The following is a 72,089-nucleotide window of genomic DNA, read 5'->3' as shown; positions in this document are numbered from 1 at the left end:
AAAGTGATAAAAACAGATCCAGCCATAAAATGCATCATTCTTTTTTGTTTTAGACAACATTTCATGCACTGTTAAACATGTTAAAGCAAGTTGCAAGTGAAAATCTATGTCTCTGACTGAGTTTGCATTACTGTGATTTGACCTCTCTGCTGGCTGACAAAAGCTCATTTTCAACGTCCAATTCAGAATGTGATAAAAACAGATCCAGTCACTAAAATGCATCATTCTTTTTGTTTTAGACAACATTTCATGCACTGTTAAACATGTTAAAGCAAGTTGCAAGTGAAAATCTATGTCTCTGACTGGGTGTGATTTGACCTCTCTGCTGGCTGACAAAAGCTCATTTTCAACGTCCAATTCAGAAAGTGATAAAAACAGATCCAGCCATAAAATGCATCATTCTTTTTTGTTTTAGACAACATTTCATGCACTGTTAAACATGTTAAAGCAAGTTGCAAGTGAAAATCTATGTCTCTGACTGAGTGTGATTTGACCTCTCTGCTGGCTGAGAAAAGCTCATTTTCAACGTCCAATTCAGAAAGTGATAAAAACAGATCCAGCCATAAAATGCATCATTCTTTTTTTGTTTTAGACAACATTTCATGCACTGTTAAACATGTTAAAACAAGTTGCAAGTAAAAATCTATGTCTCTGACTGAGTGTGATTTGACCTCTCTGCTGGCTGAGAAAAGCTCATTTTCAACGTCCAATTCAGAAAGTGATAAAAACAGATCCAGCCATAAAATGCATCATTCTTTTTTTGTTTTAGACAACATTTCATGCACTGTTAAACATGTTAAAGCAAGTTGCAAGTGAAAATCTATGTCTCTGACTGAGTTTGCATTACTGTGATTTAACCTCTCTGCTGGCTGAGAAAAGCTCATTTTCAACGTCCAATTCAGAAAGTGATAAAAACAGATCCAGCCATAAAATGCATTATTCTTTTTTGTTTTAGACAACATTTCATGCACTGTTAAACATGTTAAAGCAAGTTGCAAGTGAAAATCTATGTCTCTGACTGAGTTTGCATTACTTTGATTTGACCACTCTGCTGGCTGAGAAAAGCTCATTTTCAACGTCCAATTCAGAAAGTGATAAAAACAGATCCAGCCATAAAATGCATCATTCTTTTTTGTTTTAGACAACATTTCATGCACTGTTAAACATGTTAAAGCAAGTTGCAAGTGAAAATCTATGTCTCTGACTGAGTGTGATTTGACCTCTTTGCTGGCTGAGAAAAGCTCATTTTCAACGTCCAATTCAGAAAGTGATAAAAACAGATCCAGCCATAAAATGCATCATTCTTTTTTGTTTTAGACAACATTTCATGCACTGTTAAACATGTTAAAGCAAGTTGCAAGTGAAAATCTATGTTTCTGACTGAGTTTGCATTACTGTGATTTGACCTCTCTGCTGGCTGAGAAAAGCTCATTTTCAACGTCCAATTCAGAAAGTGATAAAAACAGATCCAGCTATAAAATGCATCATTCTTTTTTGTTTTAGACAACATTTCATGCACTGTTAAACATGTTAAAGCAAGTTACAAGTGAAAATCTGTGTCTCTGACTGAGTTTGCATTACTGCTTGATTTGAACTCTTTGCTGGCTGGGAAAAGTTCATTTTCAAGGTCCAATACAGAAAGTGATAAAAACAGCTTTAGCCACTAAAAAGTATCATTCTTTTTATTTAAGACAACATTTCATGCAATGTTGAACATGTTAAAGCAAGTTGCAAGTGAAAATCTGTGTTTCTGATTGAGTTTGCATTACTGCTTATTTTGAGCTCTCTGCTGGCTGGGACAAGCTCATTTTAAAGGCCCAATACAGAAAGTGATAAAAACAGCTTCAGCCACTAAAAAGCACCATTCTTTTTGTTTTAGACAACATTTCATGCACTGTTAAACATGTTAAAGCAAGTTATTTATTTTGACGTCTCTGCTGGCTGGGAAAAGCTCATTTTCAAGTTTCATGTTAAAGCAAGTTGCAAGTGAAAATCTGTGTCTCTGACTGTGTTTGCATTACTACTTATTTTGACCTCTCTGCTAGATGGAAAAAGCTCATTTTTAAGGTCCAATACAGAAATTGATAAAAAAAAAGCTTCAGCAACTAAAAAGCTCATTCTTTTTTTAGACAACATTTCATGCACTGTTAAACATGTTAAAGCAAGTTGCAAGTGAAAATCTGTGTCTCTGACTGAGTTTGCATTACTGTTTGATTTGACCTCTCTGCTGGCTTGGAAAAGCTCATTTTCAAGGTCCAATGCAGAAAGTGATAAAAACTGATTTAGCCACTAAAAAGCTAATTCTTTTCAATTTAGACAACATTTCATGCACTGTTAAACATGTTGAAGAAAGTTGCAAGTGTAAATCTGTGTCTCTGGCTGAGTTTGCATTACTGCTTATTTTGACCTCTCTGCTGGCTGGGAAAAGCTCATTTTCAAGGTCCAATACAGAAAGTGATAAAAACAGCTTCAGCCACTAAAAAGCATCATTCTTTTTGTTTTAGACAACATGCCATGCACTGTTAAACATGTTAAAACAAGTTGCAAGTGAAAATCTGTGTCTCTGACTGAATTTGCTTTACGGCTTGATTTGACCCCTCTGCTGGCTGGGAAAAGCTCATTTTCAAGGTCCAATACAGAAAGTGATAAAAACAGCTTCAGCCACTAAAAAGCATCATTCTTTTTATTTTAGACAACATGCCATACTCTGTTAAACATGTTAAAGCAAGTTGCAAGTGAAAATCTGTATCTCTGACTGAGTTAGCAATACTGCTTATTTTGAGCTCTCTGCTGGCTGTGAAAAGCTAATTTTCAAGGTCAAATATAGAAAGTGATAAAAACAGCTTCAGCCACTAAAAAGCACCATTCTTTTTGTTTTAGACAACATTTCATGCACTGTTAAACATGTTAAAGCAAGTTGCAAGTGAAAAATCTGTATCTCTGACTGAGTTTGCATTACTGCTTATTTTGATCTCTCTGCTGGCTCGGAAAAGCTCATTTTCAAGTTCCATGTTAAAGCAAGTTGCAAGTGAAAATCTGTGTATCTGACTTAGTTTGCATTACTGCTTATTTTGATCTCTCTGCTGGCTGGGAAAAGCTCATTTTCAAGGTGAAAATCTGTGTCTCTGACTGAGTTTGCATTACTACTTATTTTGACCTCTCTGCTGGATGGAAAAAGCTCATTTTTAAGGTCCAATACAAAAATTGATTAAAAAAAGCTTGAGCAACTAAAAAGCTCATTCTTTTTGTTTTAGACAACATTTCATGCACTGTTAAACATGTTAAAGCAAGTTGCAAGTGAAAATCTGTGTATCTGACTGAGTTTGCATTACTGCTTATTTTGACCACTCTGCTGGCTGGGAAAAGTTTATTTTGACATCTAATGCAGCAAGTGATAAAAACTGCTTCAGCCTTTAAATAGCATCATTCTTTTTGTCTTAGACAACATGTCATGCAGTGTTGAACATGTTAAAGGAAGTTGCAAGTGAAAATTTTTGTATCTGACTGAGTTTGCATTACTGCTTATTTTGACCTCTCTGCTGGCTGGGAAAAGTTTATTTTGACATCTAATGCAGCAAGTGATAAAAACAGCTTCAGCCACTAAAAAGCATCAATCTTTTTGTTTTAGACAACATTTCATGCAGTGTTGAACATGTTAAAGCAAGTTGCAAGTGAAAATCTGTTTATCTGACTGAGTTTGCATTACTGCTTATTTTGAACTATCTGCTGGCTGGGAAAAGCTTATTTTGACAAGTAATGCAGCAAGTGTTAAAAACAGCTTCAGCCAGAACCCATTCTTACCCGGAAGGCGTCAAAAACTGAAGTATGGTTAAGCCCCTTTCGCGTCTGTATGAGGACGCCGAAGGTGCCCCCTGGCGTCACTATACCGACGGAAAAGTAATTCCATTGCTTTTAATGGGTTGCCTGAGGCTTCAGTTGGAGACGCTGAAAGGCTCGTATAGTGACCAATAGATGTCAACGCAATATTTTGAACCTGGTTTATGCCTATTATCGCAGTTTTTTTTTTTTTAATATGTGGTTTTTCTTTTGTTCATGAAAAGCGTCAGTAAAAAGGGTCGAGACGACTGTAAAGGACTCGATCAACGTGACTTTTGTTACGGTGAGTTCAACATCGCTCAGCTATTGGTCGAAATGCAATACTGGTGAGTCCTCTGATGAGTTCAACACTTTCCCAAATGAGGCCAGACACGATACATGATAGGTTAATGCTAAATAATGTGTTTTTTTATTTTTATTGGAGATTAGTTGGTGTTGATAAATATGTTATCATTTACTTTATATTTAATGAGTGAAATTATATTCGATTGCCCAGTTTATGGTAATTATGCCTAATAAAACTGATCGACTCATTTATATTTGTATTATTTTTTACTTTTAAAAAATATTACATTTAAAGCACTAAGTTTAAAAAAAATTGCTGATATTTTTACTTTTAAATTATTTATTGAAGTTGGGGTCATTACATTTTAACTACAATCTATTTTTTTTTACAGTCTATGGTCTCTCATTCCCAAGATTCATTGCTATCCCAAGGTCGACTGCCGTTTTTCACTCGGTAAGTAAAAAGTAAACAAATAAAGACAATTTGTGGATTCAGACTAGGGTTTGTTTAGAACCTTTATAAAAAAAGGGTAGCTATCTCCTGATGCAATTAAATACTGCAGACTTGATATAAATAAAGCATGTACCTTAAACTAACGACGTTATCTAAACTACATCCAAGTTCATTTATTAAAACATATATTTTCCCCACATATAGTCGTCCATAGCTCAGAACAATATAGTTATACATTTGAAGATGAGGAACAGTGTTACCATATCTGTTGTTTTCCACAGCAGTAATCGTCCAAAATCCATTTAAATGATACAATATGCAATAAATATTACCTCTAATAATACAATTGTATTCATAATTGCATCAATATTAAAGCAAATCAAGTGTTTCTCAGAAGTTTAAAGGCTAACATTACATTTTAACTACAATTATTTTCCATGCCTTCCAAAAATGATCAATCTACTATATATATATATATATATATATATATATATATATATATATATATATATATATATATATATATATATATATATATATTAGGGGTGTAATGATATTAAAACCGAACCGAAATATCGCGATACACCTGCCACGATACGTATCGCGAAACTCTCGTGGCGTACCGCGGTACTCTCACGCCCCCTGCTGCCCATTGTTGAGGTTGACGTCACTTGTCTCTAACTAATTGAACCAATTTAAACACATCTTTAATATCATATTTGATTAAATTGAGGATTTGTTCTAAATATTATATTCCAAAATTAGTATTTTAGTGCATGTTATGTCATGTGACTTGAGTAAGCATCACACTCGTTACTACTGGACGCAGGATGGCTGCTTTACATAGTACTGAGATTGCAGATCCCCCAGACACATTTAAGTCATCTGTGTGGAAACATTTTGGTTTTCCAGTTGAGTACAGGAATAGAATTCGTGTCGTAGACAAAGTGCATGCCTGTCTGTCTCAACTGTTTCACGAAACTTACTTGTAAGGAAAAACATTTAAAAAGTGTGGTAATTTCACAATGTGAGGGTGTAAGCAACAGAACTGCCAACAAAAGTGATTTAATGTACAAAAGTAAAACCAGAATAATGCCCAAATGTACAAAAAAGAGAATTATTTACACTAATAAAAATAATATAATAAAGTAACAAATTCAAACAAAAGTATCAAACAAAAATTAGTTAAACTCGAGCAAGGGGGTGATAGTAAAGACAAACAAAAGAAATAAATATAATAAAACAATTCTAACTCATGAATAACCCCTCTTACCTCGCTAAAACTGATGAAAAGAAAAAAAAGGTCTTCAGCGCCGTGCGCCGCATTCTTCCCTATACTGGATAAAATAAACAAAGATGACCTTCACCTCTTACCTGATGTCTTTAACAATACATTTTCTACGTGTTTGCAAAATGGAAATCGTATGACATTTTCCCTATCCACCTTACACTAAGACTGAACTTGAGGAGATACAGATATATTGTCGGAGCTAAAAAATAATATCCAAATCAATTGAAATAAAAATGTACAAACCTCACAAAATTTCTTAAAGTGGGCAAAAGTAATGCAAAATAATTTTACCCAAACGAAAGTTAAGAAAAAACAACGTAAATCATAATCATGTCAGAAAAATACACGAAAAACGAGATCAAAGGAAAAAGCGCTCTCTCTCCCGCTCTTCCTGACATGCTTTTTACATTCCCGCGCTGCGTCGCCAAATGATGATAGATCGGTCTCCTGACCAATCAGCTGTCAAAAAGGCGGACCTACAGAAATGACAGACATCAGCTGTCATGAAGGCGGACCTACATAAATGACCAGCATAGAGAGAGAGAGAGAGAGATCGGGAGGCAAACATACAGCCGGCTACAACCCTAACATTAGTTTCAGACACAACCGCAATGTATTTTACTGGTGAATATGTCATGAAAAAACACTTTACAAACACATTATATGTATATTTTTCATTAATTTAAACGGAAACCAATCTATCTAACTGAAACCATATAATCAAAAATGAGCGTCTGTGTCTGCACAGAGATCAAGCCTCTCATCGGAGAATGTGGATATTATGGTGTTTTTGAAGAAGATCTTTCACTAGTCTACACTGCAGTTATTTATTTAATTTTAGTTTACTTAGTTAAGATGGCTGCACTAAAGAGAATAGTTTTTTTTTCTGACTAGTCTATATTGGAGGTATTTATTTAATTCTAGTTGTTTACTCGGGTATCCTGACTGTACTAAAAATGCGATGACAAAGTTAATAAAGAAAAAGGTAAGATGTTCTTGTTATTAAGTGAATTGTCCCTTAGCATTGCTGTTAACATGACATCAACCCTAACCCCACAGCAAACAGAAACCGAACCGTACCGAACCGAACCGTGGCTCCAAAACCGTGAACCGAACCGAACCGTGCCTTTTGTGTATCGTTACACCCCTAATATATATATATATATATATATATATATATATATATATATATATATATATATATATATATATATATTCTTTTTTAAATATTTCCAAAATGATATTTAACAGTTTCTGGAAATTTTCACAGTATGATTTTTTTTTTTCTCTGGAGAAAGTCTTATTTGTTTTATTTTTGCTAAAATAAAAGCAGTTTTTGATTATTTAAACACCATGTTAAGGTCAGAATTATTAGCCCCTTTAAGCTATATATTTGTTTAGGATAGTCTACAGAACAAACCATCATTATACAATAACTTGCCTAATTACCCTATCCTGTCTAATTAACCTAGTTAAACCTTTAAATGTAACTTTAAGCTGTATAGAAGTGTCTTGAAGAATATCTAGTCTAATATTATTTACTGTCATCATGGCAAAGATCAAACAAATCAGTTATTAGAAATGAGTTATTAAAACTATTATGTTTAGAAATGAGTTGAAAAAAGTATATATATGTACCGGTATGTATGTGTGTGTGTATGTGGGATAAGTCTGTTGAGAAAAGTAGGCTGGAAAATTGCCGGGCATGTAATTGATTATGCCCTTATTTCAGTAAGTAAAAATGCAACTTTTCATTATTCAAAGTATAGCATTTGCTCAAGTATAACATAAACTCAAGTATAACATAAACTCAAGTATTACATAAGCTCAAGTATAACATAAGCTCAAGTATAACATAAACTCAAGTATACCATAAACTCAAGTATACCATAATGTCAGAACCCGGGTTTGAACTTTGCCCTCTTTCTTTTCTGACAGCGTTTTCTATCTTTCCTTACTGACAACATTCTAATTTGTCTCCAAATTGCTGTGAAACTTTACTCAGCTGATCGTCTTTTACAATTAGTAGCCTCACATGTTACTGCCAGCTGCCTTTCATTTCTGCTAATTGCTGCTCCTATATCTGAGGGTGTTTCGCTTCTCCTTTTGTCAGAGTGTTGGATTTCTTACAGCCTTCTTGTCGGTCTGTTGTATTATCATTGTGTTCTCTGTCCAGTTCCCTGGATCCATCCCGGATTTGGTATGCCCTACTGGAGAGCTGATCTTTTGCGTTGCCATTGCCTTTCTCCTGCATTACCAGGCCTGGACCAAAAACCAACTTTATTTTTTGATTGAAATTTAGCCCACTCCTGATTTTTCTTTTTCATGTGGTGCTACTAATTTTTGTTGGTATTTTTCCTGTACTGTTGAACATTGCCTGTGGTCCAGCTTTCAGTTTATTTTTTACTAAAGTTCAAGATTTGCTCTGGGATCTCAGCAAGCGCTGAGTCACTTTCTTTTTGCTTATTTTATTAAAAAACCCTATTGAATTGAACTCCTCTGCTTTTGGGTCCTTTATACAGACACTCCTGACAGAACACTCTGACCAGTATGGACCCAGTGGAGGATTCGTCTGTATTGTCTGCTATGGAGTTTCAAGGTACCATGCTAGGCCGCCATGAGCAGGAGCTGACTTCAGCACGTCGTACAGTGGAAATGTTGGCCTCCCGGGTAGCTGAGCTCTCTGATCAGCTCCATAGTCTCCAGTTCCAGCAGGGGTTAGGGCCATCCACAACTACTCGCATCCCTCAACTGGAGCCCAGGGTTAACAACCCACCAGTCTACTCGGGTGAGCCTTCTAATTGTCGATCTTTCCTCACCCAATGTGAAGTTGTGTTTTCTCTTCAACCTCAGACTTATGCTTCGGAGAGAACCAAAGTGGCTTTCATTATTTCTCTCCTTGCTGGTCGGGCCCGAGACTGGGGGGCAGCAGTCTGGGAGGCTGAAGATGTGTGTTGTCTTGACTTTCATCGGTTCAAGGAGGAGATGATCAAAACATTTGATAGGTCTGTGTTCGGAAAGGAAGCGTCTCGACTGCTGGCAGCTCTCCAACAGGGTAAACGCTCTGTGGCAGACTATGCCATTGAATTCCGCACACTTGCAGCAACCAGCGAGTGGAATCAAGCGGCATTGTCAGCTCGATTCTTGGATGGTTTGACAGACATAATCAAAGATGAAATTTATGCTCGTGATCCCCCAGAGCGTTTTGATGAACTAGTCTCCCTGGCCATTCGGCTGGATCATCGTTTTGACCTTAGGCGTTGTGTTTTAATGGGCTCACGACCAGAAGCCACTGAGTTGCCTCCTGCTGCCCAATTGAAGTTTGGTCCAACTGAGCCTGAACCCATGCAGGTGGGCAGACTTCGCCTTACTGCAGAGGAGAAACAACGACGATTGTCTAAAGGGCTGTGTCTCTACTGTGGCGGGCAGGGTCATGTTGCTTCACTTTGCCCAGTAAAAGCCAGTGCTCGCCAGTAATGAGGAGAGTTCTGGCGAGCGGCACTTTCATCTCCTCATCCCTCTGCTCCCGCACCCTACTGCCTGTCATGGTGTCCATCAAGAATGTCCTCCATTCATGCTCTGCGCTTGTGGATTCAGGTGCCGAGGGCAACTTCATGGACTCGACATGGGCTCATCTTAAAGGGGTTAACATCCAGCCTCTAGTGGATGCCGTGTCTGTCTCCACACTGGATGGCCATGAGCTAGCTGTCATCTCCCACATCACTGTGCCGGTGAGTCTGGTCACTTCTGGCAACCACCGGGAGGAATTGGTGTTTTACCTTTTTGAGTCACCAGCTACCCCCATAGTGTTGGGCCATCCATGGCTATCTTTACATAATCCACACATTAACTGGGCAGAGAACACTATTATAACTTGGAAATCTTCTTGTCATGCTAATTGTCTTGTGTCAGCACCTTTGCCTTCTTCTGTTTCTTCTGTTTCTGTTTTGCAGGAGGAGGATGTTGATCTCTCCCGGGTTCCAGGGGTTTACCACGATCTGCGCATGGTTTTCAGTCGATCCCGAGCTGCATCTCTCCCTCCCCACCGGCCGTATGATTGTGCTATTAACCTCCTACCTGGTACCTCACCTCCTCGAGGGCGGCTCTTCTCTTTGTCAGCTCCAGAACGAGCGACCATGGAGAAGTATTTGTCTGATTCTCTGGCAGCCGGCATCATCCGCTCCTCCTCATCTTCGGCCGGAGCAGGGTTCTTCTTTGTGAAAAAGAAAGACGGCTCCTTGCGTCCCTGCATTGATTATCGAGGGCTCAATGACATAACCATTAAAAACAGGTACCCCCTTCCTCTAATGTCAACAGCCTTCGAAATCCTGCAGGGAGCAAGGGTTTTCACAAAGTTGGACCTGCGCAACGCGTACCATTTGGTCCGGATTAGGGAGGGCGATGAGTGGAAGACCGCCTTTAACACCCCCACTGGGCACTTTGAATATTTAGTTCTTCCCTTTGGGCTGTCCAATGCCCCAGCTGTCTTCCAGGCACTCGTCAATGATGTGCTGAGAGACATGATAAACAAATTTGTTTTTGTGTACCTGGATGACATTCTCATCTTTTCTCCCTCTCTCCAGGTGCACATCCAGCACGTCAGACGAGTGTTGCAGAGGCTGCTGGAGAATCAGTTATTTGTCAAAGCAGAGAAATGCCTTTTTCATGCCCAGTCAGTTCCGTTCTTGGGTTCCATACTTTCGGTGGAGGGCATTCGAATGGATCCAGAAAAGGTAAGAGCTGTCTCCGACTGGCCGGTTCCTGGCTCACGCAAAGCTCTACAACAATTCTTGGGCTTTGCGAATTTCTATAGGCGTTTCATTCGCAACTACAGCCAGGTAGCGGCCCCTCTGACAGCATTAACCTCCACCAAATCTCATTTTTGCTGGTCTATAGCTGCTCAGGCAGCTTTTAGAGAATTAAAGTCTCGATTTACAACTGCGCCAATCCTTGTCCTACCTGACCCAGCACGACAATTTGTGGTGGAGGTTGATGCATCAGAGGTGGGTGTCGGAGCAGTTCTTTCTCAGATATGCCCTAAAGACAATAAATTGCACCCTTGTGCTTACTATTCTCACCGTTTGTCTCCTGCAGAGCGGAACTACGACATCGGTAACCGGGAACTGCTGGCAGTGCGGCTGGCTTTGGGGGAGTGGCGTCATTGGCTGGAGGGGGCAGCTGAACCTTTTGTGGTATGGACCGACCACAGGAATCTGGAGTATATTCAGACAGCCAAGAGGCTGAACTCCCGACAGGCTCGCTGGGCATTGTTCTTTGGGCGCTTTAATTTTACTCTTTCTTACAGACCTGGTTCTAAGAATGGTAAACCAGATGCCTTGTCACGATGCTTTGGCACTCCGTATGGCAATCCCCACCCTGATACCATTTTGCCCAGGGGCCATGTGGTGGGGGCTGTTATCTGGGGTGTTGAGGACCTTGTCAGGCGAGCCTTAGCCAAAGTCCAGGTGCCCAAGGGATGTCCGGTGGGTCTGTTGTATGTTCCTGTGTCGGCCCGAGCAGCTGTCCTTCGGTGGGGTCATTCCTCCAGGTTCGCTTGCCATCCAGGCGTAAGGAGGTCGCTGGCTGCCGTTCGTCAGCGCTTTTGGTGGCCAGCCATGGTGGAGGACATCCGCCGGTTTGTGGGTGCATGCTCGGTCTGTGCTCAAAATAAATCCTCTAATTGTCGTCCCGTTGGTCTGCTTCATCCTCTCCCCATTCCCTCCCGCCCCTGGTCACATATTGCCATGGATTTTGTCACTGGTCTCCCTCCATCCAATGGCAATACTGTGATCCTCACTGTGGTGGACCGCTTTTCCAAGGCGGTCCACTTCATTCCCCTCCCCAAACTTCCATCTGCTAGGGAGATGGCCCGGGTGGTCGTGGACCATGTCTTCCGGATTCATGGTCTTCCGGAGGATGTGGTCTCTGACAGGGGGCCCCAGTTCATTTCCCACTTTTGGAGGGAGTTCTGCCGACAGATTGGTTCTACTGCTAGTCTGTCATCAGGATTCCATCCACAGACCAACGGCCAGACTGAGCGTGCAAACCAGGATCTTGGGCGGATGCTCCGATGCCTGGCTTCCCATAACCCCTCTTCCTGGAGTCAGCAGTTGGTGTGGGCAGAATATGCTCACAACTCGTTGCCGGTGTCGTCGACTGGGCTGTCTCCTTTCATGTGTTGTCTTGGTTACCAACCCCCTGTGTTTCCTTCCCAGGTGGCCGATGCTGCCGTTCCCTCGGTCCAAGCATTTATTCAACGCTGCCGCCGCACCTGGAAAAGGGCCAGGCAGGCACTGTTGCGGACCAGGGAACGCACCAAGAGAACTGCTGACCGCCACCGAGCTGATGCACCCAAATATGTCTGTGGTCAAAAGGTGTGGCTCTCCACTAAGGACCTACCACTTCGGGTCCCTGCTCGTAAATTGGCACCCCGATTCATTGGACCATGCCTCATTACCAAGGTGATCAGTCTGGTGGCAGTGCGGCTTCGGCTACCCCGGAGTCTACGCCGTGTCCACCCTGTTTTCCATGTTTCTTGTGTCAAACCTGTCTTGCGTTCTCCCCACTCCCCCCTTTCTTCTACACCCTCTCCTCCTCCTCCCCTGATGGTTAAAGGCTCTCCAGCCTTCACCGTCAGAAAGATTCTAAATTCAAGGAGGCGAGGTAGAGGTTTTCAATATCTAGTAGATTGGGAGGGGTACGGCCCAGAAGAGAGATGTTGGGTCCCAGCTCAGGACATTCTGGACCATGCGCTCATTGAGGAATTCCACCATCGGCAGTTGCCTCAAATCTCGGGTACGCCGGGAGGCGTTCCTGGGGAGAGGGGTACTGTCAGAACCCGGGTTTGAACTTTGCCCTCTTTCTTTTCTGACAGCGTTTTTTATCTTTCCTTACTGACAACATTCTAATTTGTCTCCAAATTGCTGTGCAACTTTACTCAGCTAATAGTCTTTTACAATTAGTAGCCTCACATGTTACTGCCAGCTGCCTTTCATTTCTGCTAATTGCTGCTCCTATATCTGAGGGTGTTTCGCTTCTCCTTTTGTCAGAGTGTTGGATTTCTTACAGCCTTCTTGTCGGTCTGTTGTATTATCATTGTGTTCTCTGTCCAGTTCCCTGGATCCATCCCGGATTTGGTCTGCCCTACTGGAGAGCTGATCTTTTGCGTTGCCATTGCCCTTCTCCTGCATTACCAGGCCTGGACCAAAAACTAACTTTATTTTTTGATTGAAATTTAGCCCACTCCTGATTTTTCTTTTTTATGTGGTGCTACTAATTTTTGTTGGTATTTTTCCTGTACTGTTGAACATTGCCTGTGGTCCAGTTTTCAGTTTATTTTTTACTAAAGTTCAAGATCTGCTCTGGGATCTCAGCAAGCGCTGAGTCACTTTCTTTTTGCTTATTTTATTAAAAAACCCTATTGAATTGAACTCCTCTGCTTTTGGGTCCTTTATACAGACACTCCTGACACATAAACTCAAGTATACCATAAACTCAAGTTTAACATGAGCTCAAGTATAACATAAACTCAAGTATAACATAAGCTCAAGTATTACATAAGCTCAAGTATAACATGTAACAGAAATTAGCTCATTTTATGAATATTAATTAGCAACAATAACGGTTTATTCTTAATTATTAATATTCCGGCTTAAGTTTCAGTCAACCTGGTCAAACAAACATAAGATTGTATCTGATCCTTACCGCTCGACCGAGCTGACTCTCAGATTATGAATATTAATTATCAACAATAACAAATTATCATAAATCCTTTAATATTCTGGATCAATTTATTGTTAATTTGACCAAACAAACATAACTAGAGCCTCTCTTCCGAGCGGCCACGGTAATGATCTATTCATTTAGAAAAGGGAATTGTTGCTACTTCTTGTGAAGTAGATTAATCATTTATAAGTTTTAATCAACTTATAACAGCTAGGCAGGGGAATCTGTATTTCAGTGACATTTTCTCTGAGGCAAACAATACATTTGATTATAATGGGATTTATTGACTAGTCAGACAGATAACAAACAAACGCATGAACATACATTAAACATAGAACAAAGGTAAACTACGTGGCTATATGGGTCCATAAAACATGTAGGCTAACAAACAGAGAGAGATAGTAAAGCGCGAAAATATAGATTTCAGATAAAGAGTGGCAAAATCTGGTTTCAGTTCCACACGCACCATTAAGGATCACCAAGATTATAAAAAACACCTTTTTGATAAAAGGGGCACAGCTTATTTGCATAACTAAAAATACATGGACTTTAATGTCTGGGGTCTCTCTCCTTATGCGAGTCTCTCTTCGGTTTCTTCTCTTCTCTTCTTCCTTTTTAAGGCGTTAAGTTTGTAATACAGTTCGGACGAACACGAACGCAAACTGTAACTGAGTGTACTTTGCCGGAAAATAAGAAAAGTGTGGTGGGAAAAGTCCATGGCCCCTCAAAGGGGCCACCTTTTTCGAGTTCTTTGTCCGGACTTTCTCTCCCCAGGTGTTTGGGAGCAGTCTGGTTATACCTGCGGGTCACGTGACAACCCGTTCAGCATTCTTGACCAATGATTTCAGGGCAAAGTTTGGTAACACTTTATTTTGATGGTCCCCCTTTTGATAGTCTGTTGACCATAAGTTACTTTTCAAGTTCTTATCTGTTTACTCTCATCTGGGTAGTATATGTAGATTGTTTTTTAAATGTTTCTAGGCAATCATTACAATGTCTACAACATGTAAACATTTATTAAACTTGGTAAGTTGTCACCAATATAGGTTCTAGATGGTCAACAATGTATCAGTAAATATGTAACAAATCTTCAACAGGTGTTCAACATAGTATCAGTAGATAAGCAACAAATCCTCAGCATTAAGGATCTAGATTTTCAACAATGTATCAGTAAATATGTACCAAATCTTCAACAAATGTTTAACAAAGTATTAGTAGATATGCAACAAATCCTCAACATTTATTAAACTTTTGATAAGTTACGTGCTACCAAATTAGGTTGTAGTGTATTACAATGTATTAGTAGATATGCAACAAATCTTCAACAAGTTTTCAGTACATTTACCATCAAGATTTTTTTGTTGTCAGTGTCTGCATGTAGTTGTTAATCAGTTTATGAATAGACCTTCAGTAAACATTCAGATGCCTATAAGTAGCAACGCAACATAATTTAAAATGAACTTTAAACAAATATAAAGTTAGGGTTAGGTACAAATTTCATACATGTATTTGCTAACGTGTTCACCTAACTATTTGTAGCGTACAGTCCACAGATAAAATTTCTTATTGATTTTATCACGGTCTGGCTTTGGTCGACAGAAGAGTTTTACGACTCCTGGCTCCAAGAAGTCTGGATTTTCGTGACAGCTTAAGTAATCTAGGGGGACTGGAGAGATAAGCAGGGGAACTTCAAAGGCATTCCTGCCCAAATACACACACACACACACACACACACACACACCCATGAGGCTGTTCTAACATAAAGAAAATGCACTCAGAAAATCCTGAAACAGCACAAAACTAAAGTGTTATGTTTTGTAAACTTTGTACCTCATTTCTGACTTCTTACCTGTGTAACCTCTCTTATAACCTGTATGCATGTTCCCTTTAGGCCTTTGTAAAGCATAAATATGTAAGGATATGAAAAATTATGTTGATGTACCTTTGTTTGGTACCGATGGGTTTCTGCTGACATTTTACAACACATGATGCACACGGCTCTTCACAGCCGCATGGACTTTTCCACCACGTTTACTTTATTTTTCCGGCAAAGTAAACTCAGTTTAAAGTTTGCGATCGTGTTCGTCCGAACTGCATTACAAACTCAACGCATCAAGAAGGACATCAAAGGAGTTTTATCAGGACGGAAGCATAAAGAGAGAGATCCCATTCATTAAGTCCAGGTACCTTTAGTTATGCGATTAAGCTGTGCCCCTTTTATCAAAAAGGTGTTTTCTATAATCTTGGTGGTCCTGAATGGTGTGGTGGAACTGAAAGTTTTGTCACTCTTTTACCTGAAATCTCTATTTCCTCGCTTTACTATTTCTCTTTGTTGTTACACGTTCTATAGACCCGATATCTCCACGTGGTTTACCTTTTTGTTCCGTGTTTAATGTATGTTTGTGCGTTTGTTCGTTATCCGTCTGACTAGTCAATAAATTCCATTATAATCAAATTAGTTGTATTGTTTGCCTCACGAGAATATGTCACTGAAATACAGATTCCCCTGCCTAGCTATTATAAGTTGTTTAATACTTTCGAATGATTAATCTACTTCACAAGAAGTAGCAATTAAATTCCCTTTGTTCTAAATGAATAGATTACCGTGCCCGCTCGGAAGAGCGCCGGCTCTGCTTGTGTTTGTTTGGCCAAATTAACAATAAATTGATCTAGAATATTAATGATTAATAATAATTTGTTATTGTTGATAATTAATATTCATAATCTGGGAGTCCGCTCGGTCGCGCGAGCATGATCATATACAATCATATGCTTGTTTGACCAAACTGACTGAAGCTTAAGCCGGAATATTAATAATTAAGAATAAACCGTTATTGTTGATTATTAATATTCATAAAATGAGCTAATTTCATGTTACATATTCGTTGCATTTAACCTAACTTTCAGTAGACAGTTAGTTTACTTTAAGTTACATTTATCTGCTCATCTGTTGTCACACTAGGCCCATCAAAATGAAGTGAAAACCTAAGAAATGCTGTTAAATGACTGTAAGGAGCCAACATCATAGACAGCATGGTTACTATTCTGTAAATGTTCAGCAGATAGTCAACAGACAGGTAGTAGCAACACTGGTGCAAGTATTTGAAGACAGACACAACAGTACCACACATACAAAAACATAAAAATAAATACCAGAGTCATTAGTTCGTTCAATTGCTTTTAATGTATTGCTGTCAAAAAAAAAAAAAAAAAAAAGAACAGCCCAGATAATTAAGCTAAAGAAAACATTCACTTCAGGACAACTAAAAACAATTGTTACATTTGAAGAGTTTAGATGCAAAACCATATCCGCTTGTTAAGTGATGACGTATGTAATACTGTTTCCGGGTTCAAGTCGCCATTCATTTGAGTGGAAAAATCATTTGTTTATGATCACGTTTTATTCCTATCACACATTAAAGTTAATTTTATATAAAATCATAGTTTACACAACAATCTCTGGGCTTGCTGCATAACAAATACCAAAAATGTAACAATTAAAAAAAATGAATCACTTTCTGACATCGGATATTAGGCATGGACATATATACTGCGATTGAGATTTTCGAAAGCCTTAAATTGCTTTGTAAACGTTTATTATTACCATTTCATGAGTCTCCCCATTCAGTTGAATAGAGCGCTTGGACCCGGAAGCCGCTTCGCGTGACGTCACTACGGTGGCCCAGTAGTGCAAAACACAACAACATTAAGATGAAAATGCTGCAACACTAAGTTGAAAAAGCTGCAACACTTAGATGAAAAATGCTGCAACACTAAGATGAAAAAGCTGCAACACTAAGATGAAAAATGCTGCAACACTAAGATGAAAAATGCTGCAACACTAAGATGAAAAAGCTGCAACACTAAGATGAAAAATGCTACAACACTAAGATGAAAAATGCTGCAACACTAAGATGAAAAAGCTGCAACACTAAGATGAAAACGCTGCAACACTAAGATGAAAAATGCTGCAACACTAAGATGAAAAATGCTGCAACACTAAGATGAAAACGCTGCAACACTAAGATGAAAAATGCTGCAACACTAAGATGAAAATGCTGCAACACTAAGATGAAAAATGCTGCAACACTAAGATGAAAAAGCTGCAACACTAAGATGAAAAATGCTGCAACACTAAGATGAAAAATGCTGCAACACTAAGATGAAAAATGCTGCAACACTAAGATGAAAAAGCTGCAACACTAAGATGAAAAATGCTGCAACACTAAGATGAAAAAGCTGCAACACTAAGATGAAAAATGCTGCAACACTAAGATGAAAAATGCAGCAACACTAAGATGAAAAATGCTGCAACACTAAGATGAAAATGCTGCAACACTAAGATGAAAAATGCTGCAACACTAAGATGAAAAATGCTGCAACACTAAGATGAAAAAGCTGCAACACTAAGATGAAAAAGCTGCAACACTAAGATGAAAAATGCTGCAACACTAAGATGAAAAATGCTGCAACACTAAGATGAAAAAGCTGCAACACTAAGATGAAAAAGCTGCAACACTAAGATGAAAAATGCTGCAACACTAAGATGAAAAATGCTGCAACACTAAGATGAAAACGCTGCAACACTAAGATGAAAAATGCTGCAACACTAAGATGAAAATGCTGCAACACTAAGATGAAAAATGCTGCAACACTAAGATGAAAAAGCTGCAACACTAAGATGAAAAATGCTGCAACACTAAGATGAAAAAGCTGCAACACTAAGATGAAAAATGCTGCAACACTAAGATGAAAAATGCAGCAACACTAAGATGAAAAATGCTGCAACACTAAGATGAAAATGCTGCAACACTAAGATGAAAAATGCTGCAACACTAAGATGAAAAAGCTGCAACACTAAGATGAAAAAGCTGCAACACTAAGATGAAAACGCTGCAACACTAAGATGAAAAATGCTGCAACACTAAAAACGTAACACAATGGAAATGCTCCCAACCACTAGGTGGCAGTGGAACACTGATTACTTCTGATTAAATAGATATTAATTATACAGACCAAAACAATGATTATTACCAAAACAATGATTAAATGACCAGCATCAAAACATACCTTGTCAACATATGCAGTATTTTTTTTCAGCAGGAGTCATTTAACATAATTTTAATTCTTTTTTTTTTTATAGATGTTAGACTCATCTGTCCAATTTTGTGAGGATGATCTTCTTCGAAAATACTTCAGAGATGGACACAGTTACAGTGTCATTCTAGATTTTTTGGCATTGAAACACAACATTAAAATAAGCCTTCGTACCTTAAAAACAAAACTGAAAAACCTGTCCTTGTACAGGCGAAAAAACTACTCACCTTTGGAAATTGTTCAGTCTGCTGTTATTGAAGAGTTGAGTGGTTCTGGACAACATTGTGGCTACCGAACAATGTGTCAGACTTTACGGCAAAAACACAATCTTACAGTTAGAAGGCAAGATGTAATGTTTATGATGGCAGACCTTGATCCATTAGGCATTGAACAACGCTCAAGAAGAAGATTTGTGAGAAGGGTTTACCATTCTTTGGGGCCTAATCATGTCTGGCATGTTGATGGCTATGACAAATTAAAACCATATGGTTTGGCTATAAGTGGATGCATTGATGGTTACTCAAGCAAAGTTATGTGGTTAATTTGTGGAGCTAGCAATAATGACCCAGACATTATAGCTCATAATTACCTACAATGTGCCACTGAATTTGGAGTCATACCGAAACTACTTCGCACTGACTGTGGCACTGAAAATGGAACAATGGCCGCAATCCACTGTTCTTTGAGATCCACACACATGGATGACCTTGCAGGGGCTTCAAGCCATATGTATGGCTCCTCAATCACAAACCAAAGAATTGAAAGCTGGTGGTCATTTTTAGATTGTATTGAACATTTCTTGCTGAGTTTTAGTTGGATATGTTAAATATGTTATAATAAAAAGCCTAATGTGTAAAAGGGATGTTGATGTTGGTCTGTTCATACAGGTCTCAATTTTGGATGGATCTTCTCAATGACTTGAAAGACAGACAGCTCTTTAATGGCAGTCATGAGCAGATATGCTTAATGCGTTTTGCGTTTTTAACTGTACTGCAGAAGGACCTTGATGAATACAAAGAATCATGGAACACTCATACCATTAGGGCAGTTAAACAATCTCGCTGTCCTTCTGGTAAACCTGATGCCATGTACTCTCTTCCACAAAGGTTGGTATGTGAGTTTAAAAAGTTTTTTAACTTTTGTAATGAAATTAAGATTTTAATTAACACAAAAAGCCAAACTTTTGCAACTCTCTTTTGTGGAATAGAAAATTTAGATAAAATACTACTCCACAGAAGCAAACCTTAAGCTTTAGATTGCTTTAGGTTTATTAGTTATATTTTGGGGATGAACAACTAAATTTTTTGATTTAAAGAATAAAATGCCAATAAACTTTGTTATGTATTTAATACTGTAGTTTTTTTTTTTTATTAAACAAAATGGTAGACTTTTTTTACTACCTTATTCAAAGGTTCAATGGAAGAGAATCTGGATTTAGCATCTCACAGGAAGCACATCTCCACATGTGGAGATGGACAGTTGCAGGCACACTTTGAAGAACTACATGCTCAAACCAATCTAACTACACCTCACACTTGGGAGGCTGGTGTGGAGAACTACATAACTTTAAAGAACATGGCCCACATTTAAACAGAAAAAAGAAATTCAAAGGCATAACTCACCCAAAAATGAAAGTTATCAATTTATATAAACCCATACAAGTTTGTTATTTTTGTTAAACAAAAAAGATGACATTTTGCATAATGTTGGTAACCAGCCACTTGATAGCACTTTCTGACTACCGTGGTAGAAAATAAAAGTACAGTGGAGGTCAGTATGTACTGTCAAGTGTCTGGTAACTAACATTACTCAAAACTCATACATGTTTGAAACAATACGAGGGTGAATAAATTATTATTAACTTTTATTTGTGGGTGAACTATCCTTTTAGTATGGATGCCAGTTTTCATCATTTTTTTTAATATATTTTTGTGGAATCTACAAACAATACCACAATATCAATAATTTACACATTTTCTTTCCTTTTTTTTAAACAATAACTAAGGGTAAACAAAAACACTCAAAAACCCTAGTTTTCATCATTAAATAAAAAATAAAAAAGGTTATAAAAAAAATCTTAGAATTCTGAATTTTTCCTCAGAAGTTATAAAGTCAGAAATAAAATTGTGTTTGTATCATGCAATTCTGATATGAAAATTTGCAATAACCTTTAAAAAAAAAAATTCGTTCAGTGGCAAAAACTGGCTTTCCGTACTTTAATACTAATCAGCGCAATCCAAAACCAGGTGAGTTTTGAATTCCAAAATCCATTGCATTTTTGAACTCATCATAGCTTTTTGACACTGGCAATTTGATTGTGTTGGCACAGGTGCTTGCAATGGAAAATTTAGAAGACCTTTCAAAAATGAGTCTGGGCTGTGGCACAATTGTTGAAGGAGGCAGTGAATCTAATCCCGTGGCAAACATCAAAATGTTCTGGAGGGAGACTCCTGTTTCTTGTTCTGAAAAGATGAAACAAAAAACAAAAGAATATCACAAAATTTGTTATCAACAACAATAAAATATAATGTTCAATTCTTTACCTCCAGTGTCAAGCAGATAGTCTCTCCAGTATCCCAGTATTCTTGTTTCTTTTTGTCGTCTGGTGCTTCCAGGTTCACTGAGCTGTGGCTTGAAGACATCCTCCAGAGATACAGATGTTAGTCTGTCAACACTGTAGCACATATAGGGTCTGAATGCAATAGGGTGTTGTTCCAGGGCATTGATGACATCCAGGGTGGAAAGCCCATCCCTAAATCTATAACCCAAATAGAAATCACAAAGTAACAAATAACAAATTATTATATTATCTCAAATTAGGAACAAGACTTACCTTTGTACAGAGTATTGGTTTCTGTATATAATGTACCACAGTATGAAATCCTTCACAATGTTGTCTTTGCCTTTTACACTTTGTGGGAAATCAAAACACCCAGCAGTCTGCAGCAAGCTTTCATACTTCTCAATCAGTGCGTGCAATTCATCTAGTGATTCTGCACTTGATATCTGGGGTAAATGGTTGCAATTAAATTACAAATAACACACACATATATATATATATATATATATATATATATATATATATATATATATATATATATATATATATATATATATATATATATACATATATACATATATATATATATATATATATATATATATATATATATATATATATATATATATAGCAAAAATATATATTGTGCCTTTAAATGAACAAACAAATAAATGACTTAAAAGAAACTTGATGCACCTCAATTAAAGCTGCCTTCATGGTTTCATCTGTTACATCCTCAACTGTTCCATTAATGTCAGTCCTACCAATGAGGTAATCATACAGCATGTTCGATAAAAAGCGAGGACCTGGACCACCATGTACAATAGAGACTGCAATCATCCGGCCAGCAAGGAAGTACTCATCTTCTCTGACAGCTACAAGAAAATATATTTTTTCTAGACTTAGTGAAAAAGACAGTAACGTAAATTATTAAGCAGTTACAAGCTTGAAGTAAATAATTTACCTGCATTATTAAAGGTGAGAAATCTCCCGTTTTCTGGTCCATCAAAAATTCGCCGTGCTTTTAAACAGTCCATTAGGGTTAGAAACTCACATTTTGGACCACCTGTGTCAACTGCATCTTCAGTTGAGCCTTCATCGTCTGTGAATTTGACAAGCATGTCATGCAATGGATCATATGATGCACGTTTAAAACCACGAACTGCTCCATCCCAAATATTTGCTCGATTTTTGTTGAATCTACTGCAAGACGTCCTCATGATTTTCTGTGAGAGATCTGACACAATGTCTGCAGCAGAGATTGCATCTGAGCTGTAAAACACAAAGATTTTGATTAAGCCAATCAATCATGATGCTATAAAAATGGAGTGAATAATTTAGAAACAACATAATTAATAAATTACATCCATTCCTCTTCAACATGTTGTGTACTCTGGTCTGACCCTTCTGAATCACTTTCAATCACTATTGGTGCATACAGACGTGTGTAATTACTGTAAAGACAGCATAAAATGCATACAAAATAATTGTAGACCATTAAAATTAGTTTAAAGCAATTTATTTTTTAACTACAATCTAGTAAAAAAAAAAAAAAAGCAATTTAACTACAAACTTAGGTGTAGCATTTTTGTTGGTCACGTACAAGTTCTTGTATGTTGGTTCTGATTTTTCCTGCTTCCTTGATTTGTCAGAAAGAGAACACATTTTTAAATTAAAACCTGTTTTTTAATTAATATTACATAAACCACATAAAAAATGAATTTCTGATTTGTTGTAACAAACTAAAGGCTTGTGCACACCAGGCCACCAGGTCCACTGAAACCGAGCATATTTCCTAGTCAAGGCATGGAGAGGCTCAGCTATGGTGGCAAAGTCTTTCACGAATCGTCGATAATATGATGCCAACCCAACAAATTGATGAACTTCTCTGATGGATTTACGTATGGGCCAATCCTACACTTTTCGTATTTTAGAGGGGTCAGTGGTCACCCCTTATTTGGAGACAATGTGGCCCAGATATGCTACTTGTCGGCGGAACAGGCAACACTTTGATGGCTTCAGCTTCAAGTTAGCAGTATGCAGCCTATCAAAAACTTGACTTAGACGCTGTAGCATCTCTGGAACATCACAACCCAGCACAATTATATCATCCAGATACACCAGGCTTGTCTCGATCTGCGAACTGGCTTATGCCCTGTCCATAAGCCTTTGAAAAGTTGCAGGGGCATTACATAATCCAAACGGCATTACATTCCATTCAAATAGCCCCTTTCTGGTGCAAAAGGCAGTGGTTCGGTGGGCGTCAATTCCACCTGCCAATACCCAGAGGCTAGGTCCAATGTGCTGAACCATGGAGCCGTGGAGGGTGTCCAATGTATCCTGTATACGTGGCAATTGATAAGCATCCTTGATGGTGCAATCATTTAAAGCACGATAATCCACACAAAGACGGTGAGTGCAATCTTTTTTATGCACTGTTACTATAGGGGAAGCCCAGCTACTATTACTGGGATGGGTCAATCCAGCCTCTAGACCTTGCTTTACTTGTTGGTCAGCATCTTGTTGCTTTTCTAGGGCCATTCGACGTGGGAGTAGCTTAATGACCATTCCCGGCCGTGTCATGATAGCATGCTGCACCAGATTAGTGCGGCCCAAATCGGTAGGTCCAGTTGAAAACCCACTTCCATAATTGCGGAGTAATTGACCTAGCTAAGACTGTTCATCTCGGCTAAGATCAGCCACACTTTGATTATACAACTCCTGTAAATGCTGCGAACAGTATTTTCCCCGGATGACTGAGCACTGGCTGGCCTCCTGACAGACTCTAAAGCTTTAGCAGGTTTAAGAAAACCTGCTATAGATCCTCTTTTGATGGTTACAGCTGTGCTCCCCGGATTGAATATGCGGAGCGGTATGCTCATGGAGGGCTGAGCATCCACCAGCACGCGAGCAACCAGTACTTTATATTTTTCGACAAAGCCTCTGATGGGGCTTAACATCACTTCCCCTTTAGGGTGGTTCTTGGAATTAATATTGCCCCTGACTACATACTCCAAACCTGCCTCAACCACCACTGTTCTGGCCACCCTCACTGCTTGTGTCTTCGGTATATCCATAGCCTGACAGTATGGCACTTCCTCACCGAAAAGTATGATGCAATTATTCCTGAAATCAAGATGTGCTTGAGCCTGGGTGAGGAATGGATGACCCAGAAGTGCCTCCCCACTTGCGATGTCTGCCACCAAGAAGTGCACAGTCACTTGTAGGTTATTTATCTGGACTGGAATGTGACTCTCACCTATCACTAAAACATCGCCAGGACCCACCCCCACAATTGTCTTCACCACTGACGGCTGGAGTGGGGTCTGGAAATCCGGACACATGGCATTGTACAGCTGCAAGGGCAACACACTCTTCCGTGCCCCATTGTCCAATACAGCACAGACATTTAACCCCTGGATAGTCATGTGGATACTCATTTCTTGACTATAATGTTTCAAATGAATCACATTTGAGACATAGAGATGGGAGATGGGCCCCTGGTTGTTTTCCTGGGTGAGGGGCAATTCCTTTTTATATGCCCAACACCTGTGCAGTTATGACAGCGAATTTCCTTCCATTTAATGTCTTCAGAGCCTCTTTGTGAGGCTGGCATGTGCTGACGCTCAGATGAAACTGCTTTAAAACTGGTTGTGGAGGTAGCTTTTACCATGACCGCTTCATCCCCTTCCCTTACCACAACTGTGCGGGGCTTATGATATAACAGTCCATGTACTCCTGTTTCTGTGAGACTAGTGACATGGTTTAGTGGTTTCATAGCAACGAGCGATATCATAAGCCTGGGCGAGGGTGTGTGGTCGTTTCTCCAATAGCTTCTGTACAATCTCAGTATCCCTTAAAGAATGAGTGAACACTTCTACTTCTATAGCATCCTGCTCTCTTTCTTTCCTATCACTATAGGCCCCCGATACCCTCTCATATGTGTCATCCCTTAGTACATGTAGTGATTCCCCTGGTTTGCGGACATGCTGTCTCAACTCACTAGCAACTGCAGCAGCATGCTCCGAAGAAGGGCCATATGCGACCTCAATTTTCTCATCTAGGCGAATGTAGTCCCACTGAGATGATCGTGGTTTCCTATGGACTATTGCTCCTGCTGCACCCATTAAACAAAATTTTAATTGGATGGCCATAGTCTGATGATTTCTGATTGTCTGATGATTAGTGATTCGCTTTTGCACAGCTCTCAAATCAATAGAGAAACTCCCTCCATGGGGTGGTACCATCATATTGACCAGGACACAAAGTGGGGACTCCCAAAGTCCATAGTCATCATCACTCTCAGAATTTTGATACCGTGCAGTACGTGGCCTGTGTGCCCATGACTTATGTGGTTAACATATGGGGGAAGAGAATCCTAACGGCACTGTGGTATTATCATGCTGCTGTAATACGCAAACATATTCTTTGTGCTGGTATGCATTACAACACAGACCATTATAGCACAGAGGAGTGCTATAGGCAAAATCTCCCGTTAAGGCAGAAGAGAATGGATTCATACATGGGGTTCCCTAGTGAAAAAAAAAAAATGCTTAGTATACTTGTATCCGGACTAATTGTCAGTATATTTTAAGTGTATTAATGATTAGTTTACTTAAGTGTGACATTTTGGACATATTAATTTTGTGCAAAGTATATTTTAGTTGTAATAAAATTGCACTGAAGTACAACTTTAAGTGTATTTAGTGTACTTTTGTGTGCTAAATTGGAACAACTTTAAGTATATGAAGTACACTTTAAATAAGCATACTATGTATGCTAATTTCATGCTTGCTTAGTGACATTAAAGTGTATTTTTTCTGTATTACAAGTACATTAGAAATTAATTATGAGTGCATTTTAAACACACACGCAATATACCATAAATATATTAGTTTTCTTACTAAATATATGTTAAATGCAACTTCAATAAAAGTCAAATACACAAAATTGAACAATTCAAACAGTTTTTATTAAAACCTCAGAAGAATTTTTACAAAATCATTTAAAAATATATTTTTATTTTATTAAAAATAGTAAAAAATACTGCAGAAAATGTCTTTCAGAATAAAACATTACAATTTAAGAACAGATCTTTTAAAATGCCATGATATTCCAGAAAGTCCATGACTGTGCAAAGTCTGCACATGTACTGTACAAAATGTATTGTGCTTCAACAAAGAAGTGCACAAAAAACATCAAATATGTTTCACCATATCCTTATAGTAGAGCCTTTGATTAAGGCCCAATCTCAATTCTACATCTTGGCCCTTCCCCCTCAGTCCGCGCGTTGCCATGAAGAGGTCCAGTGTCCCAATTCTCTTCATTAGCTTGGTGGTGTAGAGGTAAAGGGAAGGGCCACATAGCCCTTCAAATTAAGATTTTTCAAGACCACACGTTAAAGAACGTTAAAGAAATCAGGCTCAGCCAAGGATCAATTCTCCTCTGGCCAAACATAAAGGGTAGAGCTGTGGTCTAAAAGACTCTGAAGGGCTTGAGAACCCGTGAGTGTCCGTCATGGAGAAGGTTCAGGTTTGAGTCGGTCAACAGCAGGTGTTCAGAATAGCCCATGAAATCAATGCAGATACTTGTCTGTCACGGTCATGCTCTTGCCTCATCCATGATCACCAGAGCATCTGCTCTGGATACATTAGACATAGACAGCATACAGTATGTCAGTGATAGCATATGTCACATTTATAGCATTTATTACAGTCTCTGTAAAAAGATAATTTTTTCCTTTTTTTTTTGATAAAAGTCAAATTAAAGACCACAATTACTGTATAATAATGTTGAACAATTTAACTATTATTTTAGCATTAATATATTTTTTATTCAGTACTCCCTAACATGTATGTAGATAAATGAAATACAAAATAAATAATTTAACTAAATTAATTTAAAAGGTGATGATGTACAGAATATATGAGCTCGTTGACCTTGCCTGTGAGGGTCCAACATGTCCTTTGAGGACTCAATGGCAGATTTCTCTGTGAGTAAGCATCTTGCCGGAGTTGCTACGGAAAAAAGAGAAACTCATGACTTTTTACCATTTTATACATTTTGGGATAGTAACATCAGAATCAGCCAGAGAAATCAGGAACAAATGAGAAATAAGCAAAATTTTTATCAATTGTAATGTTTTACACAACATATAAAGCAATCACTATGCAACGAAAGCTCATTTGGTGGTCAATATTACACAAAAAGGCAGCAAAAATAAACTGTTTAAATATTTTTATACAGTAATTCTTACATTTTTCTTGAGCTAAAATATGACTTATCTAGTGAAAAAAAGACATACAGATTTGTAACGGAGTGTGAATAAAACAAATATCAGATATGTGTACACATTTGTGTTTGCAAATACACATTCATTAAAAAAAAATAACTGAATGATTATTCAAATTATTTTAACAAATTAATGGGGTAATTCACCTTAAAATTATCAGTTTGTTATTTTCTCACCCTAGCATTACAAAGGAACCTGCATATAAAGTACCAAATAAAAAGTTGTTAGAAGATTAACGCTACTTGACGATAGTAAGAGAACACATTCAGTCAGTTGGAAACAATGTCATACATATGTTTCACAAAAAAAAATGTAAAAAAGAAAATAAGAGATTGATGTGAATACCACAGGGGGGAGAGCATGCTAGGAGCCCGGTGGCTAATCAGCGGGTCAATCAGAAATGATAAATAACACCTGTCTTTCTAGTGATTGGGCCGGAGAGACTACTGTCTTAAAGAGAACAGGAGGAGCAGTCGGGAGAGGAAAGAGCACACACACACATACACCGATACATGTGTGGTGGCATTGAAAGATAATAAAAATATTTGCTTACCTGAATCGCCGACCCTGTCTTCTTCTTCCCTCAACAACAACGAACTTTATTACACACACATTCACAAATGTGTTTTGCATTTCACTTCATTTGTGCCGTCCAGTACAAATTTCCCTCTTTTTAATGTATTTGCAATGACTTGTATCTATTACACTCACCTGAATACTGAAGTTCGCATTTGGTATCAATTCAGCATAAGAGCTCCATCTTTTTAAGGACAGCATCCTCTCTGGTCTCCGGCACATACACACAAATTAAGTCTGCAACACACGCATCGTATTAGAGATGACTGCTTGTGCTCCTATACATGCCTTGTTTAACCCTCAAAACAAACCCTCAAGTACAATATTAAATGTATACTTTACCTTAAGTTCCAGAGTGCAAAAGGCATCTTCAGCATACTTCAAATTCAGACCATATCCAGTTGTGAAATCCAGATGAGATCCCATGATCACTTGACCCTCCAAAAAAATAAGACTGTTGTTTAATGTTGTAGTATTGCTGGGAAAAGAAAGACTGAGTTTGTGAATAAATAAATTTGTTTGTACAAATATGTTGACATTTACATTCCATACACTGCCTATTAAAATGGCTAGTAAAAATTTGCTAATAAACAAAAACTATATTTAAAAAAATATTTTTCTAATATTTACTCAGCACTTGGTAGCCAACTAGCCTAGCTGTGGTTGTTTTTAACACCAGATTTTAATGTAGGAACTATTGCAAGAAGAAAAGGAGTTTGCTCATGAAACTGCTCAAAACAAATCTGTGAACAACTTGACATTTAAAAATCTAATGAAAATGAGGAAGACATCAACATTACCTTTAGGCGAGGGGTGGTATCACACTTTTTCAACATCCATGGCTGTGGCGCAAGGCTGTGTAAGAAATGAGTCTGCCTCGACCCAACTCCCACTCTAAATGGTGAATTGATGCTCATTTCCCAAAAGGGCTGACTTATTAGAGAAAACATAAGTCAACAGGGTCTTGTCTCTGCATTGTTTGAGGTGACTACATCTCGACCAAATGGTAACAATTGTAGAATGGGGATGGGTGTGGTGCACAAAGAACCATCTCATCAATGGTGTTGAAACTGCATTAACATGGAGAGATAGGAAGAACAGCTGGGTCAACAACCAAGGAGCAACTTCATTAACATCTAAAGGCAACATCAAAAACACTATAAAGGTTTGAGTTTAAGAATGTTCAGGGTTCATTCTGACTCCGGTGAACCCAAGGTACTGCCATGTATTTTGAGACTGCTATGTTGAATAAACATCTTCATTGAGATTTTCTTCGTCATCTTAATTTTTTCTTACACTGGCGAGCCATCCAGCGAAGACTTCCAAAACAACAAAGGAGAGAAAGGTAAGAAAAGCAGGTTTTCTTATTAAATGTTTGTTGTTAGGAATCCCCCTCGTTTAAAAAAATCTAGAAAAGAAAATTTAAGACAGAAGTGTCAGGGTTCTGCCACTTTGGTCTTGAAAATTCTTGTTTTGGTGGCAGAGCTCTGACACTTCTCATGTCTGGTCCTGTTTCTGTCTCTGTGTGAGCGCGCGCCGTCGTGGGTGTACGTAGAGTGTGCGCGCTCCTGCTTGACGCGGCCGCGCGCGCGCTCTGCGTCCCTCAGACGCGTGCGCTCTTGTACTCTGTTTGTGTTTTCGTCTGTCAGCAGCATGGTGTTTCATTCCCAGCGTCTCAGTCTTGTTGGTTTCGGTTTTGGTCGGCGCTGGGATGAAGCATGCATGCTGCATATGTGAGCGCATGGTGAGTGTTTTCATTCATCGTGTGCTCGTGTCTTGCGTCTTTTGTCAAAGCACATGGCTCGGTGTTTACATTGGTCATGTGCTTTTGTCATGTGCTTCAGTGTTGTGTTATGTGAGCGCATGGCTTGTATTGTCTCTCTGTGTCATGCGCTCTCCCGTCTATTGTCTAGTCCCACCCTCCTTGTTAACCCATATTTAGTTAATTGTGTTCACCTGTGTTTCAATTTACTTTTTTGCTTTATAATCCCCCTCATGTTTTCAGTCCTTTGTCAGTTCGTCGTCAATATTACTCTGTCTTGTTGTCTCCAGTCCTGTTTTGTCCTGCCAGCCCTGTCAAGTTTGTTTTTGCCTTTTTATTAATGTTTTCCCCTTCGGGGTAGTTTTGTTTTGCCTTTTATTTTTATTTGTAGTTTATAATAAATATTCCTTCATTTTTCTGCAATTGGGTCTGCACTCCTTTTTTTTCCCTCACCGACCGTGACAGTACGAACTGACCATAATGAGGACCCAGCAGAAGGATGACTCCTTCCTCAGCCACATGCCACAGCTTCTCCATCTGCATGCACTGCGGCAACATGGCTCTGAGATAAAGGAGTTTGCGGAGAGGTTCCGTATGGCAGCAGAGGGGCTTGGGTTCAATGACTGGGCTCTTTTGAATCTCCTGAACTTCGCTCTTGATAAACCCCTCTATCCTCTGCAGATACAGAGATTGGTGGGCTACTCGTACAAACAGTTTGTGGACCATATGGTTAATCAAGTTGCCCATGAATGTCCTCAGGAGAGAATCTGCTCTGTTCTTCCACCAACAGACCAACCTGAACCCAGCTCACTGCTGCCTCCCACAGAGAAGAGGAAACTGAGGAGGAGGAACAGGTCTTCCTCTATTGTTACCCCTCTATTGGTGACGGAACCTGCTGCAGCCCACCCAGCTACAACCCTGGCTGCAGCATCACCCAGTGCAGCACCCGCAACAGACACTGCATCAGTCCTGCAGGCAGTGGAGTATACTGCAGTGTCTGAAGAGGTGGCCAGCTTCCCGCCACCCAGACCAAGGAAGCGTCGGAGGAGAAAGGGCTCCTCCACCACAATGGCTCCAGCCCCAGAGCGCCCTCCAGTGTCGGCTCCAGCCCCAGAGCGCCCTCCAGTGTCGGCTCCAGCCCCAGAGCGCCCTCCAGTGTCGGCTCCAGCCCCAGAGCGCCCTCCAGTGTCGGCTCCAGCCCCAGAGCGCCCTCCAGTGTCGGCTCCAGCCCCAGAGCGCCCTCCAGTGTCGGCTCCAGCCCCAGAGCGCCCTCCAGTGTCGGCTCCAGCCCCAGAGCGCCCTCCAGTGTCGGCTCCAGCCCCAGAGCGCCCTCCAGTGTCGGCTCCGGCCCCAGAGCGCCCTCCAGTGTCGGCTCCAGCCCCAGAGCGCCCTCCAGTGTCGGCTCCAGCCCCAGAGCGCCCTCCAGTGTCGGCTCCAGCCCCAGAGCGCCCTCCAGTGTCGGCTCCAGCCCCAGAGCGCCCCTCAGTGCCGGTCCCAGTCCGGCTCCTCGCCCTGCCGGCGCCACCCAGACGTCTCGCCCTGCCGGCGCCACCCAGACGTCTCGCCCTGCCGGCGCCACCCAGACGTCTCGCCCTGCCGGCGCCACCCAGACGTCTCGCCCTGCCGGCGCCACCCAGACGTCTCGCCCTGCCGGCCCCAGCCCGGCTCCTTGCCCTGCCGGCATCAACCAGACGTCTCGCCCTGCCGGCACCATCCCGGCTCCTTGCCCTGCCGGCGCCACCCAGACATCTCGCCCTGCCGGCCCCAGCCCGGCTCCTTGCTCTGCCGGCATCAGCCCGGCTCCTTGCCCTGCCGGCGCCACCCAGACGTCTCGCCCTGCCGGCGCCACCCAGACGTCTCGCCCTGCCGGCGCCACCCAGACGTCTCGCCCTGCCGGCGCCACCCAGACGTCTCGCCCAGCCGGCCCCAGCTCGGCTCCCTGCCCTGCCGGCGCCACCCAGATGTCTCGCCCTGCCGGCCCCAGCTCGGCTCCTTGCCCTGCCGGCATCAACCAGACGTCTAGCCCTGCCGGCACCATCCCGGCTCCTTGCCCTGCCGGCGCCACCCAGACATCTCGCCCTGCCGGCCCCAGCCCGGCTCCTTGCTCTGCCGGCATCAGCCCGGCTCCTTGCCCTGCCGGCGCCACCCAGACGTCTCGCCCTGCCGGCGCCACCCAGACGTCTCGCCCTGCCGGCGCCACCCAGACGTCTCGCCCTGCCGGCGCCACCCAGACGTCTCGCCCAGCCGGCCCCAGCTCGGCTCCCTGCCCTGCCGGCGCCACCCAGATGTCTCGCCCTGCCGGCCCCAGCTCGGCTCCTTGCCCTGCCGGCATCAACCAGACGTCTAGCCCTGCCGGCACCATCCCGGCTCCTTGCCCTGCCGGCGCCACCCAGACATCTCGCCCTGCCGGCCCCAGCCCGGCTCCTTGCTCTGCCGGCATCAGCCCGGCTCCTTGCCCTGCCGGCGCCACCCAGACGTCTCGCCCTGCCGGCGCCACCCAGACGTCTCGCCCTGCCGGCGCCACCCAGACGTCTCGCCCAGCCGGCCCCAGCTCGGCTCCCTGCCCTGCCGGCGCCACCCAGATGTCTCGCCCTGCCGGCCCCAGCTCGGCTCCTTGCCCTGCCGGCATCAACCAGACGTCTAGCCCTGCCGGCACCATCCCGGCTCCTTGCCCTGCCGGCGCCACCCAGACATCTCGCCCTGCCGGCCCCAGCCCGGCTCCTTGCTCTGCCGGCATCAGCCCGGCTCCTTGCCCTGCCGGCGCCACCCAGACGTCTCGCCCTGCCGGCGCCACCCAGACGTCTCGCCCTGCCGGCGCCACCCAGACGTCTCGCCCAGCCGGCCCCAGCTCGGCTCCCTGCCCTGCCGGCGCCACTCAGATGTCTCGCCCTGCCGGTCCCAGCCCGGCGCCTTGCCCTGCCGGCTCCCCTCTGGTCTCCTGCCCTGCCGGCTCCCCTCTGGTCTCCTGCCCTGCCGGCTCCCCTCTGGTCTCCTGCCCTGCCGGCTCCCCTCTGGTCTCCTGCCCTGCCGGCTCCCCTCTGGTCTCCAGCCCTGCCGGCTCCCCTCTGGTCTCCAGCCCTGCCGGCTCCCCTCTGGTCTCCAGCCCTGCCGGCTCCCCACAGGCCTCCAGCCCAGCCGGCTCCCCATCTACCTCCTGCCTTGTCTCCCCTGATAGACTCTCCCTGGGTCGTCCCTCCTGCTCCTCCCTGGTGTTCCCTCCCTGCACCCTGGAAGGACCCTCCGGCTCCACCCTGGCTCCCTGCCGGGGCCCCCGACCCACTGAATCCACCCTGGACTGTCCCTCCTGATCCTCCCTGGTCTTGCCCTCCCATCCCTCCCTTGTTTGTCTTGTTGAGTCCGGCTTGGCTTCCCTCCCTCCCCCCCTTCATGTCGTCTTGCCTGTTCACCCCCCTGTCTTGTGTCTGTTGATGTTGCCTGTTTTGTTGTCTTGTAGTGTTTCTTGTCTGTCTTGTACCTTGTTGGATGTTCCCTTTAGGGACGCCAGGTGGCGTCCCTTTTGGGGGGGGCTAGTGTCAGGGTTCTGCCACTTTGGTCTTGAAAATTCTTGTTTTGGTGGCAGAGCTCTGACACTTCTCATGTCTGGTCCTGTTTCTGTCTCTGTGTGAGCGCGCGCCGTCGTGGGTGTACGTAGAGTGTGCGCGCTCCTGCTTGACGCGGCCGCGCGCGCGCTCTGCGTCCCTCAGACGCGTGCGCTCTTGTACTCTGTTTGTGTTTTCGTCTGTCAGCAGCATGGTGTTTCATTCCCAGCGTCTCAGTCTTGTTGGTTTCGGTTTTGGTCGGCGCTGGGATGAAGCATGCATGCTGCATATGTGAGCGCATGGTGAGTGTTTTCATTCATCGTGTGCTCGTGTCTTGCGTCTTTTGTCAAAGCACATGGCTCGGTGTTTACATTGGTCATGTGCTTTTGTCATGTGCTTCAGTGTTGTGTTATGTGAGCGCATGGCTTGTATTGTCTCTCTGTGTCATGCGCTCTCCCGTCTATTGTCTAGTCCCACCCTCCTTGTTAACCCATATTTAGTTAATTGTGTTCACCTGTGTTTCAATTTACTTTTTTGCTTTATAATCCCCCTCATGTTTTCAGTCCTTTGTCAGTTCGTCGTCAATATTACTCTGTCTTGTTGTCTCCAGTCCTGTTTTGTCCTGCCAGCCCTGTCAAGTTTGTTTTTGCCTTTTTATTAATGTTTTCCCCTTCGGGGTAGTTTTGTTTTGCCTTTTATTTTTATTTGTAGTTTATAATAAATATTCCTTCATTTTTCTGCAATTGGGTCTGCACTCCTTTTTTTTCCCTCACCGACCGTGACAAGAAGAGAATTTGTATTGTTCAGTTTTAGCAGAAAGAGTTCTTAAGTCTATTCTGTACTATTCTGCCAATTTTTTTTTAAGATTCTAACTAAACTGAATTAACCCGACGTAGTGTGGTAGCAGAATTGTATTAAATTGTTGTTTCTAAAGTAATTGAAGCAAAGGGCTGAAGTTTAGGTTTCTAAAGTGAATTAAACTGTGCTGAACTGTGTTGATTCTAGTGGCAGAGTTGTATTGGAAATGTTGTTTCTAAAGTAATTTCTAAAAATATGTTTCTAGCATAAGTGAAACTGGTTTACAAAGTTTTCATAATTCTTTATAAATTCTAAAGTAACTGAATTGATTTGATGCAGTGTGGTCACAGAAAATATATTTGGTAGGGTGTCAGAAACTGTTAAAGATAATTTTCTTGAGGTTTTGCCTGATGTAATGTAGCAGTGTTTGATTTTTAAATTACAAAACAAAGGACTGATGCAGATTGGTTTTATCTGATAACATACAGATAAACATTGTTTTGAGAGTAGAATTTGAGGCCTGACGAAGAGTGTCTATGTTCAATAGACACTAAAGTACAGACATTTTAATGGTCTTGTTTTTTTTTTTTTTTTTTGTTATTATTCATTTGCACAGGAGCAGTGAATACTTGTACCAAGTATTAAATAACTTGGTAATGTTCAGTCAGTAAAGAACTAAAATCTATTGAATTACTCAAGTGAACCTAATAAGACTGTGAATATGGAAGATATGATGGTTAAATACATTGCTAAGCATGGCACAGTTGGAATTTTTGATGGTATAGAGAAAGTCGTAGATAAGCCATATGAATGGGCTATCTCTAAATTTGAAAATTTTTCCAAAATGCCAAAGAACAATAAAGGAAAAATTGCCAATGCACTTTAAGCTGTTCTTGCATCATACAAGGTAACTAGAAAGAGAGTAGTGGAGTTAGAAGCTGAAAATTAAAGACTCAGTGTTGAGATAAATGCTTCAAAATATTACCAGGCTAGTGAAGCATTATGGAAGGAAGAGAAGATCAGAATGCAGAATGAGATAACATGTCTGAAAACTCAAAAAGACTTGTTGGCATCATCTGTAGAAACATTCTACATTAATTTGGAAGAAGCAAGGGCTACTTGTAACTTCTTCATAAAGAATGGCCTAACAGAGAATAACACAAGTGAGACATTAAATGCAAATATAGTTCCAAAAATGACAGACATTCAGGAAGATGATGAGGAATAGGAGAGAGATTCTCAGTCAGTCAGTAGTCAATGGGCAGAGTGTACAGTTAGATTTCCTATGGCACCAGTTCACTCTAATACCACCATGCATATTACTGAAGCAGGGGTTGAATCAACGGCCCATAACACAGTTAGAGGGTTTAACCCAAATGAACTAGAAGCTGTGATTGCAAATATTGGGAAATTTGATCCTACTGAACAAGATCCTTTAGATTTCCTAAAGAGGTTAGAGCAGGGGTCTCAAACTCGCGGCCCGCGGGCCATTTGCGGCCCTCAGTGCAATATTTTGTGGCCCGCGCCGACCGCTGTACTCTGACTGAATCAGCGGAGCGGGGAGAGAGAGCGCTCCCAGCTCTGCTGATTCTATCCGTAAGCAGCGCGCTTGTCACTCAATGCGCGTTGTCGCGAGCGTTCTGATCAGCTGTGTTGTCGCGCGCGTACTCAAGAGCGGTGTTATCGCGCGCCTACTGAAGGGCGGGACCGAGGGTGTGTCGCGTCGCGGGGGCACTTTTGATCATTTTGGAAGGGCACTTTCTATGCAAGACTAAAAAGGGCATGTGCTCTGCACAGGTTGAGCCCTATGTGTGCACGTGCCTGCCCTGCATCTTATATATATTGATATTATAGGTAGATACAGACTGGAACAGACTGATGTGACTGGAGTGGGGTGGGGTTGTTTTATTTATACATATATACGCCTTTTTTTTTAGGTGAGGGAATGGAAGTTTTGAGTGAGTTCCCCCCCCTTTTTTCCCTAGGACTTCAATAAGTCAAAGTACAGGTCTAGACTTAATGATGATCATCTTCAAGCCATACTGAGGGTCTCAACTGCTTCCGCTCTAAAGCCAAATGTGGTTCAGATTTGTGAAAAAAAGAAGCGCTGTCAAGTCTCTGGCAGCAAGGAGTAGGCAAAAGATGCCATGTTCAGAAGAACTGTTCATAATCTTCACTCAATGTTCTATTAATGTTCAGGACACTTCATGTTCAGAATAAATAATTAAAACTGTTGATAATGACATTTGAGGACTTTTTTTGTGAAATCCCTTATGCGGCCCAGCCTCACCCAGACTTTGCCTCCTGCGGCTCCCAGGTAAATTGAGTTTGAGACCCCTGGGTTAGAGGAATATGCAGAGGTGTACAAATATACAGATGGTGATGCATGTGTGTTGCTAAGAATGTGCCTGCCTGAAACTTTGTCTGGAGCTTTAGGTCAGAAAGTAAAAGACAAAAGGCAAACAAGTCAGAGAGGAAACAGACACTGCTTGAAGTCTTGGGTGTGATGTCTGTTAACTGGGATAAAATATCTGAGACACACATGAAGAGAGGGGAACACCCAATAGTATTTTCTGAACGATTGTTAGAGATGTTTAAAACATTTAGTGCCAATCCAGATATTACTTATGATGACGTCAGTTTCAAGTCTGCCTTGATCAACAAGTGTGACCCACACACCCATTCTGCTGTGACAATGCTCGTGACACCACTCTCTGATTTTAATGAAATTATTGGTAAAATGACACAGTTTTACAACAATAATGCAAATTCACAGAGGCAAATGAAAGATGTGAGATATCCTGTTGCTGCCTTTGCAAACAGAGAATATTCAAGCTCATCTAATGGTTTCCATAACAGAGCAAGGAAATTTACAAGTGTGAACTCAATGGGTGTTGTTCTTTGTTATGCATGTGGAAAAGCTGGTCACATTGCGAGAAATTACCAGAAGAGTGCAAAATCTCAAAGCATTGTTTGTCATGCATGTGAAAAAAATGGTCACATAGCAAGACATTGTTTAGAGAAAATGAGGAAAGACCAGAAAGTTGTTTGTTTCAGATGTGGAATTATGGGACACAAGGCAATACAGTGTCATGTTTCAGTCAAAAGAAAGACAAGTTATTAAGATTTACATAAGAAAATAGCCAGGCTAGAAAACCAGCTGGAAGAGTTGAAAGGAATGAAAGAAGGACCCATTCACACCTTTTCAGACACATCCCTGCATGAAAATGACTGTAACTCAGTCTCAAGCAGCTGCTGATGTGAATTGGAGAAAATGTTTCATGATAGTACAATATTATAGTGATATTTTTACTATCAAAACGGGGGTGATTCTGTATAATTTCTAATAAATTATTTTAAATTATATTGATTGTTTAAATGTAATTTATGATACAAGTTTTAATGTATGATACATGTTTTAATGTATTTATTTTTTTAAATAATATTACTGTTGTGTGATCCTTTAATGTGAGAAGATACTTGTGTGGGAAAGGGGGGGCAACCTCTTCTTTTTATTCTCATTCCAGATTGAAAGGTGTGGTGAAAGATGATCCAGTCATGGGTGAGACAGGCCAGTATGACCACAAGGAGATTATGCAAAGAACAAGGTTCTTCAAGAGAACAGAGAGATCCAGAACCCCAGACCCAGTATTAATCAGAACTTTCATGAGAGCCAGAAACCAAAAAGCCTTGATCACAGAAACCAAACAGAGATCCAAAGCTCCAGGTCCAGCATCAATTAGAATTGTCAAGACCCAGATTACATCTAGAAACTCAGAGATGGTGAAGATGATCAAGAAACCAAGAGATGCCAATGAGATTAAGAACCAAGAGATGTTGGGATGCTGATGAAGTTCTAGAAACCCAGAGACACAGAAAAGTTGGAAAAGCACAAATGGAATACCAGTGACTGCTTTTTCAAGTGAGACTTGTTGTCCAGATGGAAGAGACTGAACAGTGGATAAGAGAAAGAGAAGATCAAACCATTTTTAGAAACTTGGAAGTTAATGAAAACAAATGGTAAAAATACGGACCCACGTTGAAGGCCTAAAAGCCTAAGGCCACAGACTGACACATGAAGAAACGAATACATGCATACATACATACATACATACAGATAGATTATATATTGCTGTACAACAAATGCAAAAGTGTGGATGACATCAGAATGTCCACACTGGGGAAAAAAAAAGAAAAAAAAAGGGTTGCATACAGTAATGTAGAGCGTATATTACTGTCCTTGAATGCACTTGGATAAAAGATGTCCATGCTGAAAAAAGTGGACACAATGTGTTTAAAAAAAAAAAAATGTTTGTTGTGTAGGGAGTGCACATTTGTTATCTAGTGGATGCAAATGTGGTGTAGTTAATATGAATGTTTAATGATTCTAATGTTTGATTTTAATGTGGATTTTAATGAGGATGTTAACTCTAAGTCTACACAGAGTGAAAAAAAAAGAAAAAAAAAGGGAAATGCTTGCACTCACAAATGCTTGTTGTGTAGTAAATGTTCATGTGGTGTAGTTAATGCAATGTTTAATGTTTTTATGGTGTGATTTTTAATGTGGATTTAACTTGGATTTTAATGAGGATTTGTACGCTGATAAAATAGACACAGTGAAAAAAAAACAAAAAAAAACAATGCTTGCATAAAATGGACAATACTATGCAATGGTTGTACATATGAAAAAATGTGTACATGCTAAGAAAATGAACAAGAAGAAACGATGCTTGCATACAAGCATGCAGACACACACACACACACACACACACACACACACACACACACACACACACACACACACAATTTTCTCTATTGATTGATGTTCTTGCTCCTTTGGCTTTTGGCTGTAGTACTTTTTAGACTGATACATTAGAACATTAGATGTCATGGTTCTCATGTGCTCCTGTCCTAAACCAAAGAAATGATTTAAATTTTTTAGTTCCAAATTTGAAGAAGAGACTATGACAACTTGCCTAATTGGATGGAGCAATGACCAGTGTGAATGAGGTGATGACCCCAAGACGGGTAAGATTCTTTGGTGCCCAGCCAAGAACAACCTAAGCCAGGGCTTTACCACCACTGGGCACCTTTCCATGAAGGGAGGTGTAATGTGAGAGAGTGGTTGTGATGCATCTTTCTGGGCCAAAGAGCATATGAGAGGGGACTGTAAGAAATGAGTCTGCCTCGACCCAACTTTCACTCTAAATGGTGAATTGATGCTCATTTCCCAAAAGGGCTGACTTATGAGAGAAAAGATAAGTCAACAGGGTCTTGTCTCTGCATTGTTTGAGGTGACTATATCTCGACCAAATGGTAACAATTGTAGAATGGGGATGGGTGTGGTGCACAAATAACCATCTCATCAATGGTGTTGAAACTGCATTAACATGGAGAGATAGGGAGAACAGCTGGGTCAACAGCCAAGGAGCAACTTCATTAACATCTAAAGGCAACATCAAAAACACTATAAAGGTTTGAGTTTAAGAATGTTCAGGGTTCATTCTGACTCCGGTGAACCCAAGGTACTGCCATGTATTTTGAGACTGCTAAGCTGAATAAACATCTTCATTGAGATTTTCTTCGTCATCTTCATTTTTTCTTACAGCTGCAAAACTGATGAATATAATAAGAGGCAAAATAAGACTCAACATTTGAAAATCTAAATATATTGTACCACAATACCATCTGTATGAGTATGATATACACTCACCATGCACTATAGCCATTATGTACACCTAAACCACAAAAAAATAAAATATACAATCGGTGACTCTATACAATAAGTTCTCGTAAGTAAATGTTAGTAATTCATTAAAATTACCCCTAAGAAATATTCAATTAACATGTACTATGCTAATGTTAGCTTAAAATACAACCAAATGTGGTATATGCACACAGACTTTTGATTTTCAGTCAGCCAGCTTAAGCGCATCAATAAAAATATGAAAATCTGAATAATCTTAAAAGACTCTTTAAATGCTAAATAATTATTCACTGTATATTAACTACTTTTATGTTTCAAAAACAAAAACAACTGACCACTGTTATGTGGTTCATTTACTTTGCATTTGCCATAATCTATGACCAGAGATGGGACCAAGTCATTGTTTGGCAAGTCACAAGTAAGTCTCAATTCATTGCCCTCAAGTCCCGAGTCAAGTCCCGAGTCAAGACAGGCAAGTCCCGAGTCAAGTCCCAAGTCAAAGGCAACAAGTCTCAAGTCAAGTCCAAAGTCCTACAGTTTGATTTTCGAGTCTTTTCGAGTCTTTTTAACAGAAAAATAAAATGTAAACAGATTATGTATGGTTGTAAGATCTGTATTTATTAAACAAACCTTTTTTGTGAAAGAACATTGCTCAGATATACAAATATACAAATGTAATTTTCTGAAAAGTGCTAAACAGTGCTGCGTCTTGTCTACACAGCATATTGCACAAGAACGAGTTCCACCACAATAGAGTCCATTTTGCCTCACATCACACAGAAATTGCAGGTCTACTGCTGTCTAGTTCGTTAAGTTTAGTTGTGCTATGTTATGTCTTCAGTGATCAACTTGTGATTAACTAAAACTACATAAACGACCTCAATGAGGCGGCAGTAGACCAACAACTACTGTATGCTGCAAAGTAAAATTGAGTGAACTTGGTATTTTGTCAATTGAATCTCGTGTGTGCTGAAGAGATGGAGATGCAAATCTGTCTAGCAGCAATGTAAAATTATGGCACATATACTAAATGAAGTAGGCTACTTCATACAAACAATTACGTTGTTTTCTTCACATAACAATGAAGAACTTTGCTCTCTACCTTGTGTGATGCTCGTGCACCGATTTCCTCTGTGGACAAAACTGCTTGCGAGCTCTCAAATATACGCTGCTCATGCGCAAATTTTCTCGCTCTCAAATATGCACTGCTCACACACACATTTCCTGCGTGCTCTCAGAGATTATATACAGAATTTGTGTCTTGTGTTCCCTCTTCCTTTCGTGCTTTTTGATATGATTTATATTGAGGCACTATTTATTAACAATAACCAAAATACTAAATCAGACTTACATATTACATTTTTTTATCTAATAAACCATAACATTTTGGCTGTATGTTATATGATGAGATATTTCCAGTTTCAAACACTTAAAGACACAGAGAATAGAGGTTGGATGTAAAGAATGCATTTTGTTTTACAAACATTTATTAAACATCCAAAAGGTGCACCATACTAATCAAATAAAAAACATTTAAACAAAAATATAACTAACGCAAGCAGAAATGTAACTGTGATAAAAATAAGGAAAAACTTGATAAGGTATTATAGCCTACTGTACTATTCACTCTTCAAATAAATCACACTATCAATCCCATTTTATCATGGCAACTAAAATAAAGTGAACACGTCTCTGCTGTCTTCCACATTATTGATGAGATTGTGGAGGACATTTTCCATGTCATCCTCTTCATTTTGAGGAAAAGCTGTTCCACAGGGCCACTGAACACATCTATTGGCATGGACAGGGTTTTGAACAGTACTATAGTAAAGTACTTTAATTAATCTGTTGGGGTCATATTATAGTTGCTACGGTAACACAAGTGTTTTATAAACAAATGACCCAGTGCTGTAGTTTTTTTACAATATAGGGTATATTATACTACAATTCACCACACTTTACTGTAGAAAAACTACACTCTGTATTTCATTTTATTAGTTCACTATTCTTAATACTACAGTATGCTGAAGCATTCATTAACAACTTGTAAATAATACTAGCCTAAAACAGTATACCCAACTCTCAAAACATTAGTATTTATTATAGAATTTACCTTAACCTCATATAGTTTTTCGTGTATTGTTACTAAATAGTGTAGCAATATATAAACCATATCAACATTCTGGAATAATCAATTTACCAGGAGGATCTCTGGAGAGCAAAAGCAGGAAAGGTTTGAGGCGCCAGTGTGGACAAAAGTCAAGCAAACGCAGTGAGACTGAATAAGCGCGCGAGAGACCAGCCAATCAGCTTGAAGTACCTGCCCACTGGTGAAAGTAATGTCAGAGCCAATCAGATTTTTCTTTCTTTTCATAAAGAACGGGTTCGAATCCCACTTAGGCACTTGTAAACTATCATTTTAGACCATTTTGTCAAAAATCACTACTGAAAGAAACAGCTTGAATTAGCCTAGGCTGGTTGGCTGGTTTTAGCTGGTCGACCAGGCTGGTTTTAGAGGGGTTTTGGCCATTTCCAGGCTGGTTTCTAGCCATTTCCAGCCTGGTCTTAGCTGGTCAGACTGGGAGATGACCAGCTAAAACCAGCTTGACCAGCCTAGCCAGGCTGGGAGCCCAGCCAAAACCAGCTATGTCCAGCTTAAACCAGGCTGGTCAAGCTGGTTTTAGCTGGATTTTGCTGGTCAGTTTCCAGCCTGACCAGCTAAGACCAGGCTGGAAATGGCTGGAAACCGGCCTAGAAATGACCAAAACCCCTCTAAAACCAGCCTGGTCAACCAGCTAAAACCAGCTAACCAGCCTAGGCTGTTTTAAGCTGGATTTTTCTGCAGGGATTTGTAATGTTTAACAATTTATTATAGCCACAAAGTATCTAAAACTTGTTTTCACGTTTGAATAGCCAATAAATGTGCTAAATAAATTAAAATAGAAATACCCACAGTGAAAAAGTTATATAAATTTAAATATTAGTTTAAATACATTCATAATGGTTTTAAATATCTTTTAATATGTTAAGTAGAGAAGTTCACATTCAACAAACTGAATAAAACAAGTCTTCGTTTTTAGTTTATTTAAAAACAATTACAAATGGAGTAATTCAACTCACAATTAAATGATCTCATTGAGTGATGGAATAATAAAGGTAAAACTTTAATTGAATGATCAGTCAAGTGTTTCCAAATGAAATCTGTTAAAATAAGAGTCCTACAAAACAGGAACAAAGACACTCATGAAACAAATGTGATTGTTAATTGTATTTTCTATTAGATGGTTGGTTTTAAGTACTTTAAAAAATAGTAGATAATCCTTAAATATAAAGGGGGAAATACAGAAAAACAAACAAACAGAAATTCAACAATATAGATGCATTACATTACAATCTCACAATAAACATTTTATTAAAAACCATATAGAGGACTAAAATATTGCTAAGAGGCATAACATCAACAATAATAAAAATACCTTTAAAGTTTTAAATATTAAATAAAACTAATAGTATCATTCCAAAATATGAAAAAGGTAACACTTTACAATAAGGTTGTATTAATTAATTAAGTTTATGTATGTACTAATGTGAACAAACAATGCAGTGCAGTTCATTACAGTATTCATTATTTTATGCTTTAATTAATGGAAATAAAATTATTGGTTAATTCTTGTTAAATCACAGTGCATTAACATTAATGTTAACAAGCATACCTTTAAATTGTAATAATGCAATAGTAAATGTTAAACTATAATTAATAAAGGTTTAAAAGTATAGTTCATTATTAGTTCATGTTAGTACATAGATTAACTAAAAAAAACCTTATTGCAAAATGTCACCAAAAAATAACAAAACACTTTTTTAACAGTTTTAAGAGCTTTAAAAATAAATTATATATATCTAGTTATTATGGCATGTTACTACTAATTAAATAGTTAGAAAATACTGTCAGAGGATGGGCAAAACACAAAAATAAAACTTAATATGCGCATTGACACAAACGACCAAGTGCAAAAACATAAATTATAGCCATGTTCATTCATAATTATGTGAAATAAATCACTAGAGGGTAAATTTGGTTTAAAAAAACTGAAGTTCATTGACTTATGCACAACAGTAAAACAATGCTTTTGCACAACAGTAACACATTGCGAGTAGTAAAGTCTCTTTCCTTTGACAGATGTTGTAAATCCGCTGAATAAAACAAAAGAAGCAGATCTCGGATGAGTTTATTTCACTCTCCGAGTCAGAATGAAAACGGCATCTTCAAATTTCCCGCTGGTGCAAAAACACGGAAGTGCGCCACAAAGCGCTAGTGGTCGAAAGTATGCGCTCTCTGTCTCACACACACACACACACACACACACACACACACACACACACACACACACACACACACACACACACACACATACACACACGCAGAGATAGAGCGTTCTGTGTCAACATACTTTTTATCTTTGGGCTTTTTATAGAAAGTAGCAAGTCTTTACAAGTCAATAGGTGCAAGTCCAAGTGAAAGTCCGAGTCATTCATGTTCAAGTCCATGTCGAGTTGCAAGTCTTTTCATATTTTGTCAAGTCGAGTCTGAAGTCATCAAATTCATGACTCGAGTCTGACTCGAGTCCAAGTCACATGACTCGAGTCCACACCTCTGTCTATGACATTAACATTTTATTGGTTGATGATGGTCATAATGACTACGTGAAGGCCAGCGTACCTTAACTGTATTCCACATGGTCACTTCAATGTTGAGTTAGGACTAATTCAATTAAAGTTAAGAGAAATTTCTTGTTTTTATAGACCTTTTTCTTGGAACGCAAAATTACCCATAATGCTTTGCGCGTATGTGCAAGGAGAATGCGAAGAACTTCCGGTCGGCAGCTGATGCGTGTAAACAGTCACATTTGGACAGCTTTGAAACGATAGTTTTAGTCTATTTTACCTGCTTTTATCCTCTTTGAACTAATACTGTTGTCCAACAGCACCATCTCCTGGACTGATCATTTAAAGAAATGTGATCTTATAGGATGGAAAACAGCTGCTGTAAGGCATTTTCCCCTCATTGTCAGACGGCATCTTCTGCAGTTTAAATGAAGCCTTGTCATCGCTAAAGTCAACATTTTCTCTTTATTTCAAATATATAACCAGCCCAAACAAATGTAATTCACCTAAATGTGAATTTAGCCTGTACTGTGCTACTGACACACTGATTTAATAACTGTGACAAAGTGAAAATATAGGCTAGTGTTATTTTGAAATGAGAGAAAAACACAAACCGTGGTGAATACAACACACGAAATAAAACACAAACGGATCGCGATTAGAATAAACAGCAAATCAGCCAGCAGAGTATCAATAACAGACTTTTATGGTCATTTTTGTAAATTGCACGACTTTCATACCTGTTAAGTTTCATGCCAGTACTCTGTTTTGCTCTCTCTCTCTCTCTCTCTCTCTCTCTCTCTCTCTCTCTCTCTCTCTCTCTCTGTGCGTGTGTGTGTGTTAAAGAGTCGCTGAGCTAACAGCTGAAAGGCCGGAAACGCACACAACACACTATTTCTGACGGCAGACACGTGAACTAGGAGAATGTTTTTCTCATATTTCTGACGTGCTTGAATCACATGTGACAAATTATAACGGCTTTAACAGACACATTTCTAAGTTGTGTGTCACAAAAACACTCTGTTATCCATTAAAAAAGGTTATTGAAACCCAATTTCGGAGCGCAAATTACCAGTTGTAAACGCTGTAAACGAAAGTTATTAGCATTCTACCGGAAGACGCTGGTCGCTATGGCGCCTTCCATGCAGCAGCCATGAAAAAGGTCTATAATAACACTTACCTTAACTTATCCCTCATGGTCATGTGAAGTACCTCACCTTCACTTCAATGTTGTGCTGAAATAGAGAGAGCAGTTAACAGTTAAAGTTAACAGAAAATCACCTTTCTTTTTTTGGGGAACTAACATTATGCTAAAAAAACTCTATTAGTGTTAGCTTACCTCAAAAGCACTAACGCTAACTTACAAGCGCGGTCTGTTAATTTCTTGTTTAAAAATGGTGCTTAACCCGTCTGTTGACGACATGCATGGCATAAAAACCTAACATTACAACTAAAGCTAACTTAATAGGTTAATTCTGTTAAATGACATGCACTGTACAGAAATATACACAAAACAATCATTTAACTGAACTGGACATTTCAACGCTTGAAATGAATCCGTTGAGTCATCGACGGTTATGGATATGGTTCAAATGAGGCGTGCTTGTTTCCGGTCGAGTAGAAATGGCTCGGTTCTATGAATTGCCGCCTTTAAATGAATAGTAAAGAGTCGAATCCACCTGAAAATGATTCATTACTATTTCGTTATATTGCTCGGCCCCCGATCAAACAATTCAATTCGATTCACTGTCACAGGAATACCATTGAACCAGCTGAACCAGTGCAAAAGCGATATTGTTTTAATCAATAGTTGATAGTTTTTGGTTTATTTATTAAGATTGTGTGTCATTTTAAATGAGTCTGTAGCGCAGATTCCTAACCTCCGGGTGTGTTTAACACTTCTTTGGTTTCATGAATCAATTATTTTTGTTATGCTTTATTACGTTTTGGCTAAGCACAAAATTATGTTCATTAAAAAATTTCATATTTACATGTTACCTTATAAGATTTTGTTAGCCAAATTTAAAAATATGAAAAATATATCGTTTATATATAGTAACTTTTCTACTGTATCAATTTTTATGCAAAAATAAAAAGAATTTGAATCCCTATAACTAACTTGCAAAACATATAGCCCTTTGCTGCCAACCTGTCACAATAAAATTTTGGGTAGGCCTACATCATATTATTGTGAATTTTTACAGTTGAATCCAGTAAAGGGATACTATTTAATGTGAAAAAGTACAGTAACGTTGTGAGTTTCTGGGAATTGTTTTAAAAGTGTATGTTTGCACACTATTACAAATGTTTTAAATGGATAGATAGATAGATAGATAGATAGATAGATAGATAGATAGATAGATAGATAGATAGATAGATAGATAGATAGATAGATAGATATAATATATAGTTTTATATATAATTAAATTTAAATAAAATTACAGATTTTTTTAATTAAATGCTAATAATAGAAAATAACAGAAGACAGATAGACAGATCAATCGATAGTTTTATTATACATACATACATATATATATATATAAATATATATATATATATATATATATATATATATATATATATATATATATATATATATATATATATATATATATATATACATACATACATATAATATTATGTAGTTTTAGTTTTATATAATTCAATTTATTTAATTCTAATAATAGAAATTATTAGAAGGCACAAAATATTATATATATATATATATATATATATATATATATATATATATATATATATATATATATATATATTTTAATTATCGGAGAAAGAAGTGGGCCCCATTTTTAACAAAATATACAACTTTTTTAATAATGTGCTTTGAATATTCTTACAAGTTAATTTTCAAAGTACAGTTAAAATAGTACTAAAATATATTACCATCAAATGCTAAAAAAATACACTTGTAAAAAATAAACTACGCATGTAATTAAAGTGCATTTTTCTAAAATGTATTTTTAGAAAATATACTAAATTACAATTATTTTTTGAGTGTGTTAAAAGTTGTATATAAAAGTATGGTAATAATACATTTTTAATATATTTAAATTAAGTATACTTTTTTAATTAGTATACTTTCAATGTACTATTGAAATAAAAAATATATTTGCAATACAATTTATTATACTTTTTTTTTCACCAGGGTTGTCACAGTAGCTATTAGTGGTTCTGCGGGCGTACAGCCACCATCGTAGGTGTATGAACCTGGTTTATCACGTTCCACATGAATGCCATAGCTTCTTTCAACATCAGCTTTAAAGGGATTATTGTCAGATAACTGCAACTCCTTATTGGGTTTATGATGCTCTGGCCATGCATTGGTATGCATATGTTTACCACTGCAAATATGCTCATTGCATCCTTCACCTTCATTCCTTAAGTGCAAACAGTTAGTTCTGATTCCAGCGTCTTTCACCAAGACATTGGATGGATTGAATGACTGATCATATTTCCGAATAAATAATGCTTACTTTCAGTTGAAAAAACGCTGACTAGGAGCCGCCATTTTGACTAACTTTTTTGCGTGGTGTAGAAAACGGCGTTTGTATGGTTTAAGTTCAATTTCCAGTGATTTTTCACAGGCTGCTCATCCGTGCTGCAAACGTCATAAAGTCTGTCCCTTCGTGGTCGCCAGTGTAACCCTTTCCTGCTCTGTCCCTTTGCTGTATTAGAAATAGCAGGGGAGATTCACTTATTACTCCAGGGCCGAACAATATTAGTTTTGGGGTTAACTCCCTCCTCCTTTCGTTGAAGCCGGTGTATGTAACTTGGTCTAATTATTTATTACTATCCGTGTGGTACAACTAAATCAGACCATAAAAAGGGAACATTTGTGAACAACTGTCTCATTACAAAAAAACGCTCCTCTCTCCCTCTCTCTCCCTCCGCTTCACACACACAAACATAAACTGCAGCCCCGCCCCTTAAAGGACTCGCACAATTTACAACAATATGTTCATCTTCCCCATTCAGAACACTATTTTTTTACAGATTGATACCTCTTTGATCCTACAACTCTGCAGCCAGTTGTCCCAGAAAACACAAGCAAATGCTTCAACACAATGCCAACATACACTTCTTCCATGAATCCACACTGTAAATGTTACGTTCACAACACTGGAACTGTTCATTCCCTGTTTCGGATTTGGTATTTTTTCTGTCAAGATTTATGGGTCTGTGTGTTCTTCCTGTGTGTTCTTTTTGTGTGTGTGTGTGTGTGTGTGTGTGTGTGTGTGTGTGTGTGTGTGTGTGTGTGTGTGTGTGTGTTATTGGTTGAGTAGTTGCACGACTGACAGCTCTAGGTTTACCTTCTACATCTGTGTGGTCACATGGTATTGTTGTCACCAGTGATTCCTTGTTGCGTAACTACTCAGCTATTTCATCATGTAATTGCTGTGCATTACCACGCTTATATCAAGCCGACGCTCATGATTCTCAGTGTCAGTTAGTTGTTGTTCATGTCTGTGTCTCGTCAGGCTGTCCACACTGAGTTCCTTGTTTAGCGTTGAATCCTGTGGATGGCGAGTTCGATCTCGGATGCTGAATAATATTCTTTGGACTTTTCCTTCTCCCATCAGACGACAGAATTTAGTGATTAACTATTTTTGCCTGTACTGATTCAGGCTTTTTGTGTTTCAAATAAAAAAAAAAAAACATTGTTCACTAGACTTGGGTTCAGTCGTGATTTATGACATTGTTCAGGGATTTCTGTCTTCAATCCATTAACTTTTCTCTATCTAGGATACAAAACACACCTAAAGAGAAAAAAAAATATTTCTGCAAAATCTTTGCAAACAGTCTGCATGAGTTGAATTAATTGAACAAATCAAATTTAGTAATGTTCAACCTAATTTGCTTATCCAAACCCAGCCCAAACAAACTCTTTACAACCACTCAACTTAAACAAACTTAATAAATCCAAGGAATCATCTTTGAATCTTTTTTTCTCAGTGTCGTATTTCAATATCTTACACATTTATCATGCTTTCTCATTCATAAAACAAATAACTCTCACTCCATAATCACCCTAGAAAGTTATCAGTCCAGTACTGCCTTGAACCCTATCACACATTTTTCGTGTAATTAATCATTATTTTTATCAACAGCGCTTACACATCAGTCATTCATTAGTACATGCACGTTCTTGATAGCTGGATTATTATTAAACCAAAATACAAGTTGAGCAATGGAGTGCTCCCTTAATTACCAAAAATAAAGTTTACATTCAAAAAGGGAAAAAATAAATCCAGATAGGTAAAGGTTTTGTGAATTTTCAAATCAAAAACAATTCAAATCAAGTGTTTGCTTGAACTTCAAAATCAAACAATGAGCAAAAATACCACATGACTTGTAATTAAGACAAAATGTTTTTATCATATGAAGAAATAAAAATATAAAAAAGTTACAATTTAAGACATGAAGCTTTTATCATAAAATGGTAAAAAGTATAACATTACACAAGAGCTATAGCTGAAATGCAGTGTTTTTAACTTTTTCAGAATCTAACAGCACTTAGTGCTAAAAATTCAACAAAGTTAATCAGTACCAACGTTTATTAGCCGCACATTAAAGCAATTATAATTTCTAAATTACAATATTAATTGAACTTTCTGCAATGCATCATAGTGAAATAACAATACTGAGATAGTGCGGCTCTAATCTTTTAAGCATAAATGCTGCTATAGTCAGATCTTGCAGTTTTAGATTCTCAGAGTAAAAATGTTCAATCCTTCCTTCCACTCCATTATATAATGTTCAACTCTTCCATTTTACTCTCCATAAACAACAACCTATGTGCAGTTTAGGCTTCCTCAGAACAGTAAATGGCTTGATTCCTTTATAATTACTTTCATTAGCTTAGCACTACTGGATTCAGAAAAATAGACAATTCAAGCAACATATTCCCACATGCTTGCCTCTCTTCACCTTCAATTCTGCATCTTTCGTCAATGAAACTCCTTACAGTTTTAACATTAATACTGTTATATATTTACTATTAATATAACATTAGTAATACAGTAATACTGAACTTTTGAACATTTTTTTTTTTTTTACTGAAGGAATGTAAACACAGACAACTTCTTCTGGTACAATGTATCACTGGAATCAGGGTAACTAGAGCGCCCTCTAGCCTTGCAACATGTAGAGCATACAATACATATTCCTTACCACTCAGTATGGTTGTACTTCAGTTATTGTGGAACTTCAACAAACAATTAGACACCTTTACAACATAATTTTTTTTGTTTGTTTGTTTTTGCAAACTATGAATCTAAAATCCCTACATCTATACTAGAACCCTTAAATAAACCACATTGTGCATTGTGCTCTTTAAGTAGCAATCAACAGTGACAGTTAACAGGAATAGACACAATTAAATTATCCCACACAGTTAAACCTTAAGGACTATAACATGCTGGGGGCTTGATGGTACGTTCAGGATAACGGTTAGTCTCTTTGTGAGGAGTTTGTTGCAACACCTCAGTATCCTTTGTAGACGCATCCTCGAATTGTGCTGACCCAGTTGGAACTGAATTGAAACTGGGGGGCAAAGTCTCTTCAGACATGAACGATCATCTAGATTTGTTTGCTGGTCCTCAGAGAACCTAGTGTTCACTGGACCAATATCCTCTCCACAGTCACCATCACTCCGATGTGCAAACATCTGATCAACATGACGCCTCCAGTGAATTGATAGTCCCACATCCACTCTGTATGATACAGGTCCTGTTTTTGCTAACACAATTCCAGGCATCCACTTCTTCCCCCGCTGGTAATCACGAACCAATACCTTGTCTTTTACTGCAAATGTCCTGACTTTAGCATGAACTTGACGTTGCTGGTACTGTTTCTCTTAAGCTTTTTCAACAACAGCAGCAATATTAGGCTTGATCAGATCAAAACGTTATCGCAATCTCCGATGTAGGAATAACATGGCAGGTGATTCCTTTGTGGTGGTATGTGGAGTATCATGGTATGCTAAGAGAAATGTGTCCAGCCTCTGTTGAATGGATGCTGATTCATTTGAACAGCGTAAAGCCTGTTTTGATGTCTGAACCATGCGTTCTGCCAAGCCATTCGTGGCTGGGTGAAAAGGTGAAGAGCGTGTGTCTGTGACATTTGAGAAATGTCTGGAACTCTAGGGGCCTCATGTATCAACGCTGCGTACGCACAAAAACTTTGCGTACGCCAGGTTTCACGCTCAGAATCGCTCACGTTTGGATTTACTAACAATGAACTGAACGTGGGAATTTGCGCAGGTTCACGGCAGCTTTCTGGCAGGCGTACGCACATTTTTTTGTGCGTGTCTGTTTTATTTCCATTGGCGACTCCTAGAGGCAGTTGTGTTAAATTCTTCTCTACAAAGTGTCTGATCCTTGCAATGGCAGCTGTATGAGACGGGTTCATATAGTAGGTATGTAAGATTTCCATACCATACAGTTGACCAGCTAAACATTAAAGCACAATTTGCAGCGGTCGCCTGTTTTCCCAATGTAATCTGAGCTATCTACTGCATGCACATTGCTATAAAGACACTATGTGAAGATAAATTTGCATGCGTGAATCAGAAACATTTTCATTCAATAAATGTGCAAATAAAATATGATGCACAAACTTATTGATGATTCCTACTGGTCTTTCTCATGATAAATAGTGGGCAAAATCTGATATGTAGCGGGGAAAAAAAAGAAGAAAGAGTTCATCAGACACTGGATTAGAGCCGAGTTTATGCTCGAACGTGTCAGTACATGATCATATGCTTCTTATGAGGTGCGCCACTGAGACTGCGAAGGGTACTGCAACATTTTACAGATATAAATCACACTATTTCTTTTTTAAATGCACTCAGTGCGATGTTCAGACCCAACTGTGTTAACCGTATCAGCTAAACTCTCCCACTCTATTTTTTTTCTTTTGTTGTTAATTCCGCCGAACAAACTTGCAAATAACACCGCTTTTCTCCGGTCTACCTCCGAAAGCAGCACCTCCATTTCACATTCTGTTCAAAGTTTCTCTTTTTGCTTGCTTTTGCCATTGCTTTTTCGTTGGGTTTTGACATTAGCATAGTCATTAGCATATTCATACGGGGGAGGAGGCAGGGAGGGGTTTTGTGCTCGTGCATGTTGCGCTCAGTTTCACGTTCATTCAGATGTACAAAAGAATATGCGTGAGATTCGGCATACGCAGTGTTTCATACATCTGAATTTTTCTCTGCGTACGCACATTTACAGCTTTGTGCGTACGCAATGTTTTAGTAAGATTTCCACGCAAGTCTTCGTACATGAGGCCCCAGGTGCTTTTAGCATTTGTTGGCAGGACTGACAAGTCTTTGATACTGTTCTTGAGTGTCAATGCCTGGCCACCAGACATAACTCTGCGCAACTGTCTTCATTCGCACGACACCTGGATGTCCTGTATGAAGTTCAGACAGCACCCTGGTTCGCAATTTAGGAGGAATAACTACCCTCCTTCCCCACATAAGACAGCCTTGATGGATTGTCAGCTAATCCTTTCTATTCACATATGGGGCAAAAACATTACTAACATCATTAAGGTGTGGAAAATGTCTAGTTGTCACCATCTCCATAACTTGTGACAAGATTGGGTCAGTCCTTGTCTCGCTACAAACATCTGCACACAACACAGGTAGAGCCACCAGTTATTTGATTTGAAGTAACTCCACTGTGTCTTGTTTAACTTGAGGTGCAGAGGGCAGTGATAACCCATCTGCGTTACAATGATGCGCACCATCTCGACACTGGACATCATAAGCTGCTTACAACAAAGCCCAGCGTTGAAGCCTTGCCACAGCCAGGGGTGGAATGGCTTTTGCTGGACTAAAGATAGTTGTAAGCGGACGGTGATCAGTAAGTAACGTTAGTTTCCTCTCAAACAAGTATTGGTAGAACTTTCGTACTCCAAAAACAATACCAAGTGCCTCTCTTTCGATGTGAGCATCGTTTTGCTCTGCCTTAGTCAGCGTTCTTGAGGCAAAGGCGATAGGTTTTTGCTTTCCATCTGGAAGGATGTGCGAGATGACAGCTCCTACGCCTTATAGTGAGGCATCACAAGCCAACTTGATTGGCAGATGGGGATCATAATGTGTCAATACGCCCTGCAACTGCAACAACCTCTTAGCTTCACCAAAATTTTCCTCGCACTCCTGAGACCACAGCCACTTTTTTTCTTTGCACAAAAGAGCATTTAGAGGGGCCAATACTGATGCCAGATTAGGAATGAATCTACTGTAATAGTTTTTAGTCCCAAAAATGAACAAAGTTGGGTAGTATCCTTAGGTGCAGGTGCATCCACAATTGCCCTGATCTTTTCTGGTGACTTGTGAAGGCCCTGAGCATCAATGATGTGCCCTAAGTATTCCAACGAATCCTTAAAGAATTCACATTTCTCACGCTGAAGGCACAGTCCAAATTCGTTCAGACGACTGAGAACTGCATCCACATTTTTGAGATGTTGTTCCTCATTGGACCCCGTCACCAATATATCATCGAGGTAACAGTGCACATGGGGGAGGCCTTGTAAAATCTGATCCATCGCTCTTTGGAAAATCGCCGGTGCCGATGCAATCCCAAATGGTAAACGATTATAACAGAACAACCCTTTGGATGTGGTGATTGTGAGGTACTTCATTGAACTTTCTGCTACCTGCACTTGAAGGTATGCATTTGAGAGATCTAATTTGGTGAAATGTTGACCCCCTGCTAAGGATGCACATAAATCCTCTATGCGTGGAATTGGGTAACGCTCAACACACAGAGCAGGATTCACTGTCACCTTAAAATCTCTGCATATTCTCACATCCTCAATCCTCTTTATAACTGGTACAATCGGTGTAGCCCACTCACTGCACGTCACTGGAGAGATAAATCCAAGCCCAAATAATCGGTTAATTTCGGCTTCAAAGCAAAAGGAACATTGCGTACTTGGCAAAATAGTGGCTGAGATTGCGGCTTAAGTAACACTTTGGCTTCGATACCCTTTAACATGCCTAGTCCTTCCCGAAATACGTCTTTATGCTTTGCCAGCATATTTTCAAGTGAGTTCACTGTCTTAATTTCACGCCAGTTTGGTCTAATTTTCTTTAGCCATTCTCTGCCGAAAAGTGATGGAGCCGTTCCTGCTACCACATACAGTGGCGATTTTGCTTTTTGTTTATTCATTTTCACTTTGACCTTAATAAGCCCTATAGGGGAGACTGCTTCTCCTGTATACGTTTTCAAAATAATATTCGTTGTGCGCAGTGGTCTGTGAGCCAATTTTGCATTTTAAAGAACACTGGAAATTAAAGAAACTGAAGCTCCAGTGTCCAATTCCATTTCCAAAATTTCTCCATCCACTTTTGGTTTCAGACAAATATGTGATAAATCATCTTTATTATTCACCACATGCAGTGCAAGTTCTGTATCCGTGATATCATTGCTTGATGAATCTTTCACTCTCATTTGATGCACTTTCTTTTTATAATGCTTCCGTGAGCAGCCGTTTCTGTATGGACTCAGTTTTCAGTTCGCATACAAAACTATCTCGCAAGGCGTCTTGCAAATGTGTTCCAAATTCACAGTGTTCACTTAGTTTTTTTAGGATGGCAACAAACTGTGTTACAGTCTCTGTGTCATGCTGACTGTGTTTATGAAACCTAAATCTCTCTGCAATCACGATTGGTTTCAGAGAAAAATGATCCTTCAGAAGTCACAATCTCATTATATGCTTTTGTACCCGGCTTCTCCGGGGCAATTACGCTCCACAGCAGGCCGTATGTAGATGAGCCCATGACACTCAACAACACTGCAACTCGTTTGTCATCAGCAATATCGTTAGCAGAAACAAACTGTTCAAACCTTTCAATGTAGGTAGCCCATTGTTCTATCGACTCATCAAAGGCGTCCATATGGGCTAGAAACACTACCATCTCGTCGGGTGTTGTTTATTATTGTTTTACATTTGCGACAGTATTTTTATCCACTTTATGTCAAGTTAGGAGTTTGTCATCACATACATCTGTTAAAAAAGATAATCCTCGTCGCCAAAATGTTACATATTAACCAATAATATAACATTAGTAACACACTGAGACGATGGCTGTATCGAACACACTTATTTGTTTTACTGAAGGAATGTAAACACAGCCAGACTTCTGGTACAATGTAGCACTGGTATCAGGATAACTAGAGCGCCCTCTAGCCTTGCAATATGTAGTGCATACATTACAAATACAATCATTAATGGCCTTTCTCCAGTCAATCGTCGGCCACTCTTTTTCTACTTCAGCCAAATTTCACTCAAATGTCAGGTTCTTTAGGAATTTATTTTTCTGTTTTTCTGTTAATTCTCACTTCTTTCCATATATATATATATATATATATATATATATATATATATATATATATATATATATATATATATATAAATATATATATATTTATATACTGAGATTGCTTCTAAAAGTGTGTTTCAGAACCCACAGCTTTAATCAAGGTCTTAGCCCTTTAGAAATTAGTGAATAAGGGAAGAAAATAGAGAAAAAGAAAAGGATAAGGAGAGGGTTAGGGAGAAGAAATGTGTATTCTTATTGCGATATATAATTATTCAATGGTTATTTCTTTTTTTAGGTATTAATGGTCTTGTTTCTTCATTTTTATCGCAAATTATAAAATTTTCAGAATGGCTTAATAATCTGCATATCCAATATTTTAGTGGAATTTTCGTTCTAGGTACTCACTTTGGTTTGATCCTAATTCCTTACTTTTATTTTATTTTATTTAATTTCCCCATAACCCCTGGCCTGGGCCTTCACAAATAACATATAAATCTAAATCCGTTGCACCATCCAAAACCTCACAGATATAGTAAGTCAACAAAAATCAACCCCGTGTCGCCTCGCGCACATTTCTCAAGCTCCCTTGTGTGGCATCATGCCTCATTGGGTGGCATTCCATTACTGAAACGCATTATTTACAGCCATGCATGCATTCACACATCTACATTTACTTGTTAGTGCATGCAAATTTTCTAAAGACCTGGGAGATTTCTTTTTTTTCTCTTAAAACATTAAACTTTAATCTCTTATCATTTAGTACAATTTTGTTTATCAATCAGATTATTTTCAATTTCTTTTACTTAGTGTTTTGAGTTCTTTTTACTGGTAAGTTACATATAAATAACGAATTCAGGTAGTCGGCCCACCCTCAGTGCCCACCCTCACAGACATCAAATAGCATTAAAGCAAATATGCTTACCTCAGTTAATAGGGCGCCCTTTTTTGGTGTCTGAGTGAGCCACCGCCAAAGGCTACCGGTACCACTTTCGATGTCCTCAATCCAGCTCCACGTTGATTGAGCGCCAAATATGTTGTGGAAAAAGATTCTGGTCTGCAAAATATTCTAAGTCTCTAAGTCAAAGTTTTAAAAAAAGTCTTTAGTCCTGTTAAGACCTTTCATGTTCAGATGCTCAACAATATATCTTGTTAACTGTCCTCTGAGCTGTTAGCTGTAAGTTTAGCTGAAGTTCACGGGTACTCATATTTTTTATCTCATCACAAATGAGTGTGGGCACACGTGTGCCTTATCATAAGTTACAGAACAGAACGCAGGTGCCCTTATGGCCTTGCTTCCATTTGCAAATGTCCTGTCTATAAGGTCTTCTTATTGGAGGAGGGAGATGGGTAAACAAAGCATGCAAATTCAGTATTAAAGACAGCATGATAACTGGCATATAGGTGTTAAAAACCTGCCTAGCAACTGACCAAGGGTGCGTTTCCCAAACAAAAACATTGTTTGGAAAAAGAATGATGTAGTGACAAGTGTTTTCCAAAATGCATAGTTGCTGTCGCCTCACAGCAAGAAGGTCGCTGGGTTGCTGGTTCAATCCTCGGCTCAGTTGGCGTTTCTGTGTGGAGTTTGCATGTTCTCCCTGCGTTCGCGTGGGTGCTCTGGTTTCCCCCACAGTCCAAAGACATGCAGTACAGGTGAATTGAGTAGGCTAAATTGTCCATAGTGTATAAGTGTGTGTGAATGAGTGTTTGTGGATGTTTCCCAGAGAAAGTAAAGGAACGGCTGGAAGGGCATCCGCTGCTTAAAAACGTGCTGGATAAGTTGGTGGTTCATTCCGCTGTGGCAACCCCAAATTAAAAAAGGGACTAAGCCGACAACAAAATGAATGAATGAGAAATTAAAAAAACATAATTTAATAATAATTTTAATAATATTAATGATGATTATTATTTTTTTTATTATTATCAAGTATGTTATTGTTTTTATTTTTTAGAAAAGTCTAATTTTACAATTTGACACATGTAAACCACTCTAGAAAGTTCTAAAACATAGGGCTATGTCATATACAGAACAGACACTTAATAAATAACCTACTATAAATTAAAAGAATTAACGTATGCTTTTTGTTTTCACAAGCTTTGGAGACGTTACATAAACTCCGCTTTTAAATAATAGGCCAGCTATACACTGCAAATTTTAGAAAGTAGATTTAAGTACCTTAGTTAAAATTAACACTCCCTCAAAGTTTATATGCAAACCATATTAAGTGTTAAAAATAACACCTTTGAAAGTCCTTATCAACACTAAAAGAGTGTTAATTAACAAACTCTTTTAGTGTAAAATATCTCTTAAATTTACGAAAAAATACCAGCAGGTGTGGTTGCCAGAATTTTTCTGTGAAAAATTTGGAAGTTTTATAGAATTGTATAAAATTACGAAAAATAACCATATATTTCATGAACTAATACAATATTTAGTTTACAAAATCATAGCTTAGTAAACAAAAATGTAAAATCATAAGGTGCAATAATGTGTGATTGCAATTAGCAAACAGATTTTCACTGCATTAGTAACTACACAGTTAACTTTAAACAAATGAAGATGCAGCACAAAATCAAATACTCTCAGTTCATCTTGGACTTGAACACAGACGCTACTGTCCTCCACAATGGTGACAAAAAAAAAAACTGATTTTTCGGAAAAATACCGGCAGCTGTGGTTGCCAGTAATCTGCTGTTTTTAACATTTTACATTCATATTTCAGTTTACAGAATATTTCTGATACACAGTAAAATCCACAGAGTAAAATTTACTCAGTTCAGAAAATATTTGGTCCCTCTGTAAATTGAGTAAAATTTACTCAGCAGCAGAGTTAAAGTTAATGAGACAATAATGGGGTTAATTAAGTGATGATTGAGGACTGATGATGAACACCGGCTGTTAATAAGCAGAAACAGAGAAGAGAAACACAAAACTACATCTACCTTCAGTGACAGCTATAGATTAAATAAACTAAAATAAAACACATCAAATCTCTCAAAATCTCAGCAAAAGATCATTAAGCTACTTCGCGAACAGCAGCTTTACTTATTAACAACCTGTCTGGCCTTATTTCTGCCACACTCTAAAAATTTCCATTTAGTGAGATAATTAAGAATTAACTCAGTCATTTTTTTTTACAACAGCAATAAAAAAAAAAACATCAGTTTTTTTGTGTTTAAGCTATCACCATTGAGGAGAACAGTAGCTGCTTTACTTGGACTCTGACTCGATTGCTAATGTTAATTTCTCTTTGTTTGCCAAATAGTGTAGTGTGGCAAATATTATATAAAAAGAGCAGTTGTGCTGTGTATAATTGATTGTGTGGTGGTTTAGTTACTGGTTAAATCAATAAAATTGGTTTTGACCTATTAAGTCTAAATAATGTTGTATCACAAAAGGAGCACTGTATTAAGAAAATGAAGCTCACTAATATTTTTATCAGATTATAAAACACATTGAACATCTGGAACACTAAAAACAGACATAAAGAATCAGCGTATGCTTCTCAACTATGTTAAGTTTTTTTCCCCCCTACAGTGCACCTGGGAACTATGGATGAATGTTGTATGATTCTCTTACCGTGCACTGCAACCAAAAATAAATAAATCTTTAACCACTGTTGAGATAGATACGCTGGTTATTGATGTCTGTGTTTCTTAAGTGAATCAGATGCTCAATGGTTTTTAATATAACACCACAGCTGAGGTCCATTCGCTTGAAAAACACTGAATTTTATTTCTTATAAGATTATTTAAACATAATTATCAAGAGTAAGAATCAGGATCAGTCAACATGAACATTTGCTCTCTTTATACTGTATTTATAGTATATTGTCATAGCAAGCAAAGAAAAACTACCATTAGAAATCGAGTCCAAGTAAATCAACCACTTTTCTCCACGATGGTGACATAAGGTGAAAAAAAAAAACTTTTTTTTTTTTTTTTTGTAAAATGTAAATAACTAAAACAGTTATTTCTCAATAAATCTCATATGGACCTTTGTGAACATCTGACAGAAATAAAGTCAATCAGGTAAGCAATGAGCGAAGCTGCTGCTGCTTCTGTTCTGTTTCTGCTTATTAACAACAGGTGTTCATCATCAGTCCTCAATCATCACTTAATCAACCCCATCATTGTCTCATTAACTTTAACTCTGCTGCTGAGTAATTTTTGCTCAATTTAGAGAGGGACCAAATGTTCTCCGAACTGAGTAAATTTTACTCTGAGGATTTTACTGTGTAAAAACACATTCCAAAGTCTGTATTTTTTATCGAACTCACACTGCAAATTTTAGATGGTAGATTTACCTACCTTAGAGTTCAAATTAACAGTCCCTCAGTGTTTATATGGGAACCACTGTAAAAGTGTTAAAATAACTCTTTTGAAAGTGTTAAAAGTTTCTGTATATTTCATCGAACACATTTAACCCCTTAAATCCCAGAGCAAAATCCTCACTAGTGTCCTCACTACAGAGGGTTGAACACTCAAACAGTGATGAAGTTAATGAGACAATTAAGTGTTCAAATAAAGAAGGATTGAGAATTATTGATGAACAACTGTTAACAAGCAGAATCACTAAAGGAAAGAAAAGCACAAACTACAGCCACATCCAAAGATGAAATCAACTGAGAATAAAACTCTAAAAAATAATAATCAATGAAAAATAAACAAATTACACAATAAAAAAATATTTTTCAACATCTTTAAAACAACTCACCACATCAAACAACTCATCATGGAACTTCACTTATTACTGACCTTTGACTTTATTTCTGTCATGTGAACAAACGCTCACTGTAAAAAATTGCTGTTAAAAAACGGTCAAATTCTACGGTAAAATAATGTTTTTTTTCACTTAAACAGTAATATTCTGTTAAAAACTGCATTCTGGGTAACATTTTTGTTTTCGAGAAAGTAACCAACTGCTGAAAACTGTGAGCTTACAGAGTTCAGATTTGAGGTTTTGAAGTCTGTGTTTGAAATCACATTTTGTGCCTTGTGCCCTCACTATTCCATACACTAGTTCACCAATATAGTTCACCTGACAGAGTTAATGAACACTAATGAGTAAATTCAGACACTGATGAACACCTGCTGTTAATAATCACAATTACTGAAGGAAAGAAACACAAACAGTAACTTGAGTTACAGCATTGAATAAAATCAAGTAAAATAAAACACCTTCAGCCTCAGCAGAGGATCATTAAACAACAGCAAACACACTTATTACTGGTCCGTGTACGTTTTGTTAATTTGTTTTCCATTTTTAAACGGAATAAAGGAAATCGAGAAAACGGCAGTTTTTCCGTTTTTCTTTTGCTCACGAGAAAACGAAAAAACGTGATTTTGGCTGGATTTTCGTTTTTTGGTTTAGGGTAGGAAAACGGATAAACGACTTTAAAATTCATTTTACACATGTAGGCGGTGCTGAAACGCCCACTTTCCTCTAATTGGTCAACGTAATCTGCGCTCGTGACGTCGTCCTCAAAATAAAAGCCTTACACGCAGGCTTTTAATTATTATTATTTAATTATATATAAACTAAGTTTACATATTCTATCATTTGAACCACAGACAGTTAGCAGGCTTACATTCATTGCGTATGTATAAATTAAATAAAAACGTAAATCAGCAGTATTCTTAGACATTTGTCATTAAAATAAGGTCATAGTTCACTGCCAAGCTTCTTGCTGCTGTGCAGATGCTGAGCAAAGATAGTCATTTCCAAGCAGCACCTGGTTTACATGATTGTTTCAGAGCTATTGGAGGCCTAAATAATACTCAGTATAAAATAATAATTTATTATTATTATTATTATTATTTACTTAGTTATTTAATGGTTATAAATAGGGATGCACTGATATGGATTTTTTGGCCGATACCGAAAACCGATAATTCTTCAGACTTGGAGGCCAATAGCCAATATGTATAGGCCGATAATCATAAATATTTTAAATTGTTACATTTTTATACAGCAAACTTCATAAAAGATTGAACTGCTCTTATGAACTGAATAGCCTATACACAAAGTAAAAAAGCTATAACTTAAAAATTGCAAGGATATTATAGACCTATGTTCACGATTTCACATAAATCAGCATACAAAAAATTATTTCCTTTTCTTCATTCATAGCAAATTACAGTTTTTCTCAGTCGCTTTGGTGCGTTTCTCATAACACTAGTGCATTTCTGCACAACAGTTAATGCATTTCTCAAAACAACTAGTACAAACTGCAAAACCTAGCTGATAACCTGCAAAAGCGCATCACATGCTAAAAATGGATAGTTCATTCCTTAAAAGCAAGTATTGATGTCAATTAAAGTGTCAGTATCATCAAAATGAAAAGTCCTGACACCACTGTTTATGAACAAGATAGTCAAATGGCTTAGTCATGTTTTCATAATGACAGTTTACTCTGTACATTTTTCAATGCAAAAAAGTCAGATTTTGGTGAAACTTCCTAAAAAAAATCTAAAGATAGTACTATATACTATTAGCACAGCCAATTGAAAACTACAGTAAAGTTAGACATCACTGCATTTAGTGAGGTATCGGAGTACAAGACACTGAATATGTGTGTTTCACATTTTTTCTGCATTTGCTCTTTACAATTTTATTTTTTTCACAGCATTGTGCAGAAGAATAAATACACCCTTATTTACAACAAACATAAACTTCCTTTGGGTTGAGCTGGGCACAACTGTAAACAATATTGCAGAACACATTGAAACTGAACCAACATACATATACACAGGTCTGTAAATCATTCATGAAACTGAAGACATTTTCAGTAAAATAAAGATTTTAACATTTTTTTTTTACAAAATTAGCTTGCAAGATTTTGACAACTAATTCAATATTTTTGTATGTAATGACTCAAGTAATGAAATGAGGACTATTAGTTTTATATGGAATGACTATTCAGCATTTACAAGTTTAGTTCATTTTGACTGACATGACATAAGCAAATGATAATGTTATAAATAGCAGAGAGTTGTATGAAAGCAATTGATGCATGTCCAAAAGCATTTGCAATTTGTTGAAAGGAATGAGAAACTGCTACTAGGATGTGCAAAAATGACTAATTGTTTTGAGAAATGTATGACCTGTTGTACAAATGTAAATAGTGTTGTGAGAAATGCACCAAAGCGACTGAGAAAAGCTGTAACATGCAAGTTGATTGTTGCATAAAAATAATAGATTAAATAACAAAATGGTATTTAATTAACAAGCAAGATACATATATTTAAATAAGATGAAAATGAAAGAGTTAAGGACTGAAACCAGCTCAAATGGTCATGAATAAAACATGTTACAGGGATGTACACATGTACAAATATGTCATGTCTGAAAAAGCCTTTGTTTTGACAGTTTAGAGCCACCGTATAAGCCAACAGCTAAATACAGAGAGTATGTTTTAGTACGTTTAGAAAATGCGGCACAGATTCCTCCTATTAGGCGTTTTGACATGTCACATGTAGGTGCTGCTTGTCAATCAGATGCTTCTGCGCTCGTTCTTGCCGTCAATCGCGGGAAAATGATCGATGAAAAGTTTATGATAAACCGCTGAGAGTTTCACTCAACTGTAGAGGCAGAGTTGCCATCAGTCAGATTTTGATACAAAACCTGCATTGAGCTGACTTTATGACAAACAGAGCAGAATATAAAGACAGAATGAGCAGCTAGTTAAGAACCCCTTTGACTGGATTCATCTCTCGCCTCTCCCCCGTGTGTGTGTGTGTGTGTGTGTGCGCGCGGTGACAGCTCGCCCTCGTTATAATCAATATGAATATTCAGATCAAACTGAATACATCTTACATCAACAAGACATGACCAGCAACGAGTTGATAATAACAAATAATCAGATTACAAACAACCGTTATGTTTACACGTGTTGTAAAATGTGCAGGTCCTTCAACGGGACTGGGCTGCGGTTTGGGGTGTGTGTGAGACAGAGGAAGAGGGAGAGAGAAAATAGGAGCGGTTTTTAAGCTTTGGTGACTTATTTGTTGTACCACACGGAAAGTAATAAATATTTTGGACCAAGTTACATGTGTCCTCTTTCATTCACCAGCTGCAACGAAAAGTTCACCCCGAAACTAATATTATTCTGCCCTGGAGTAATAAGTGAATCTCCCCTGATATCTCTTAACACAACAAAGAGACGGAGCAGGAAAGGTTTACACATGTAATATTTTTCCTGAGGCGATTTAAAGCAAAATACAAAATGACTCTCAATCAAGCACATCTACAATGATAAGGAACGTGCTAACTTACTGAGTTATTAACGCACAGCAATGCCCCGTGAATAAAGGACGGACTTTGAAGTAGGCTTGGGCGGTATCCAAATTTTGAGACCGTCAAACCACCTCCATATTTTACCCCGGTATCCGGTATTACCGGCGTAATAAAAAAATTATGACGTAAGGCTCAGACAGCGTCACCAAACTGTTGGCTTAAGCCTAAACCATTCAGAAAATGAATACCTTCTATGCGACCTTAGGCTCGCGGTCAGAAAGAGAGAGAGAGAGAGCGAGCGCAAGCGCCAAGCGACGCACAGCATCTCTCTCTCTCTCTCTTACACAAACACACACATACACACACATCTCTCCCGCGATTTATTCAGAAATTTACCCCCACACTGTAAGAAATCTGGCCAGCTCCCGCGGAACAGCAGTGGGAATGCAGAGAGCAGTATTCGGGCCATAAAAATTATACCCGATAGGTCCCGAGTTCGACAGGTAGGCCTGCATTTTGATTGACAGCTTTATAAAGCCCGAACCCGTTTACAGCCCAACATTATTCAAATGCTCTCACAGCTCTAATGCATTTTTTCTAGAATGAGTCATTTATATGTTTTAACATCATTTATTCGTAACAAACGTAGACTATAGGCCACTTGGAAGTTGGAACAAAGAAATAAAATAAGTCCTCTAACATCGTAACATCTCAGCACTCTGGTCTAGGCACATGCAATTAGCCTTTAAATTGGCCAACACACTAATGAAAAGAATCTTGCTTAACAAATCAAATTAAAATAAACTCTAAATGATGATGGGTATTTTGGCAATAACGAAATTAAGATAAAGGCTCTGCAAGGTTTGTTTCTCCACTTCTCTTCACAATCTGGCATTAGGGCGACAGTGAAGCTGAATATTAAAAGAATAATGCCAACATTAGCCTGTATACTCTGTCTACATTATGATTATATGGTTTAATTAATATTTATTCATAATTGAAAAACCCTTTACTCACCAAGATTAGGCTACGTGTGTTTGTGGAGGAACATTTAAATCCACAGGTTTTAGCGCAGTCCTGCGCTCACGGGGTTCAGCAGCTGAACACCCTTTCCTGCAGCTTCAGGCCGAGATGCAGAGTTCTGATCTGGCTGATTTTGCAAGTTTTGGGTAGGATTGTTTGTTCATCTTCTACCAGTCAGGAACATCCATTTAATTTTCCATGACAGCAGTTTCAGTGTAGGGAGAGGCCTTGGCTGTTTCTCAATATGCGTTCTTCAGCGGTCTTGCGTCCTCGTGTTCTCGTGAAACGTCATCATCAGCTGCCTAAGTTCAGTTCCAATACTCAAGACCGCAAGTACGGAGGACGCGTGAAACTTCCCGGATGTGTTCTTGATATCGAGGACGCACCAATGCAGACTTCAGCAGCGAGCTCGCTCTGGAAGTCCCAGAAGTCATTGCGACTGGAGGTGGGAAGAGCAGCATTTTATTTAGATTTATTATTAAAGTTCAGAGATATCACTTATTTACCTCAGGAGTTTCCCTAAATGAAACGGTGTAAGTAAACATTAACATCAACATCTTAATAAAGGAATAAACACATTAAGGGTGTTTGGTTGATGAAATTCGTATTAAAATTTGTTTTATTTATATTGTGCAGAGTATATTTATAATGTTTTTATGCAAAGTATATATTTTGAAGAAGGGGGAAACAATAAATCGTTGTATGAAGGCTGTAATGTTTAAATAATTTCCATTTAAAACGCGTGAAGGTCACATGACCATCAGGAAGAACGCAGCATCCCATTTCTCAAAGGACGCATTCTCTGCCCTCGCGGTCTCCTGAGTTCGTTCTTCCGAGGACACCTGGCAAGACCGCACTCTACAAGAACGCAAGTCCATTCTCTGCGTTCTTGGAATTGAGAAACAGCACGTGTCTTTTTACCTGTCAGCTTGCGTTTTAAGGTGCTACCGTAATACGCAGTGTATGAGCGACCGCGAAATACCTGCGGCTGGAATAACCGCTCCTTCTGAGCTAGTGACTGGCTTGACCGCCGTCAAAATTAAAAAAAAATTAAAAAAGCTTTTTTTACTACTTCGTCATCATTTGTTTCACATATGCAGGGATGGATTTTAATGCAGGGATTTGGATTTTTTCAGGTCTTGTCGGGTTAAGGCAAAGTTCTTCGGCTCTAATGCAAGTCTCGTTCATATTAACCACGTCTCCCTTCTGTTCAGTCGAAACCGTAAATACTGCCAAACTGCAGGAGAAGCCCCTGTCTGCAGCCTGCAGATCTGGGCGGGGATGAATGTGGGGCGGGGCTGCACATTCAGCCACGCCCACCTGTAATTTCATTGGTTAGTGGAAACGTAATAGCGTGAATGCCCACTACGTGATGTCAGTAAACAGGAAATGCATTTACAACTTCTTAAATATTGTTTTTATTGTTAATAAACACAAAAATACACAAAAGTGGACATTTTTGCTGAGTGTTTTTAATTATGTTAACAGTTATGTGAATTTCATAATGGTATTTCTCCTGTTAAAAAATATTACAAAAGACTCAAAAGACATTTTTCACAATGGTGTCACTTAAGAATCGCAGTGATTTTAATTCTGATATTTTAATGGTTTATTATTTTGCTTCAAAATGCTATTGCATATTGCATATTAACAACAAATAAGACGGAGTCTGAAAAAAAAAATTAATAAAAATGCAGTGTTTTTAGTTCATTTAAATTTTTTGCCTTTAAATGGGAGAGATCTCTAGAAAATTTACAATTAAAAATATTAAAATTATACTTTGATTTAAGGCTATTCAAAATATTGGCCATGTGTCCAATTGTTTCTCTTACTGCAATTACTGCAATACTGCACTGCTTTGAGTTTTATTAAGAGCAGGGATAAGATATTATTTATTAAGGGAAGTATATGTTTGTAACCTTTTTACTTATTAAATCAGATTATTTCATCATATAATGGATTTATTTTTACTTTAATGCTGCTATGAATATAAACGTATATCATCTGTTATATGTAAATGTTCCAGCATGAGTAAATTGTTTTATTATTTTTTTTTCATATTACATGGTGTGTCATCTATGGATGCAATCAATTTCATTATTTATTATTTACTAATCCATTAAAGTTTTGTTCAGTTTCACCATTTGAATGAAGACAGTGCTCTGCTGCCACCTACTGGGTGGTTTTAATATCTGTTCTACATTTTAATTAATAAGTTACAAATAATTTTATAATCTAATATTACTAAATTAAAATGCAGTCTTCTTGGTTTTATTTTTGTAATATTTGTAAATACAGGGTAAATACTTTAATACCACTTTCTAACAACCCTTCTGGATCCATTTCTGCACTGTAGATCTTTAAAAATATTTTTTATAATGATTTGTTTGGTTATTAAGAGTCACATACAACATTGTTATTCTTTTTCATTTAATTAAAATAATAAATACACTTAATATTATATTAATAGGGTGGCACAAATGGACAGTTTTATTTATTACTTATCTATCAGGACACAAATTAATGAAAATAAATTTGGCATTAATAAGTGCAGCACTCGTGTAAACTTCTGAATTTTTTATTTGACAAATGCTGATAAATACATACCAACTTCATCTTCAGTAAAAACACCAACACAAAGCAATACACTCTGTTGAAAGTCCCTCTGTTCAAGTAAAAATCTGGCAGATGTTTTTTTAGATGTCAGATGTCTCACCTACAGAACATCTGTGCATGCACATGCACACATGTACAAAAGGAAGACTGACAATTTATAGAAAATAATAATAATAATTTAAGATACAGCAGTTTGTAATTATTATTACCTTTAAAAAACATAAAAACAATTATATATTTTTACAGGGAAAAATCTGCTGAGCAATATATTGGGAAGTCATTTGTTGAAAAGAATGCCTGCAGGACCCCCCTCTCATCATACCCAACAGACAAAGCACTTTGTCAAAGTATATGGCACTCTGATTATTGACGCCTAAAAAAAATGAAGTACATATTTAAGCAAGACACAACCATAATTCAAAGTTTTAAAACTAACGGAGTACTGTAAAAAGTGCTTGGCATATTCTGTACTCTTTATCATGTGTACACACACACACACACACACACACACACACACAGCCTGCTTCTTGAATTTCGGATTACTGACAATGGCTCGGCGAGGCAGTGGCGCAGTAGGTAGTGCTGTCAACTCACAGCAAGAAGGTCGCTGGGTCACTGATTCAAACCTCGGCTCAGTTGCCGTTTCTGTGTGGAGTTTGCATGTTCTCCCTGCCTTCGCGTGGGTTTCCTCCGGGTGCTCCGGTTTCCCCCACAGTCCAAAGACATGCGGTACAGGTGAATTGGGTAGGCTAAATTGTACGTAGTGTGTGTGAATGTGTGTGTGGATGTTTCCCAGAGATGGGTTGCAGCTGGAAGGGCATCCGCTGCGTAAAAACTTGCTGGATAAGTTGGTGGTTCATTACGCTGTGGCGACCCCGGATTAATAAAGGGACAAAGCCTACAAGAAAATGAATGAATGAATGACAATGGCTCAGCAGGTCCTGGATGTCAGTGAGAGTTGCAGAAATGTCCCATCACCATCCTGTGTGACAACTCTTAGTAGGATACACTGCAGGTTCTCAGGCGGCATCTGTTCAAAATAACCAACAATCATCAACATGTCGCTTAACACACAGTATATTAAAGTTAAACTCAAAGAATTAAATATGTTTGTACTAGGCATGCCCCCTCCTCACATTCCCCTTTGCATAAGTTTCATTCATGGGTTATAAAGTAAACAAAAAAAGAAAACATGAAGTGTAAATAAATATATAAAAAATAAATAAAAGCAAAAATCTATTAAAACAAAAAGAGAGAAAGAACTGAGGTAAAATAAAATAAAATAGAGAATTTGCTCCACAAGAATCATAGTGATGAATATGTATCAATGCCAATGATCTGCAAACAGAATGTAGTATAGATCAGTAAGTTAAGAATCAAGTTGTATATTGTACATATTTAGCATTAACATTACCAGAATATGTAAATTAGAGAACATGCCACAAAGAAAAATATATTTTGTTATCTTTGATATCAATAAACTTCATGTGATGTACTGTGTTGCTCGAAACTCTTTAAAGTTTACATTATTCTTTAAAGTGAATAAGACCACCAACTGTACGATCAACCTGGAAAACGCCAACCCTAACACAGAAAACATTTTTTAAACGCTTTAAAACTTCATATCTCCTTAAAGGCCTTTAATTAAATAAATTACACATAATACGTAGCCCGTGAGGTGTACTGCACTATAACTTAACCATTTAGGCTACATGACAGAAGACGTGTACTTACCATGCAGAGATGAAAACCGGAATCGAAAGCATACATTACATCAACGTCAATATGTTTCCATGAACCAATGAAAGACTTGTAGGCGGAGCGACGTGTTCAGTCACGCCCATTTATGGGCGGGGCTGAATATGCAGCCCCGCCCCATATTCAGCCCCGCCCCGATCTGCGGGCTGCAGACGGGTGTACTTGAACTGCAGGACACTTTGAAGCGCGACTCGTCACGTCACCTCTCCCTCTCCCCCTCTCTCCCCCTCCCTCTCCCTCTCCCCCTCCCTCTCCCTCTCTCCTCCACACTGTCCCGTGATGACAACCACACATACGTTTTTGTAGGCATTAAATAAAGGATTTTTAATATTTTATGACGATATAACGGTATTGAAACTGACACCGTTGCTATTTTTAGATCCCGCAGTATACCGTAATACCGCCCAAGCCTACTTTGAAGGAATAAACAGTTTGAGGAAAGCTCCATAGTGCACTGGACAAGTCTGAACATAGTTCATTTAGGCTACAGGCTAAATAAAGGCGCCTTTTCGGAGCTGTTCAGCGCGTGCGTCAAAGAAAAGACATGACACAATCTCAATAAAAACTTAGGCTATTTACAAAATCTAAAGGGATATAAAACATCTAACATGCATCTCCATTCTCAATGAGTTTCTGTGTTCTGCATCCTTCACAGACCGAGTTCTTATTCCGAGGTAATCTGTGAATATTCTCATTTATAGAAGAGTCTGTCTGAAGAGGCTGTTCTGGCACATTCAAATCACTTGATTAAAGGTGAAACTGACCGGCGCAATGGAGGATTTTGTCATTTAGAGTAAATACAATTATAATACAGGATAGGAACTATAAATATTTCACTTTAATTTTATATTATTATTTTATTAAACAACAAAACAGTTTGTGTTTTGGCGCTGCATGCAGCGTATTGTGAATCTTATTTTGAAGCACTTCAAATGTTATTCTTCCTTTTTATTTTCATTGTATTTTTAATAATTTTAATTATACAAAACAAAATTGGTTCCAAACAGATATATTTTCCTATAGGCTATGATAAAGTATATATTTTTGTTCAAACAGGTCCTATACACGACTGTGTGGATGGATGATTTGTTTCTCCGTGAAAACTAAGGATTTCAATCACGCATTTAATAAGCAAAACAGGTTGTTTAGCTTGCCTCAAACTGAATGGACAATTTGCAAATATATTAAATAAAAGGCTGGTTATTTTACCAGTGAGGGACAATATTAAAAATTTAAGAAAATTAATTGCATAGTAAAACGAAAATATATAATACAACAACAGAACCTAACAGAACATATAACAAAAGAGACAGAAAAGCGAGGAAATACAGAAATTAGATACAGAATGACAATTTCGCTCAGTTCAACCACACATAACGAGAATCACCAGTTGATCATAAACACCTTAAAAAGGGGCACAGCTTAAAACGCATATGAAAAATATACTTGCATTTACTCAGGATCTTGAGGTGGTGGTGTCACTGCACTTGACATTTGCTGTGAACAGTTTGGGAGTGTGGGGATCTAGTGTGCAGGTGTGGGGTGTATGTGGAAGTGTGCTGGTTGAACACAATGAAGCACTGGTAATCCCTCCTATGTGTGACCTCAGCGCTGTAAGTTAGTTTATCCAATTTATTTCTCCGGTTAATTGAATTTTCATATTTACTCTGTAATTAGTTGTTGTTTCTATAAATTTCTTTTCTTTATTTTTGATTTACTGCAGTTACGTTGGAGCTGGCAGAATGTTCTGAGAATTATATGTGACTATTTTTATCTGCCACAAATTAAGAAAATAAATTTTGTACTTTTATACTTTACTCACGTCTCTTGCCTATTCATATGAGAACTGAACCTTTGTGGCCTAATAGTAATGTTTGAGCCTGTTTCTATTTCCTGGGAGAAAATTTCTCAGGTGGCATAGTCAGATTCGCTAAATGTGGATAATTTCTTAAAATCTGAGGTTTTTTGAGTTCCTCTTCTCTTCCCCCATATTCCCTCGCTTCACATTCTGGCGTAGGCGGCAGGGTCACTTATGGTGTTGTGCATAGACCTAAGTATTGGTTGTGTGGGTTTTGTTTCTTTTATTTATTTATTTTTTTTGCCTATTTTTTTTTTTTTTAAGCAGGAGCACATAGCGGCATCAGCAGCTCTTTGGTGTTTCAGTGTGGAAAGTAGATTTCAAGTCCATAGTGGTGAGCAGAGGTGGGACCAAGTCATTGTTTGGCAAGTCACAAGTAAGTCTCAATTCATTGCCCTCAAGTCCCGAGTCAAGTCCCGAGTCAAGACAGGCAAGTCCCGAGTCAAGTCCCGAGTCAAAGGCAACAAGTCTCAAGTCAAGTCCTGCAGTTTGATTTTCGAGTCTTTTCGAGTCTTTTTAACAGAAAAATAAAATATATACAGATTAGGTATGGTTGTAAGATCTGTATTAATTAAACAAACCTTTTTTTATTAAAGAACATTGCTTAGATATATAAAAATACAAATGCGATTTTCTGAAAAAGTACTGAACAGTGCT

The 72,089-nt window shown here is 38.7% G+C and overlaps 2 protein-coding genes across 8 annotated transcripts; one reads left to right on the top strand and one right to left on the bottom strand.

The window, feature by feature from the left end:
* Nucleotides 1-19,609: 19,609 nt before the first annotated feature.
* Nucleotides 19,610-48,508, bottom strand: LOC137495523 (G2/M phase-specific E3 ubiquitin-protein ligase-like). 5 transcript variants are annotated; one of them, XM_073951442.1, is made up of 9 exons: nucleotides 48,080-48,508; nucleotides 45,769-45,823; nucleotides 22,853-22,888; nucleotides 22,614-22,703; nucleotides 22,214-22,521; nucleotides 21,946-22,124; nucleotides 21,523-21,695; nucleotides 21,233-21,447; nucleotides 19,610-21,151 (listed from the first exon to the last, which is right to left on the bottom strand). In XM_073951442.1, the coding sequence occupies exons 2-9, from the start codon at nucleotides 45,789-45,791 to the stop codon at nucleotides 20,916-20,918; spliced, it is 1,260 nt and encodes a 419-aa protein (XP_073807543.1). In that variant the 5' UTR covers nucleotides 45,792-45,823; nucleotides 48,080-48,508; the 3' UTR covers nucleotides 19,610-20,915. The 5 variants fall into 5 exon arrangements, with proteins under 5 accessions (XP_073807543.1, XP_073807548.1, XP_073807546.1 ...); XM_073951445.1 differs by lacking the exon at nucleotides 22,853-22,888 and adding an exon at nucleotides 46,133-46,267 and having other exon boundaries at nucleotides 20,068-21,151; nucleotides 48,080-48,506; XM_073951447.1 differs by lacking the exon at nucleotides 22,853-22,888 and having other exon boundaries at nucleotides 19,658-21,151; nucleotides 22,614-22,674.
* Nucleotides 29,305-39,793, top strand: LOC141385610 (uncharacterized). Of its 3 annotated transcripts, none has more exons than XR_012406369.1 (2): nucleotides 29,305-29,462; nucleotides 37,744-39,793. XR_012406369.1 is itself a non-coding variant. In XM_073951441.1 (2 exons), exon 2 carries the CDS (start codon nucleotides 30,360-30,362, stop codon nucleotides 33,306-33,308), a length of 2,949 nt encoding a protein of 982 aa, XP_073807542.1. In that variant the 5' UTR covers nucleotides 29,305-29,462; nucleotides 30,345-30,359; the 3' UTR covers nucleotides 33,309-33,798. The 3 variants fall into 3 exon arrangements, 1 of the variants encoding a protein (XP_073807542.1); XR_012406368.1 differs by having other exon boundaries at nucleotides 37,710-39,793; XM_073951441.1 differs by lacking the exon at nucleotides 37,744-39,793 and adding an exon at nucleotides 30,345-33,798.
* Nucleotides 48,509-72,089: the final 23,581 nt, after the last annotated feature.

Source organism: Danio rerio, chromosome 5 (assembly GCF_049306965.1).
Source record: "Danio rerio strain Tuebingen ecotype United States chromosome 5, GRCz12tu, whole genome shotgun sequence".
NCBI lineage: Eukaryota > Metazoa > Chordata > Actinopteri > Cypriniformes > Danionidae > Danio > Danio rerio.
The sequence above is the reverse complement of the archived record's forward strand: the minus strand, read 5'-3'. Positions and strand labels throughout refer to the sequence as shown.

Excerpts from the sequence above, each read along its gene's own strand:
- LOC141385610 (XM_073951441.1), top strand. The coding sequence starts at position 30,360 with ATGAGGACCCAGCAGAAGGATGACTCCTTCCTCAGCCACATGCCACAG.
- LOC137495523 (XM_073951442.1), bottom strand. The coding sequence starts at position 45,791 with ATGACCATGAGGGATAAGTTAAG. Across the intron at positions 21,448-21,522 it reads AACCAATACTCTGTACAAAG|ATTTAGGGATGGGCTTTCCA; the intron begins GTAAGTCTTGTT and ends TTTGGGTTATAG. Across the intron at positions 21,152-21,232 it reads CTATCTGCTTGACACTGGAG|AACAAGAAACAGGAGTCTCC; the intron begins GTAAAGAATTGA and ends TCATCTTTTCAG.